Source organism: Phyllobates terribilis, unplaced genomic scaffold (genome assembly GCF_046119375.1).
Source record: "Phyllobates terribilis strain yellow unplaced genomic scaffold, ASM4611937v1 Scaffold_3__8_contigs__length_932513732, whole genome shotgun sequence".
NCBI lineage: Eukaryota > Metazoa > Chordata > Amphibia > Anura > Dendrobatidae > Phyllobates > Phyllobates terribilis.
Genome location: NW_027362763.1, coordinates 261,389,926 through 261,462,014, shown reverse-complemented (window position 1 = coordinate 261,462,014; position 72,089 = coordinate 261,389,926). Strand labels below are relative to the sequence as shown.

Genomic DNA, 72,089 nt, shown 5'->3' with positions numbered 1-72,089 from the left:
TCTTATAGACGCCTCTCCAATACTAAGCCCTGGGCTTAATGTCAGCTGCCAATACAAGACTGACATCAACCCCAACACTATTAACCCACTTGCCACCACACCAGGGCAAGTGGGAAGAGCTGATGATAAGTGCCAGATTTGGTGCATCTTATTGATGTGCCATTTCTGGGGCCGCTGACGGCTGATGTTATTATCCTTAGAGGGGGCAATATCCATGGCCCCTTCCCTGGCTATTAATATCAGCTCACAGCTGTCTGTTTAGCCTTTGCTGACTAGAATTTATAGGGGGAACCTATGTCAATTTTTTCTGGGATCCACCTGTAATCTAATCAGTAAACACTAATCAAACAGCTGTAAGCTATTATTAATAGCCAGGAAATATTTTTGCTTAATGGACACTTTCCCTGGCTAGTATTATCAGCCTCCAGTGGACGGTTTTCCCTCTGCTGGTTATCAATAATCGGCAAGAGCCCACGCCATTTTTTAAATTTAATTCTTAATTTTTCACAGTATGTACACAGCGGGTACTGAATACAACTCCCATCATTGTCTCCTGGTTGTGCTGATCTCAGTGAGTGCAGGGTACAATAATGAGAGCAGCCTTAAGCTCAGTGAGAAAAACCTGATATGGTCCGTGTGAAAAACCTGACATGTGCGCACACCCATTGAATACAATGGTGTGTGTATGTCCATATATGTGGTCCTTAAAAAACAGACCGCATACGGACAAAAAAATGGACGTATGAAGGAGGCCTAACACTAATTCTCCAGAGGTCCAATGTACCAGAGGATTTCATGAAAACATTTAGCTGTTATTTAATTGATCAAAAAAAATCACCTCAACCTCTCAGTGATTGGGAGGTTATCACTGGATAGTGGAGAACTTCCAAATTGAGAATACCCCTTTAAGTTTTTGACAGAAAATTGCCCAAAAATTTGTCCCATTTAATGAATTAGCGAATGATATAAGCAGAAAATGGAGATATTTATACGTTGGTTAAAATATAAAAGTTTCTAACTATCCCAAGTGGAAGGTAAGGCTAATAAAATCTTGAATACATTTATGATAATTATTATTAAATAGAATCAATATTATTAGGTTATCAATAATTTTATATTTCATTAGTTATTTCATATCTTCGTCTTAAAAATATACAGTTAGGTCCATATATATTTGGATAGAGACATTTTTCTAATTTTAGTTTTAGACTTTACCACAAAGAATTTTAAACAAAACAATTCAGATGCAGTTGAAGTTCAGACTTTCAGCTTTCATTTGAGGGTATCCACATTAAAACTGGATGAAGGGTTTAGGAGTTTCAGCTCCTTAACATGTGCCACCCTGTTTTTAAAGGAACCAAAAGTAATTGGACAGATTAAATAATTGTAAATAAAATGTTCATTTCCAGTACTTGGTTGAAAACCCTTTGTTGGCAATAACTGCCTGAAGTCTTGAACTCATGGACATCACCAGACGCTGTGTTTCCTCCTTTTTGATGCTCTGCCAGGCCTTCACTGCAGTGGTTTTCAGTTGCTGTTTGTTTGTGGGCCTTTCTGTCTGAAGTTTAGTCTTTAACAAGTGAAATGCATGCTCAATTGGGTTGAGATCAGGTGACTGACTTGGCCATTTAAGAATATTCCACTTCTTTGCTTTAATAAACTCCTGGGTTGCTTTGGCTTTATGTTTTGGGTCATTGTCCATCTGTAGTATGAAACGACAACCAATCAGTTTGGCTGCATTTGGCTGGATCTGAGCACACAGTGTGGCTCCGAAGACATCAGAATTCATTCGGCTGCTTCTGTCCTGTGTCACATCATCAATAAACACTAGTGACCCAGTGCCACTGGTAGCCATGCTTGCCCAAGCCATCACACTGCCTGCGCCGTGTTTTACAGATGATGTGGTATGCTTTGGATCATGAGCTGTACCATGCCTTCGCCATACTTTTCTCTTTCCATTATTCTGGTAGAGGTTGATCTTGGTTTCATCTGTACTAAGAATGTTCTTCCAAAACTGTGCTGACTTTTTTAGATGTTTTTTAGCAAAGTCCAGTCTAGCCTTTTTATTCTTGATGCTTATCAGTGGCTTGTGTAGCACCCTGAGGACTCGGCTGCTACAGGGGTATTGCACCTCAAGCCAGAGGTGTGATATTCCACTCCCGGGTAAGGATGGAGTGTGGAACTGAGCTCAGTAGGCTGCATGCACTACATACATCCCATTTCCGGGGGACAGATCGACGGTACTCCCACCAAAATATGTGCAGGTACGATAGTGTCTGTCCCTGGCTGGAGTGGGAGGGGGGTTGGAACATCCCAGTAGTGTAGGGGCAGATAGGGGGAGCAGTCTGGGTAATGCTAGGAGCTCATTGGGTGCTGGTCACCTGAGCTCACACATAGAGGGAGTATATAAGGTGGGAACCATCTTAGATCAGGGTCAGACAGGCAGACAGTTACCAGTCAGTCTGTTGTAGAGGGTCAAGCAGTCCTGAAAGAAGAGAGAGAGGAGAAGAAAAGGACCCAGAGGGGAAGAAGAGGGAACCCCAAGAGCCCGAATACAACCAGAAGGGTGAAGGGTTGGCACAAGGGTACCGGATCCCAAGCTGGTGGAGGGCACTAATCCTCAGCCAGAGACCGGAGGTTGTGGGCAGGATCTGCCACGACCCCCCACTAAATCCACTGCGAAGGCACACCAAGTATAGGGTCAGGGAACCCGGAGACAAGGGTTTTACCAACAAGAGGCCCGAGGGAGCCGGACATAAGTGGATCCCTGGTGGGGAAGGCCAGAGAAAAGGAACGTCAGAAAGGGAGCTCAGGATCACGCTCCAGAATTACCTGGGGGTTGGCCGAGTCCAGGACCTGGTGGATGCAGCACGGCTCGGGCGGTCACTCAAGGCCGGAGTGACCAGCACAACAGCAGTAAGTAAAAACCCTGAACTGCACAGCCCGACTCTGAGTCTTATTACCACCCTCACTGCACCACCACAACCACCACCCTCTACAACTGACCCCCTGAGGCTATACCCCTCCCGTTGGGGGTTATACTACCAGAAGCTGCACACACACCACCAGCCTCAGCGGACCCTGCTGCAGCGGCGGCCGTATTGACCGCAAATCAACGGGTGGCGTAGTCGACACTAAAGAACATCCAGCAACATCTGTAGGACTGCCACACACTGAGCTTGACACCCTGGGCACGGACCGGGTCACCGCCACTCGGAGACTACAACCCCCATCTGATCCGGATCCGGGTATCCCCCAAACAACACTGGCCCAGGGGGCACGTCAACTTTGGCGTAGTCGGCAGGATTACGTGCCCGCAACAACCGGGTACTGCGTGCCTGAAGAAAAGTTCACCGTTACCTCAAAAAGAAGTCTCCCGCCGGTTCCGGAGGGTCCCCGCCAACGGACCCCATCACAGGTCGTTTCCCGCCGGTTGTCCGCCATTTGCAGCTTTTTCCCGCCATCCATGGAGTTTCCCGCCACTGGGAGACGATTCCCGCCATTTCCAAAGATTTCCCGCCTTGGAAGAGCGGACGCCATTATGGGCGTGCCAGAAGGTGGCAAAAGGCCACCTCCCATCGTGGGCCAGGTCGAAGAATGGCGCCAAAAGCGGAAACCGCGCCCACCAACAGAGACTGTGATGCTGGAAGTGTCCATCAGCGTGAGAGAACTGCCCCTGGAACTGACAATCACAAAGTTGCCCCGGGACCACCCTCAATGTGGGCGGAGACGGAACAAAAGAGCGAAGATGGGTGCAGCCTGGAGGAGTCTGGAGAGAGCGCACCCGGAGACAAGAAGTCTGGAGAGGAGTCCAGAGAAAGCGTACCCGGAGATGGAGGGAGAGACAGGCAGCACCGACCCAGTGGTCAGGAGCCTGCTGCAAGCAACAACCCCACTAGGCTTAGTGGAGTTCCTAGCACAGCTCCCCCGAGACCGGGAGTGTGCACAGACCGCGCTGGAGGGCCTCGCACGGAGGATGGCCCAGGTGCAGCAAGACACGCTGACGGAGTGGAGCCGTGAGATGGCCCAGCAGACCGGAACCCGTCAGCGGAGCACGCCACCCGAGACGAGGAGACAGACCGCCTCTGAGGATGGTGCAGGAGGAGTGGAGGCCGGAGACGGCGCCGAGAAGGGAGCTGGACAACTGGAGGCAGGTAAAGGGGACGTCTCTACCCCGAGCCGAGAAACCGTGTACCTGTCCCAGCTCCCCGTCGCAGAGCCCGAAATTCCCCCTGCCGTGCCCGTCGCTGCATCGTCACCGTGCCGGACTAGGCCTCAAGCAGAAGCCGCGGCCGCGACCCCTGTGACGTCACACGCCTCGACCCTGAGCGCGACGAAACAGGAAATACCATCGGCCTGGTCGCAAGGTCTAGTACCTCCGGGCGCCGCAATTCCAACAGCGCCCCCTACCTCCGCGGAGCCACCAGCCTGGTCGCAGGGCCGAGTACCCCCGGGCGCCGCCGTCCTTACGGTGCCCTTTACCTTTAGGGTGCCCCAAGCCTGGTCGCAAGGCCTGGTCAACCCGGGCGCCGCTACCATCAACGCGCCCTCAACATCTCGAGTGCCGCACCTGGGCGAAGATCTATTTGCCCAGCACACGTGCCCGGATGGGCAGCCCTTTGTATGGCCCCAGGAGTACTACCAACTGGAACTCCAAAGAGCAAGGCCCCTGTGCGAGCCCCTGATTCCGGCTCCGAAGCCCGTCAGGAGAACCCCGCTCCCGCTAGAAGAAGTACAATTCGAGTGGGACCCCACCGGAGGAGACCTCATGGGGTTCACTCAAGAAACGCGGGCAGCTGCAGCAGAGCGAGTGGAGTGCTGCCGCCAGCAGTTGGCAGCCTTTGAGCAAGAGCGGAAAGAGAGGCGGATCCGTGAGCAGCGGCTGCAGTAACAGAGCGCAGGGCAGAAGAGCCGGACCAGGAGGAACCCCCGTGCAGCTTATGGTCCCCGTACCACCGGGACTGTGATTAAATTCAACCTGCAGCATGGGTGGGGCTTCATAAGAGACCATCATACCCCCGGCGACGTCTTTGTAACCCGCAGAGACGTAGAAAGCCATCTGCCGGAGGGACACAGAGGTCGTGACCTGTACGTAGGGGACGAGGTCACGTTCACCCGGCACAAGTGTGCCAAAGGACCCTACGCCCTCCATGTGCATCGCCTGACGGAGGAGGAGCTACGGTGTGAGGAGGAGCAAGAGGACCCGGACGGGTCTGAAGACAAAGAAGGAGCAGGAGGACGCCGTCGTTAAAGTACGGTAAAGAGACTGTATATAGTTACCCGTCGGGGTACAGTGAACTGTTACTGCTGCTAGTTAAAATATAGTCCCCGTTGGGACCAGCAAATTGAACTGTTAACCCGTGTGTCCCTTAATCCCACTGACCGAGGACTGAGAGCGGTCATTCCTTCCTTATACCTGGCCGAGGACTGAGAGCGGCCACTTTCCCCCTGTATATAGTTGCGCTTTCTGGGGCGCCCCCTACCGGTTTTATAAGGAAACCGTTTTTCTACAAGAGACTGTTGCACTTTACCCGGTCACAAGTTGCACCGTGGCCGGAGGAACAAGAATGTTTACTATGAAAAGTTTTATATGAAAAGTTTTATGCTGATGATATATATATAATGTTTTATATGTTTATGTTTTATGAAAAAAAAAAAAATGTATGTTTGTGGATGTTTTTGTTCTCTTACAGCCCGAGGACGTGCTGTGATTTACCAGGGGGGAATGTAGCACCCTGAGGACTCGGCTGCTACAGGGGTATTGCACCTCAAGCCAGAGGTGTGATATTACACTCCCGGGTAAGGATGGAGTGTGGAACTGAGCTCAGTAGGCTGCATGCACTACATACATCCCATTTCCGGGGGACAGATCGACGGTACTCCCACCAAAATATGTGCAGGTACGATAGTGTCTGTCCCTGGCTGGAGTGGGAGGGGGGTTGGAACATCCCAGTAGTGTAGGGGCAGATAGGGGGAGCAGTCTGGGTAATGCTAGGAGCTCATTGGGTGCTGGTCACCTGAGCTCACACATAGAGGGAGTATATAAGGTGGGAACCATCTTAGATCAGGGTCAGACAGGCAGACAGTTACCAGTCAGTCTGTTGTAGAGGGTCAAGCAGTCCTGAAAGAAGAGAGAGAGGAGAAGAAAAGGACCCAGAGGGGAAGAAGAGGGAACCCCAAGAGCCCGAATACAACCAGAAGGGTGAAGGGTTGGCGCAAGGGTACCGGATCCCAAGCTGGTGGAGGGCACTAATCCTCAGCCAGAGACCGGAGGTTGTGGGCAGGATCTGCCACGACCCCCCACTAAATCCACTGCGAAGGCACACCAAGTATAGGGTCAGGGAACCCGGAGACAAGGGTTTTACCAACAAGAGGCCCGAGGGAGCCGGACATAAGTGGATCCCTGGTGGGGAAGGCCAGAGAAAAGGAACGTCAGAAAGGGAGCTCAGGATCACGCTCCAGAATTACCTGGGGGTTGGCCGAGTCCAGGACCTGGTGGATGCAGCACGGCTCGGGCGGTCACTCAAGGCCGGAGTGACCAGCACAACAGCAGTAAGTAAAAACCCTGAACTGCACAGCCCGACTCTGAGTCTTATTACCACCCTCACTGCACCACCACAACCACCACCCTCTACAACTGACCCCCTGAGGCTATACCCCTCCCGTTGGGGGTTATACTACCAGAAGCTGCACACACACCACCAGCCTCAGCGGACCCTGCTGCAGCGGCGGCCGTATTGACCGCAAATCAACGGGTGGCGTAGTCGACACTAAAGAACATCCAGCAACATCTGTAGGACTGCCACACACTGAGCTTGACACCCTGGGCACGGACCGGGTCACCGCCACTCGGAGACTACAACCCCCATCTGATCCGGATCCGGGTATCCCCCAAACAACACTGGCCCAGGGGGCGCGTCACTTGCACCGTGCCGTGAACCCTCTGTATTTACTTTCATGCAGTCTTCTCTTTATGGTAGATTTGGATATTGATATGCCTACCTCCTGGAGAGTGTTGTTCACTTGGTTGGCTGTTGTGAAGGGGTTTCTCTTCACCATGGAGATTATTCTGCGGTCATCCACCACTGCTGTCTTCCGTGGGCGCCCAGGTCTTTTTGCATTGATGAGTTCACCAGTGCTTTCTTTCTTTCTCAGGATGTACCAAACTGTAGATTTTGCCACTCCTAATATTGTAGCAATTTCTCGGATGGGTTTTTTCTGTTTTTGCAGCTTAAGGATGGCTTGTTTCACCTGCATGGAGAGCTCCTTTGACCGCATGTTTACTTCACAGCAAAACCTTCCAAATACAAACACCACACCTCAAATCAACTCCAGGCCTTTTATCTGCTTAATTGAGAATGACATACCGAATGGATTGCCCACACCTGTCCATGAAATAGCCTTGGAGTCAATTGTCCAATTACTTTTGGTCCCTTTAAAAACAGGGTGGCACATGTTAAGGAGCTGAAACTCCTAAACCCTTCATCCAATTTTAATGTGGATACCCTCAAATGAAAGCTGAAAGTCTGAACTTCAACTGCATCTGAATTGTTTTGTTTAAAATTCATTGTGGTAATGTCTAGAACCAAAATTAGAAAAATGTTGTCTCCGTCCAAATATATATGGACCTAACTGTAATTATAACACAAAAGAATTATGCTAAAGTTAAACATTTCTAAAGCTTTCTAAAATAAAATAAAAAAGTATAACACATTTAGCTAGAATAAATTTAAAAAAAGCTTAAAGGGGTTATCCAGGCATATAATACTGATGAACTGTACTTAGAAAAGGTCATCAATATCAGATCGGTAGGAGTCCGACATTCAGCACCACCCACCGATCAGCTGCTATTAGGTTTGGCATTGACTGGATGAATGAATGGATCTACACTGCACAGCACTGTCCTATGTGTAGTGGCCACTGCTGAGAACTACAGATCAGCTCTTATTCTTATATATAGGAGTTGTGAATTCCGTGCAGGGCAGCAGCAGTTACATACTGAATAGAGCTGTATAATGAAGTGCTGTTCAATTTTTATATCTGGCTGCAATCGGAGCTAATAACAGCTGATCAGTGGAGTTTCTATTTGATGGACTCCAACCAATCTGATACTGATGACCTATCCTAATGATAGTCATCAATAACATATGCCTGTACAACCCCTTTAGTATGCATTGTGAAAAAAATTTTGCATTTCTAAGTTTATTTACTTTGTGGCAACATTTTTATGACAGATTTATGGATGTTCGGGTTCGTCGGGTTTGACCTAACTTTAGTCCGAAGTTTGGTTCGAGAACCAAAACTCTACCCGAACTTGAATTCAAACCCCATAGAAGTCAATGGGGTCCCAAACTTTGGTGCTGTAAAAGGGCTATAAAATAGTCATAGTAAGGGCTAGAAGGCTGCCTAAGGAGGCAGAGTACCCCCACAGAGGCTATTTTCAGAGTAACCCCAACAAGGTTGTTTTGCAGAGTACCCCCACATAAAATGTTTTGCAGTGTATCCCTACAGAGGCTATTTTGCAGAGTACCCCACATAGTTTGTTTTCAGAGTAAACTAATGAGGCTGTTTTGCAGAGTACACCCACAGAGGCTGCTTTGCAGAGTACCCCCACAAAGGCTATTATGCAGAGTACCCCCAACGAGGCTGTTTTGCAGAGTACCACCACAGAGGCTGTTTTGCAGAGTACACTCACAGAACATAACACTGTCCCTCACTTGAGCCAAGTCCTGTCCCTACACTAGTCAGAGCAGAATGGTGGTGCCACCCGTGATCCGGCGATTATACAGGCCAGGTCATGTGGTGACTGGTGAGCCGGCTAGTGTTGACCCAGAGACTCTCTCTCTTTTTCTCTCTATCTTTCTCTCATTCTAATTTTGTGCCTAATAAATGTGTGCAGAACTTAGATATAGGCTAGCCGTGCCCACTTTCAAGCAGAAAAAAGTGTTGAGCTTGTCAAATTTAGCTACTCAATTTGGCACATTCCTATTTTAAAAGTGCAGCAAATTTTGTGCACCAAAATTCTGACAAAATTGATAATTAGAATCTGGAGTAGATGCAATTGTAAATGTCCCTCATTGTGCCAGATATTCCTTGGGTTGTCATTCCTAGTTGTCTAGTTGAATCTGTATTCTTGCTAATTTAATGGACCAGTTTTTAATGTCCATTAGGTTAAAGAGTAACAAAACGTTTGGGAGATTTTTTTTTATATGTTTTAGGCTCTTTAATTCTGAGCAGATCAGGATTCTGAGCATGCATTCAGGCAGTAGCAGTAAAACTTTGTCTCCTTAGCTGTGCACTTCTAAGAGGTCTTTTGAACAATCCATGAGGATCTCATGGATCCCCACTGATCTGCACAGAATTAAACGGCCTAACCTAAAACATATAAAAAAAGTTCCAAAAGTTTAGTTACTCTTTAAAGAGCTTGTGCTGGTTTGTGACAAAAGTCTGCAGTCACTTAATGTATCCATCTATGATCCTTGTATTCATTGAGGCTGTTTGTAATGTCGTCGGAAGTATGCATATTGTATACTTGTGGTCACATGACTGCCCACTCCCAGCACTGGTGACGCGCCCCTGGGCCTGTGCTGAGTAGCGTTGCGCACGCGGGGGCCTACCCGGAGCCGGATCTGATAGGGGTAGTAGTTTCGTGGCGGTGACCCGGTCCGTGCCCAGGGAGTCAAACTGAGCGGCAGTATTTAGCAGTAGATGTTAGAATGTTCGACTACGCCACCCGTTGAATGCGGTCATGAGACCGCCGCTGCAGGGCAGACCGCTGAGGCCGGTGATACGGTTGTGCAGCGGGGATGGTATAACCCCCAACGGGAGGGGTATGGCCTCAGGGCAGCGGACGTGGATGATGAAACACTCGGAGACAGTGCGGTGTAGTTCTGGGTCTTTACTGGTGACAAGGTAGACCCTCCCGGAGTACTGGCTAGCGATCGGGGCCTGGTCAGTCCGTGAGCTGATGGGATCTCCCCTGGCCAGGTGGAGTTGTAGGCCTCCCCAACTAATCGTACTCTTCTGGCTACCTTGCTAGAGGCTGGTAAAAGTAGCCCACGTCCCTGAGTGTACCGTGTGGTGCTCACCCGTATGGCCGGTGACTCGGGGCCTTTTGGTAGCTTCCGCTCCACGTCGCGGTGCTGGTCCCTTGCATGTGACCGTGCCTTCGGGTTTCTTGGCCAGAGGACCTGAAATCCCCTGCCGGGTGGTTTCTGCTGCTGGGTAAGGATTAGTCCCCACAGCCTCGGACTCCGGGTCCGGTAAGAACTCTTCAATCAGGGCGAGCTCTACAGCTTCCAGCCCCTGATCTCTTTTAACACAGCTCCCACAGAGCTCCTGATCTTTCTTGTTCCTAAAGCTGCTCCACTACAGACCAGACTGTGTCTCTGTCTGTGTTCTCTTCTCTTTCTCTCCTAACCCTGCCTCAGCCCTAGTTTTATATAGGGGAAGTTCTTCCCCTCCCAGGACTGGGCAGGAGGTGTGGCATGCATAGGATGTCTGACCAGGAAACCTCCCACCTGCTCACAGACGTAATATTGCTATTACTGTGGGAACCAGACCCCTGGGGTGCCACACTGGCACCAGAGAATCCTGGCTGTGTGTATTGTGGACGATGTGAGGATTCACAAGTCTGCAGTCGCATAGTGTGACTGCAGACTTCGTCACAAACCTGGACAACACCTTTAAAGTGCTTAGAGTCTATGGAAAATAAGATTCTGGAGAATCTATCAAGATGTCAGTGAATTCTCTACATGCAATTTTATACAGACAATGTGGAAACAAGGTTCTGTTGTGTTTGTCCCATCATTTCCTTTTGAGACTTTGGTCCAATCACAACTGTAGCCATTATTTATGAGCCACTTGTGTTCATCAGAGATCGTCTCATCCTCCAATTGTTTCAATCAAATCAATATGTATCAGTTTGTTCATCATAGCATGTCTACATGTATGCCAAAATGCTACAAATGTATCAACGAACCCATGTAGAAGAGGAAAGGTGTCTAAATGTCCACGCTCCTCTGCATACAATGATGATCTCGTGTCCGATGGATAGATGTAAGAATTTTATTAAATAAAAGCCACATTCAAATGTGTTTCGCGGACGTCCTGTCCGCTTCCTCAGTGAGTAGCTGGTCACTGAGGAAGCGGACAGGACGTCCGCGAAACGTGTTTGTATGCGGAGGAGCACGGACATTTAGACACCTTTCTTTTTCTACATCAGTTCGTTGATACATTTTGGAAACCCTGCTAGGGTTGGTGTTATCTGCAGCTCTCCACATTAGCTCTTATATGTGTTGTGCATCATCACAACACGACAAGGTGAGCGTCCTTTTTATTATTCAACCATTGTTTCATTGGGTAACTGCACCATTTGCACCCCTATTCTATTTTGTTTTATAAAATGCTACAAATGACAAATGAGAATATAAGGAGAGACATAGAATGTAAATAACTGATTTGTGCTCCGTTTTCCACTTCAAATCAGTTCTCATAAATTAGCTGTAACACATTTTTTTAATGTGCGTCACTGATTTATGTGTCTTGTAGTTTTGCTAATATGACGCTCTTACATAAAAGATATTACCAGAAAATGTTCAGTGTGACATTGTACCACATTGTACCACCGTAGGCTCGTTTATGCCATAAGTCGTACTTGTTATTACTTGTTTCTTTCCCTTCCAGCAGCACAGAACACCTGAACCTGCCAGCAATGCTAATGTTTTGTTTGTCAGGGGACAGAGATAATAGCGGATAAATTATATGTTCCTGTTATTAACCCGGCACATGCAGAAACTCTCGCATGGATTGAAAATGGTTTTGGTAGAAATGTTGTAATCCATTCATACTGGTAAACAGCTTCTACAATCATGAAAATATCACTTCTAGGGCTACATTTAACTATTCCTTATTACCGAAAAAAAACAGCATGGCCATTTGTGTGGAGGATGATTTTGTTGATTTAGGGCTCAAGAGCAGAATTGTAAATTCCAAGAAATCCTCAAAAGAGCGACTGTCACTTTACCTGCAATGTGGTGGGAATAAAGCTCACTAAGAGGGAACCAGACTGACAGAACCGCAGGCATCATGATGAATAGCAGCCTGGCTGCACGATTGCAGCTGTGGCATTTCAGAGAAAATATATAATTTGAAGCTCTGGTCAGAACCATAAGGAGATATGAAACTAGTCGCTATGGCCGTCTCTTCCCAGCGCTGCTAGAGGTGATTGACAGGACTCTTCCTATGTACTTTTGACAATCTTTTCAACCAGGGGCGGACACAGACTGTAGTGGGCCCCTGTGCAAGAAATTTTTGGGGGCCCCCCCCCCTGCGCTTCATAAGGCAACAAAGTTATGTAAACATAACCCCCCCATGTGCAGCTCTCATCCCCCCCATGTGCAGCTCACCCCCCCGATGCATCTCTCATCCCCCCCGTGCATCTCTCATCCCCCCCCGTGCATCTCTCACCCCCCCATGTGCATCTCTCACCCCCCCATGTACATCTCTCACCCCCCCATGTGCATCTCTCACCACCCCATGTGCATCGCTCACCCCCCCATGTGCATCTCTCACCCCCCCATGTGCATCTCTCATCCCCCCCATGTGCATCTCTCATCCCCCCCATGTGCATCTCTCATCCCCCCCATGTGCATCTCTCATCCCCCCATGTGCATCTCTCATCCCCCCCATGTGCATCTCTCATCCCCCCCATGTGCATCTCTCATCCCCCCCATGTGCATCTCTCATCCCCCCCATGTGCATCTCTCATCCCCCCCATATGCATCTCTCATCCCCCCCATGTGCATCTCTCATCCCCCCCATGTGCATCTCTCATCCCCCCCATGTGCATCTCTCATCCCCCCCATGTGCATCTCTCATCCCCCCCACTCCTAGTTAATTAATTGTATTTAAGAAAAATAAAACTTGTTATACTTACCCCCATGCGATCCCTGCAGAATCCTGGCGCTCGTCCACGTCGCTGCCACCAGGCTCTCCTGACGTTCGGCCATGTGACGGTGCCACATACATAGCCAACAGCTTTTGTTTTGGCCAAAAGATTTTTAAAGCCGCCACCACGATAAGGTAGACTCTTCTGGCCGGGCCCTACTCTAACCTATTAAAATTTTCTTAAAATATCCAATACTCTTTTTAGATATATTTTTATTTAGTTTTCTTTAAGGGAATGTGTCATATACATTTTTTTTTTAAATGACCAATAATACCACATACAGGGAATACCGCCACACCATCACCAGACCACATATTACCACAACATAGTGACCGAATAATACCACACAGAAGGGAGAAAAACTGCCACACCATGACCAGACCACATATTACCACCACATTACTAATATTACCACCACATTACTAATATTACCATAAGTGTCATTATACACGGGAGCTCTATACATGGTATGTATAATGTAAGTGTCCAGGTAATCTAGTGATCACCAGTGACATTATACACAGGAGCTCTGTATATAGTGTCAGTGTACAGGTAATACAGTGATCACCAGTGACATTATACACAGGAGCTCTGTATATAGTGTACAGGTAATACAGGGATCACCAGTGACATTATACACAGGAGCTCTGTATATAGTGTACAGGTAATACAGGGATCACCAGTGACATTATACACAGGAGCTCTGTATATATTGTCAGTGTACAGGTAATACAGTGATCACCAGTGACATTATACACAGGAGTTCTGTATATAGTGTCAGTGTACAGGTAATACAGTGATCACCAGTGACATTATACACAGGAGCTCTGTATATAGTGTACAGGTAATACAGTGATCACCAGTGACATTATACACAGGAGCCCGGTACATAGTATATAGTGTAAGTGTACATGTAATGCACTGACTCACTGGTGACGTCTCTAGGTGAAGTCCTTCAGCTACGCTTTTCTCCTTCATCCAGCACAGACCGCCATCACGTCTTCCAGCCAGAACTCGTCTCTGCATAAAATAACACAGTTATCTAGAGCACATTCCCCAACTTCTACATTACGCAGCTGAATACAGACGTGCATCCACCATCAATATATGGTTAGTTATTATGCAACCTACCATTCCAAATATATATTGTAATCCACCACGGTGCCCCCATCAACTGTAAATAGGCACTTAATATATAATTTAATTAGAACCTCTACTCTATACTTCCTGCTCCCCGCATTCATTATTTACATGCACCCCCTGCCCCAATTCATTATATCATGTCCGTGCTCTCCCCACCCCATCGTCATTTATCATTTACTCTCCCCCACCCCACATTCATTATGTGCAGCTCATTATCCCCCTACTCCCAATTCCCCCATGTGCAGCTCATTTTCTCCCAATTCCCCCATGTGCAGCTCTCACCCCCCCATGAGCAGCTCTCACCACCCCCCCATGTGCACATCTCTCATCCCCCTCCCCCACATGTGCCCCTCTCTCATCCCCCTCCCCCACATGTGCCCATCTCTCATCCCCCTCCCCCACATGTGCCCCTCTCTCATCCCCCCCATGTGCAGCTCTCACCACCCCCCATGTGCACATCTCTCATCCCCCTCCCCCACATGTGCCCCTCTCTCATCCCCCTCCCCCACATGTGCCCCTCTCTCATCCCCCTCCCCCACATGTGCCCCTCTCTCATCCCCCTCCCCCACATGTGCCCCTCTCTCATCCCCCCCATGTGCATCTCTCATCCCCACCATGTGCACATCTCTCATCCCCCTCCCCCACATGTGCACCTCTCTCACCCCACCATGTGCATCTCTTATCTCCCCCCATGTGCATCTCTTATCCCCCTCCCCCATGTGCATCTCTTATCTCCCCCCATGTGCATCTCTTATCTCCCCCCATGTGCATCTCTTGTGCATCTCTTATCTCCCCCCCATGTGGATCTCTTATCCCCCCCCACATGTGCACCTCTCTCACCCCCCCACCCCATGTGCATCTTTTATCATCCCCCCCCACGTGCACCTCTCTCATCCCCCTCCCCCCCACGTGCACCTCTCTCATCCCCCTCCCCCCACATGTGCACCTCTCTCATCCCCCCCACCCCATGTGCATCTTTTATCATCTCCCCCCCCCCCCATGCATCTCTTATCACACTCACACCTCCCATTCCCCCCACTCCTAGTAAATTGTATTTTGAAAAAAACAAAACTTGTTATACTTACCCCCATGCGATCCCTGCAGAATCCTGGCGCTCGTCCAAATTGCTGACACCAGGTTCTCCTGACTTCCGGCCATGTGACGGCGCCGTCACATGACCGGAAATCAGGGGAATCATGAAGGCGCTGCCGCAGTAGCGCAGCGCAGCGCTGAGATGTCCCGGACCCGGCGCTTAGCATGGGGCCGGGGGCCCCATGAGGAGAGAGACTCACAAGAGGGGGCCCCCAACGGGGCTCCAAGGGGGCCCCTACCGGCTGGGCCCCACACTGGAGTCAGGGCAGACATGCCCTGATGGCGGCCCTGCTGGAGGCTGGAGGGGCCCCCTCTCCCTCGGGGCCCCCGTTCAATGAACCGGCTGCACGGGCGGTAGTTCCGCCCCTGTTTTCAACCCTTGACAAAAAGGATGTAATAGGAAATGCTAGGTAGGTTGGTAAACATAAAAGCAAAATATGGCAGCTGGCTGTAGTATAGGTGTGGCGCGTACGGCTGTCAAATTGGACTAGTAACACAGCTGTGTAAAAACAGACATGCACAGTTAAATGTCTACCTTTTTTATCTTTTCAACATAATTCAACCATTTTCCCAAAAATGATGAAAAAGAAAAGCTTAATAGAGACACAACCAAAAAGCCAGCACCGGTATCAGTGCACTATATTGGTGTGGCGAGTATGTAAAATTTGGGGGAGAGCAGGATGATACGGTATCAATGGTTGTCTATATTTCTGGTGTGGTATTATCAGATGCTTGTCTGTCTGTATTATTTAGTCTATTATCTAGTTCTGCATTAGAATTATTTTCCAAACAAGTACCCAAGGATGTCAAAGCTTTGATCTATTCTAGTCATGGGCTGAATATGACTAAAATTGAAAAAAGAAGCCCTATCATGGCTCAGCTCTAATAGTGACATAATAATTAAACCGGCCGCCAAGGGAGCATTATCGTGATTATGTCACGTAATTATTACATTCAGGAGGCACAATGTTAAGTATCTGATTCCTCTATGTTTATACAGTTGAAATCTGATCCAACTTTTGCATATAGAGAGAGATTACGAATAGTGATGAGCGAGAATACTCGCAAATACTCAGTACTCGCCCGAGCATCTCAGTACTCGAGATGCTGGAAGCTCGCAGAGTACTTGCAAGATGCTCAGGCGGATCCTCGTATCCCCTCCCTGCATGTTTGGCGCTCTTTAGAGCGCCAATCAACATGCAGGGATTGCCTGCCACTCACTGTAATGCCGCAGCCATGTTGGTTGTGGCATTACAGTGATTTGCTGGCCGCACAGCGTCATCAGGTCTATATCAGACCTGGAGCCGCTGTGCTCATCAGTCTACTCCGCAATCAGGCAGTGTAGGGAGAGGTGCTGCTGAGCTATGGAGAGATTTGGTTGTGTATTTGGTAGTGTAGGTAGAAAACAAGTACAATACACATATCCATCTCAACAAACAGTCCTTCTGAGGACTAATCCAGACTAATCCATCTGCAGAGATATCAGGCAGGCAGTGTATATAGGCAGGCAGGCAGGCAATGTATATAGCAGACTGCAGTGCACATAGCACAAGAGGCTCCATTCCAGTTCTGCCTTCTGCTGCTGTTAGATATTTCTAGAAAAAGGCCCGGGTCTCAGGGGCCAGGAATAATTTTTTGGGGATCTTAATCCTCATTTTTGCTTAAAAAGCAATCCAGAGAACACTGTTTTTCTGTGCCATTTGCTTGTTGGCACTGCAGAATACAGCCAGGTCCTTTCCATATTACAGCGCTAAAAATCCAAGTATTTAAAACTGTGGTTTGTCCGTCACACGGATCACATATAATTGCGCTGAAAACACTGCCAATTTTGGCCTACATTCTAATTTTTTTTCAGTGTGTCAGCAAAGTTTTTGACACCGGTTTGCTGTTCAAAATAGTTACCTACAGGCCAGGTATTTAAAACTGTAGTTTGTCCGTCACACGAATCACATATACGTTTTCTGAGAATTCTGCCATTTCTGGCCTCGATTCTAATTTTTTTTTCAGTGTGTCAGCAAAGTTTTTGACACCGGTTTGCTGTTCAAATAGTTACCTACAGGCCAGGAATTTAAAACTGTGGTTTCTCCGATTACATATAACTTCACTCCAAATTCAGCCATTTGTACTGAGCGTGGAAGATATTGTCCTCCATTTAAAATGGGCAAGGCGCATGGCAAAGGATTGGACGTGATGGTGATGGTGCATGCAGAGGCCGAGGTCATGGGCAAGATGAAATTGTGCCACAACAAACACCCACATCTTCTCGCCTGACCTTCCTATCCCAATTCCTAGGGGACCGCAGCACACCACTATTGAACCCAGAGCAGCGTCAAAAGGTTGTTGGTTGGATAGCGGATAATGCTTCCAGTCACTTTGCCACCACCACCACCCTGTCTTGCACACAGTCAAGTCTCAGTAGCCATGAGTCTAGACTGCATATTCCTCACCCTGATCCTCCTTCCTCTCACCATGCCGAGTGCCCAGAGACAACTGATCCCACACTTGGACACTCCGAAGAGCTGTTCACATTTCCATTTATACATTCGGGCCTCTCACCTGGTCCACTTGAAGCGAGGCAAGAGGAGATCGCATGTAGCGATGCCCAAATATTTGAGCAGCCACGGTTACACGAAGGCAATGGTGGAAAAGTGTCACAAGAGGTGGACGATGATGATGATATACAATTGCCAGAATGTCAGGAGGAGGACCAGGGTGCAGAAGTGAAAGACGAGATGGTGGATGATATAGAAACTGACCCAACCTGGCAGGAGGACATGCAGAGCGAGGACAGCAGCACACAAGTGGAGGGAGGCAGATTACCCCAACAGGCAGGAAGAAGCAGTGTGGTGGCCGCAGAAAGAAGGCAGGCAACCATTCCCCGTAACACCAACACGAAGGAAGTTGCCAGTACAACTGTTAGGTCTTCCGGAGTCTGATTGTTTTTTAAAGCCTCTGCCGATAACCCCAAAAAGGCCATTTGCACCACCTGCCAGACCAGCATCAGCAGGGGTGTCAAAACTACCAGCCTGACCACCAACAGCATGATCAGGCACATGACAGCAAAGCACCCAACTTTGAGGGCTTAAAACACAGGGTCCAAGAACAGTGTCTGCGGGTGGCAGCACTGCTTCTTCCGCTGTTGTGCATGCAAGCCAATCCCCTGTCCATGGTGCATGCGAAGATGCCTCCTGCCCTGCACTTGTCATTACACACTCTCAAGTAGCAGCATCAGGAAGTCCCAGCACAGAGTTCAGTTGTCCATATCCCAGTCATTGAAATGCAAGCGCAAATACGCAGCCAACACCCCACAGGCCACACTACTAAATTCCCACATTTCACGACAGCGTGCAATCGAAATGTTGCCTTTTAGGCTCGTGGAGACGGAAGCATTCCGCAACCTGATGACGGTGGCCGTCTCTCAGTACTCGGTCCCCAGCCACCACTATTTCTCCAGGTGTGCCGTCCCCGCATTACACAAGCACGTGTCTCAAAACATTAGCCGTGCCCTCAACAACGCAGTTACTGGGAAAGTCCACCTAACAATGGACACTTGGACAAGTGCTTGTGGGCAGGGACGGTACATCTCGCTGATGGCACACTGGGTTAACATAGCGGAAGCCGATACCCAGTTGGACCTTGGGACGGAACATGTCCACTCGACGCCAAAGATTGCGGGCCCTAGGTTAATCAGGGTTGCCCCCACATTCTACAGCTCCTGCACCTCATCCTCCTCAGCTTCCTCCTCCTCTTCATTCTCCATCTCTGAAATGACCACATCAGTCACGAGCTGGAAGCACTGCAGCGCTGCCTCGGCCAAGCGGCAACAGGCTGTGCTGAAGCTAATATGCTTAGGTGACAAACCGCACAATGCTGAAGAGTTGTGGACAGCTCTGAAAGAACAGGCAGATCTGTGGCTCACACCGCTGAACCTACAGCCATGATCGTGTGTGACAATGTCCGGAACCTGGTGGCGGCTCTGAGGCGAGGCAAGCTCACACACGTACCATGCCTGGCCCATGTGCTTAACCTTGTGGTTCAGCGGTTTCTCAAATCCTACCCAGAGCTGCCGGATCTGCTTGTTAAAGTACTCCGCCTGTGTGCCCATTTTAGAAAGTCACCTACAGCTTCCGCCACCTGTGCCGTGTTTCAGCAGCATTTGCAGCTTCTGGCTCATCGACTGGTGTGTGATGTCCCAACGCGTTGGAACTCTACACTGCAGATGTTGGGAAGGATTTGTGAGCAGAATAGGGCAGTTGTTGACTACCAGCATCAACAAGGTCGTTGGTATTCAGTTCAGACTCCATACATAAGACCTCAGGAGTGGACATGGATGTCAGACATATGTACCATCCTCCAAAACTTTGAGGACTCCACCAAGATGGTGAGCCGCGATGACGCCATAATTAGAGTCACTATCCCGCTTCTCTGTCTTGTGAAACGTTCTCTGCTCACAATCAAAGAGGATGCATTACAGGCAGTGCACGATGAGATGGAGCAAGGAACCATACAGGGTGATTACACGCAGCCCATCCTCATCTCACCCCAATGTGGATTGGGTGACAATGAGGAAGAGGAGGAGGAAGAACAGGAGCTAGTTTCTTGCGCTATAAACGGTACTACCTGCACAACTGTCATACCGTCTGTTCAGCATGGATGGCCTGAGGACAGAGAGGAGGAGGAGGAGGAGACCATGGTCAGTCATCCTCTTGGTGAAGACACGGAAGTCTTGCCTATTAGCAGTCTGGCATGCATGGCTGAGTTTATGTTACGCTGCCTTTCCCATGACCCTCACGTTCTCAAAATTTTGGGTGACAGATATTACTGGTTGGTGACACTTCTAGACCCACGCTACAAGGAGAACTTTATATCTCTTATTCCTGAGGCAGACTGGTCTACAAAAATGGGGCAGTACAAGAAGGTCCTTGTTGCGGAACTACTATAAAAATTACCATCTGAAATGCTAGCAGCAGAGGTCACAGTTCGTTGGAGAACCAAGTAGTACAGGGGGGAGAGACCCAACTTCAATCCAGCAGAGGCAGGGGAACAATGTCAAAGTTCTGGGAGAATTTTCTCAGCCTCTCCCATCACACAGGCCCTGAGGTGTGGGGTACTCTCACAAGGAGTGCAAAGTTTGGGAAGATGCCGAGGGAGTACCTTGCTGACCGTACCAACGTCCTCCATGTTTCCTCTGTGCCTTATAATTATTGAGTATCCAAGCTGGATACATGGAATGAACTGTTTCTCTACGCCTTGGAGGTCCTGGCCTGCCCTGCCGCTAGCGTTTTATCAGAACGGGTTTTTAGTGCCGCTGGTGGAATTATAGCTGAAAATGCTGACAGGCTGACTCTTATAAAAATGAACAAGGGCTTGATTGGGCCAGACTTCTCAACACCACCGAATGATAGCAGCGTAGCATAAACTCAAATCCAGTGTTTTTTTTGGGAGGTGTATTATCATGCACCTCTTCACACCCACACATGGGTATACGCTTCCTGATTTTGGTTATTTGCTTGTCCTTCTCCTTCTCCTCATCCTCTACCACCATATCACCAGGGTGACCATGGTCCGTGATGTGTGGTGCCTCTGAGGGTTCAGTCACCACAGGGGTACTGCACCTCAGACCGAGGTGTGGTATCTCCTCTCCGCGGTAAGGAAGGAGCACCTCCCAGGACTCAGCCATCCATTCAACACTACACCACTCCTGTCCTGAGAGGGGCTTTTAAGGCACCAGGGTGCTGCCCCAGCCAGGATAAGAGGAGGGGGGTGAACCAAAAGTTAGGGGGAACCATGTAGTGGGTGAGGGTGGAGGACGCACTTAGAGGTTACACCAAAAAATTCATATTTAATAAACGGCCATCTTGGGCTTATGGTCTTTGATTGTGATCTTCATCACTGAACGAGGCTTGCTGTGTGAACCTGCAGCTGAGTGAAGATACACGGTCCTCGTGCTCTGGCCTTGAGGCAAGGAGCGGGCTAGAGTTAACGGCTGTCTCTACCCGGTCAAGGTCCCTACCCAAGAAGGCCTGGAGGGGAGCAGAGGAGACAGGCTCCACAGGCAAAAGGATCCTAGGGGGATGCAGACGGAGCGGTATATGCCACCTGTCCTCACTATTCTGGCCTAGTCAGAGGGATTCCTGCGGCAAAAGGGTTACTGGCCCCCAATATCTGACTCTGTCACTTCAAGTCCTAGTCAGAAAAGCCTGGAGGCTCAGTGGATCCCACCGGGTAACAGACGGAGCGGAGTCGCCACCCGTACCCTTGTTCTGTGCATAGTCCAGAGGGAGACCCGGCCTTAGTACACGTACCACACACGGACAGGAGAGAACCTAGTGGGAAAGTCTAGGAACACTCTGGTACGGGGGTCCTGATTGATGCACCCGAACTACCCAGAGTGTGCTGAACCCCTTCCTGGTGGCCGCAGCGTGCCGTGAGGAGCAGGGAGAAGCCTTGCAGCTGTGCATCCTACCGTGAGTAAAGCTTGGAAGACTACCCCTATGGCCTCCGGTCCTTTATTGAAGCGCGGCACTGCATCACACCGCACCACATCTCCCACTACAACTCCCATCCTTCTGCTCCCTCTGCCCTGAGGCCCTGCTCCGCCTGTGGGGAGTAGTACCATCTGCTGCTGCCACTACATCCCGCCTCAGAGGACTGAATGCAGCGCTGGTGGAGGATCACCAGAAGCCACAGGTGGCGTAGTCATTTAATCCACTTGATTAACACCAAACCCTGATAGCCCATTAAATCTTTTAATGTGACGGCCCTGGGCACGGAACGGGTCAAGGCCACGACTGCAACCCCCCAAAACATCTGACCCAGCTCCGAGTACCCCCATCTCCCAGGGTGGGCTGTGAGCGTCACATACTTGGCGTAGTCGGCAGGATTGCGTGCCCCCAGCAGCGGAAGAAGATTGCCCATTGCTATCGGGTACTGCGCGCCTTTTACCACAGACTGTCGTTTTCCACTTAAAATGGCGCCCGCCCAAGAAGAACGGATGCCATAATGTGCAGAAAGGACAGCATCCTAGCACCTCCTATCATGGGCCTGGCTCCCCCATGGCGCCAAAAGAGCAGACCATCCCTTCCATTAGAGACAGTCCGCTAGGTAATGTCCATCAAAGTGGATGGGATGTCCCTGGGAGTGCCCATCAGCCAGCTGCCCTGGAGCCGCCCCGAAAAGAGGAGGAGACGAAAGCAACAACAAGGTGTGGCCACATCAATCCTAGATACACCACACCCTGCAGCAGTGATGGACGCCGCCGAGGAGAGTCGTTCTAAGCCCTCCAACGCTGGTCCACGAGCTGCTACCTTCCGTGCAATGGAAGGGATCCACTTGACCCCGGAGGAGGCTGAGTTCCTCCATGGAGAAACGAGGGACCTGATATGGAGGGTCGAAGAGGCCGCAGCCCAGGCAGAGGAAGCCCAGGAGGCACCGTGTTGCCATGGAACGGATAAGGAGAAAACCCCTATCCCGTGCGCAGGACGCAACGTGGCCCTCCTGGATCTCATGCCGGCATCCCCATCCCCGGGCCCTATCCTGAGAGCAGTTATTCGCCCCGGATCCTGAGGCCCAAGCCACCGCAGCCTCCGGAAGCCTGCTATGCCTTCTGACTCCCGGTTCAGAGGATCCCACATTTCTTGGGGTAACCATCTGCCCCAACCCGGACTGGTCCGCACAAAGTGGAGGACCAAGAGCGTCCCCCGTTGGCACCGTTGCCAGTGCCCCCGGTTGCTTGCCCAGGAGGAGAGGAGTGTGGACGGGGGGGGGAATCTGTTTTATAAGCCCAATGTTTGACCTTAGAAGCAAAACCTGTCTGGAGTGGCTCTCTTGGAGGTCCAACTCAGGATCTCCATGCCCTGCAGCCACCCCAGGGCCTATGTTGAGGGTTTGGGACAGGTCCCTCATGCTGCTGAAGTGACTGTTTTTCTACTGTATTTTCTATCAGTCTGTCTATATGCATAATGTCTCTGTGATGTTTTTATACCTTTGTACTATTTAAAGTTTGTAACGTTCAAGAAAAAATGCCTCCCATATTGGGAAGATTGATATATTGTTATGCAAAAATTTAAAAAGTCTGTACCATGTTTTGCTCTATTCCAGCCCGCGGACGTGCTGTGTTTCACCAAGGGGGAATGTGGCGCCCCTGAGGGTTCAGTCGCCACAGGGGTACTGCACCTCAGACCGACGTGTGGTATCTCCTCTCCGAGGTAAGGAAGGAGCACCTCTCAGGACTCAGCCATCCATTCAACACTACACCACTCCTGTCCTGAGGGGGGCTTTTAAGGCACCAGGGTGCTGCCCCAGCCGGGATAAGAGGAGGGGGGGGAACCAAAAGTTAGGGGGAACCATGTAGTGGGTGAGGGTGAAGGACGCACTTAGAGGCTACACCACAAAATTCATATTTAATAAACGGCCATCTTGGGCTTATGGTCTTTGTTTGTGATCTTCATCACTGAACGTGGCTTGCTGTGTGAACCTGCAGCTGAGTGAAGATACACGGTCCTCGTGCTCTGGCCTTGAGGCAAGGAGCGGGCTAGAGTTAACGGCTGTCTCTACCCGGTCAAGGTCCCTACCCAAGAAGGCCTGGAGGGGAGCAGAGGAGACAGGCTCCACAGGCAAAAGGGTCAAGGCCACGACTGCAACCCCCCAAAACATCTGACCCGGCTCCGAGTACCCCCATCTCCCAGGGTGGGCTGTGAGCGTCACAGATGCAACACCCACATCATTTTTTAGAGGGTGCTTTTGATGCCCATAAAAAAAATGTTTTATACAGTATGTTCATGTATACCCCCCAGAGGTAAATGTTTGTCAGCCCATACACTTAGTGCATGGGCATTACAAGTATAGGAGACCCACTGCTTTCTAATGGGAACAATTCTTATGAGGCCCTTCTCCACATCTCTTCCAAGGGGCATTGGAGTGCCTCCCAATTTTTGGCAGCCCTTGCATTCACTGCATAGGCCAACACTATGGGAAACCCACTTCCTAATAATGGGACCATTTTTTTCAGGAGGCCCTCCTCTACATCTCTTCCAAGGGGCATTGGAGTGCCTCCAAATTTTGGCAATCCTTGCACCCCTCATAGGCAAACACAATCTAAGACCCACTTCCTAATATTGGGAACATTATTTTCAAGAGGCCCTCTGACCTTCACGTCTCTTCCAAGGGGCATTGGAGTGCCTCCAAATTTTTGGCAATCCTTGCATTCACTGCATAGGCGAACACAATGGGAGACCCACTTCTGAATAATGGGAGCATTGTTTTCAGGAGGCCCTCCTCTAAGTCTCTTCAAAGGGGTATTGGGGTGCGTCCAAATTTTGGGCAGCCCTGCCACTCACTGCATACACAATAACAGTATAGGAGACCCACTCTTTAGTAATAGGAACAATAAAACATAACCGGCTGATGGCTCTCTAAGAATAGTGAGGGCCGACTGCTGGCCTTTTAAGAATAGTAAAGGCCGCCTGATGGCTATATAAAAATAGGCTTTGTGACTTTCAGAGTCCCTCCTTCATAAATGAAACAAGATGTGTCTGATGATCTCTCACACACCACATGGCCAGATAAGGTTGTAAAATGTTAAAATGACATTTCCTGGTGAATGCATTTGTCACGGTTGAAAGCAATGCAAAAGTGCAAAAACGCATCAATAACGCTAAGTGTGAACATAGCACAAGGTGTGGAGGAGTATTTTTGTTTTTGGTTATTTATTTTGCTTTATATAATACAAGTCATTACCCTGGAAAGGATGTTCCTTAACATATTTCCCAGGAAAATCCATTTTGGTTTCGTTTTTGTATGTTTTATTGTGAGTCCATAAAAGTGGCATAATACCACTGACAACGTTGTTGACAGAAGTGACCTGGGAGTCAGAAATGCTTCCAGGGGTCTTCCCCATGCTGTTCTCATGTCATTTGAGCACTGTTCCCATCGATTTGGGCAATTTTTAGGCCCTCTGCAGACCGCCGGGGGGAGCCGCCTGAAAAATGCTCGAGTTTCCCATAGACTTACATTGGTCTCGTTGCTCGGGTCGAGCACACGAGTATTCCAATGTGCTCGACCCGAGCATAGAGCACCCGAGCATTTTAGTGCTTGCCCATCACTAATTACGAACTCTTTTGAAACCGGCAGTGGAAAAAGGAGTATAACATTTGCAAAACAAATGATGGTGGAAGATTAAAATTAACTATACTGGTATTTTATTCCAAAAATTCACAAGTCCATAGACAAACTGCTAAGCCGTCCAGTAGTTTCAGGAAAGGCCTCTGTACCTGAGCCTCTGTCCCACTATTTAGATTACATGTTACGTCGCTTGGTACGAAGTACTCTTTCATACTTACAGTATGCTGGTGAATTTCTTCAGGTTCTATCTGACTTTACTTGGCAGGAAGGTTTCATACTGGCCACAATTGACATCGAAAGCTTATACACCCACTTCCCTTATGATGTCATTTTGCAGGTTGTAAGATGCTGATTGTGTGCAAATAACACTGACCCGATTTGAATTGAATTAATATGTGACGCACTATGTTTTATACTTGGACACAGAGGCGTAGCTAAGGTTTTGGTTCAGGGGGGACGGGACTTCTGAGTGGGCCCCTAAGGCCATGGACATACAGTGGGTACGAAAGGTATTCAGACCCCTTTAAATTTTTCACTCTTTGTTTCATTGCAGCCATTTGGTAAATTCTAAAAAGTTCAGTTTTTTTCTCATTAAAGTACACTCTGCAACCCATCTTGACTGAAAAAAAAAAAGAAATGTACATTTTTGCAAATGTATTAAAAAAGAAAAACTGAAATATCACATGGTCATAAGTATTCAGACCCTTTGCTCAAACACGCATATTTAAGTCACATGCTGTTCATTTCCTTGTGATCCTCCTTGAGGTGGTTCTACTCCTTTATTGGAGTCCAGCTATGTTTAATTAAACTGATAGGACTGGATTTGGAAAGGCACACACCTCTCTATATAAAACCTCACAGCTAACAGTGCATGTGAGACCAAATGAGAATCATGAGCTCAAAGGAACTGCCCAATGAGCTCAGAGACAGAATTGTGGGAAGGCACAGATCTGGCCAAGGTTACAAAATAATTTCTGCAATACTTAAGGTTCCTAAGAGCACAGTGGTCTCCATAATCCTTAAATGGAAGAAATTTGGGACCACCAGAAGTCTTCCTAGACCTGGCTGTCCAGCCAAACTGAGCAATCGTGGGAGAAGAGCCTTGGTGAGAAAGGTAAAGAAGAAGCAATTTATGGCAGAGTGGCCCGACAGAAGCCTGTCCTCAGTGCAAAACATATGAAAGCCCACATAGAGTTTGCTCAAAAACACATGAAGGACTCCCAGACTATGAGAAATAAGATTCTCTGGTCTGATGAGATGAAGACAGAACTTTTTAGTGATAATTCTAAGCGGTATATGTGGAGAAAACCAGGCACTACTCATCACCTGCCCAATACAATCCCAACAGTGAAACATGGTGGTGGCAGCATCATGCTATGGGGGTGTTTTTCAGTTGCAGGGACAGGACTACTGGTTGCAATTAAAGGAAACATGAATGCGGCCAAGTACAGAGATATCCTGGATGAAAACCTTTTCCAGAGTGCTCTGAACCTCAGACTTGGCTGAAGGTTCACCTTCCAACAAGACAATGACCCTAAGCACACAGCTAAAATAACAAAGGAGTGGCTTCAGAACAGCTCTGTGACCATTCTTGGCTGGCCCAGCCAGAGCCCTGACCTAAACCCAATTGAGCATCTCTGGAAAGACCTTAAAATGGCTGTCCACCAACGTTCACCATCCAACCTGATGGAACTGGAGAGGATCTGTAAGGAAGAATGGCAGAGGATCCCCAAATCCAGGTGTGAAAAACTTGTTTCATCATTCCTACGAAGACTCATGGCTGTACTAGCTCAAAAGGGTGCTTCTACTCAATACTGAGCAAAGGGTCTGAATACTTATGATCATGTGATATTTCAGTTTTTCTTTTTTATTAAATTTGCAAACATTTCTACATTTCTGTTTTTTTCAGTCAAGATGGGGTGCAGAGTGTACTTTAAAGAGAAGAATGAACTTTTTAGAATTTACCAAATGGCTGCAATGAAACAAAGAGTGAAACATTTAAAGGGGTCTGAATACTTTCCGTACCCACTGTAGTATAATGCACCCCCATAGGAAGACTCTATATAGTATAATGCACCCCCATAGACAGACTCTATATAGTATAATGCACCCCACCATAGGCACACTCTATATAGTATAATGCACCCCCGTAGGCGGACTCTATAGTATAATGCAATCCCCATAGGCAGATTCTATATAGCATAATTCACCCCCATAGGAAGACTCTATACAGTATAATATACCCCCATAGGCTCTATAGAGTATAGTATGACATCATCGCGGCCGCTGTCAGTGTCTGCATCAGTGACGTCAGACGCAGAGGGGTCTGATGGGAGAGGGAGCGTCACGCCAATTCAGCCAATCCACACGAATCAATTTGCAAATTGTACAAATTTGCCAGGACCTGTGAATTTCATAAAATACAACTCAAGTTCTATTCATTATCTCTATACTCAAGCAATTTAGCATCTCTACTGTCTACTGCTGTTTGCTTCTGGGAAAAACATTGACTGGGCATATTAAGAGCTTATTCTTCTTTCCATATAGCAATAAACACGGACTTTTAGCTATTACAGTAGATCTCTGTAGTATGCAGCACAGGCAATTGTGAAATCATAGCATTAAATATTGTGTAAACCGATGCAGCTTGCAAAATGTGACCACAGGAGCCCAGTTATGTTGCTTATCCCCTTTTAAATGCTCAGAATTTTACATTCATCTGTCATTTTCTCAGCCTAACCAATACAATTGCACTGTTCACATTTCTGCCCCAACAGAAAACTGGCAACTTTTCAAGGGAATCTAATTATCAAATTGGCTACTACTTACTACCTATGTCTATGGTTGAAAATCCTGTATTATATATTTGTTTGTAAAGTGTGATCTTTATATGCTGTGTTCATTCATCCATGACAGGCATAAATCTCCTTGATATTCACAGGCTGGAATATTGTCTGCACCTTGTCTTTAGTCTGATTTTAATTGTGTAGAACAGATCAGTGCCAGTAGAGGGCGCTCGTAGATTAAATGCTATCCATGTATAAAGCATATTTTAAAATTATGTCTGCTGTTTGCTTTATATGCAGGCTATTGCTTTATATACAGTACAGACCAAAAGTTTGGACACACCTTCTCATTTAAAGATTTTTCTGTATTTTCATGACTATGAAAATTGGACATTCACACTGAAGGCATCAAAACTATGAATTAACACAAGTGGAATTATATACTTAACAAAAAAGTGTGAAACAACTGACAATATGTCTTATATTCTAGGTTCTTCAAAGTAGCCACCTTTTGCTTTGATGACTGCTTTGCACACTCTTGGCATTCTCTTGATTAGTTTCAAGAGGTACAGTAGTCACCGGAAATGGTCTTCCAACAATCTTGAAGGAGTTCCCAGAGATGCTTAGCACTTGTTGGCCCTTTTGCCTTCACTCTGCGGTCCAGCTCACCCCAAACCATATTGATTGGGTTCAGGTCTGGTGACTGTGGAGGCCAGGTCATCTGGCCTAGCACCCCATCACTCTCCCTCTTGGTCAAATAGCCCTTACACAGCCTGGAGGTGTGTTTGGGGTCATTGTCCTGTTGAAAAATAAATGATGGTCCAACTAAACGCAAACCGGATGGAATAGTATGCCGCTGCAAGATGCTGTGGTAGCCATGCTGGTTCAGTATGCCTTAAATTTTGAATAAATCCCCAACAGTGTCACCAGCAAAGCACCCCCACACAATCACACCTCCTCCTCCATGCTTCACGGTGAGAACCAGGCATGTAGAGTCCATCCGTTCACCTTTTCTGCGTCGCACAAAGACACGGTGGTTGGAACCAAAGATCTCAAATTTGGACTCATCAGACCAAAGCACAGATTTCCACTGGTCTAATGTCCATTCCTTGTGTTCTTTAGCCCAAACAAGTCTCTTCTGCTTGTTGCCTGTCCTTAGCAGTGGTTTCCTAGCAGCTATTTTACCATGAAGGCCTGCTGCACAAAGTCTCCTCTTAACAGTTGTTGAAGAGCTGTGTCTGCTGCTAGAACTGTGTGTGGCATTGAGCTGGTCTCTAATCTGAGCTGCTGTTAACCTGCGATTTCTGAGGCTGATGACTCGGATAAACTTATCCTCAGAAGCAGAGGTGACTCTTGGTCTTCCTTTCCTGGGGCGGTCCTTATGTGAGCCAGTTTCTTTGTAGCGCTTAATGGTTTTTGCAACTGCACTTGGGGACACTTTCAAAGTTTTCCCAATTTTTCGCACTGACTGACCTTCATTTCTTAAAGTAATGATGGCCACTCATTTTTCTTTACTCAGCTGCGTTTTTCTTGCCATAATACAAATTCTAACAGTCTATTCAATAGGACTATCAGCTGTGTATCCACCAGACTTCTGCACAACACAACTGATGGTCCCAACCCCATTTATAAGGCAAGAAATCCCACTTATTAAACCTGACAGGGCACACCTGTGAAGTGAAAACCATTTCCTGTGACTACCTCTTGAAGCTCATCAAGAGAATGCCAAGAGTGTGCAAAGCAGTCATCAAAGCAAAAGGTGGCTACTTTGAAGAACCTAGAATATAAGACATATTTTCAGTTGTTTCACACTTTTTTGTTAAGTATATAATTCCACATGTGTTAATTCATAGTTTTGATGCCTTCAGTGTGAATGTACAATTTTCATAGTCATGAAAACACAGAAAAATCTTTAAATGAGAAGGTGTGTCCAAACTTTTGGTCTGTACTATACATACCGGTACATAACATAATTGTAAGTTATAATGGGCAAATAACAAACATTTAAACATTGAATTTATGATGACATACATTTGGCAAAGAAAACTTATCAATAACTTGCCAGATATCTACTAATCACTGCAGACATGTTCTAAGTATAATATTCACATTGCTATCAGCTGCCATTTTTTCTACATCTGAGACAAAAAATGTGAATAATAAGCCTCCTTTTTTATTTTTTCAGGCACTGGAGGCTATTGGGGCCTACTGGGATCTTTTTTTTTTAGGATTCCCTTTAAAAATCACATCTGTCTATAATGCTGCCTATGCAAAATCATGATGTAGTTGCAAGAGATGGTTGGTACCCTAAATGGGATGGTAATGAATATAGTTTTGTAAATATAAGATAGGAGATGATGTATGAAAAATTTCTGATGGGTAAACTGACACCAGGAATGATGGGTTTCTGTACTAATGAGATATATGGACTTTAGCGATAAAAGGAAACCTCTACTGGCTTCTTGAAATGAGTGAATTATTTTTCCTCTCTAATGATTAGTTTGGTAAATCTAGTCCGTGCTCTCCCATAGGTATTATTCAGCCAGATCCCCAGCATGGCTGACAACCTCAAAACATTTTTACAGATACTCAAAAGTTAGTCATAAAAATTAAGAATTTTCATATTTATACAGCTCAAAATAACCATTAGCACATTAGCTATAGTTATCTGGATGACCACTCACTCCTTTATCTTTTTGATAGAATTTTATTTGGTGAAGGCAGCTGTTTCTTTGTGCAGTTGATTGAACATTTTTGTCAAGTCTTGGATTTTTACTGATACCAGGGTAATAACATTACTCAATAAATGCCATTTTATATTCTATTCAGTTAATCCTGCAACAAGAACGTACATAGAAATCATGGGGTGGCGGAGCCCCATAGCAAAAGTCCTACTTGACCCCCCTCCCATCAACTCTTCCCAAAAAGATATTTGGTGGGATCACGACACATAGGATCAGTCAAAGAAGAGTATATCCCCAACTTTTAAAGAGAGAGTTATTTATTATGTCATGTACACAATGTGCCCCTAAGGTTCTCATCCACTGTTACACCTATTCTTTCATGGCCTTCATACAGTATAATACCCCCCAGAATGCCCCCCCCCCCCCAGTATGATACCTCCCACAGAGAATTCTCCATCCCCCACAGTACCTCCCACATCCACAGTATTATGCTCACACAGTGCCAAACTACAGTATTATCCTCCCACTGTGCCCCTAACACAGTATGATGCTGCCACAGTGACCCCAACACAATATAATGCCCCCACACAGTATGATATCTCCATAGTTTCTTCCAACACAGTATCATATCACCATAATGACCCCAAGCACTATATAATGCCCCCTACAGCACCTAACATGGAATGACATCTTTATAGATCCCTCACACAGTATAATGGCCTCCACAATCACCCACTGAGAATGATACCCCACAAACACAGCACCATGACCCATAAGCCACCACATAAAATATAATGGCCCCCACAGTCCACCATACCATATATTATGATGCCCCCACAATGTATCATGGCTCCAGTCACCAAATTATATGAAGATGCCACAACAGTCCCCCACAAAGTATCATGGCCATTAATGTCCCCAGACACAGTATGATGGCCTGCACATCCCGCACACACAGCATCAGGGCACCCTCAGTTGCCCAAACACAGTATCTATGGCCTCAGACAGAATATGGCAGCCACAGCCCCCTACAGACATTATTATGCCACCAGCCCATCACACAGTATGATAGCTCCCACAGTCCCCCACAAAGAATCATGGCCCTTCACTTCTCACATGAATTTTGATGGTCCCCAAAGCCACCCCACACACATTATGATGTGTGAACAGAGAATTCTGGTTTCTCATAGACTTTGCTGGTACGCAGCTGAAAATTTGCATAAAATCTGCAGCAAAAAACTCTGAAAAACACAACATGTGTGAACATAGCCTTACTCTTGGCTGTATGTGGGTTTGCAGTTCATCCTCATTCCATTAAAAAGTGGTCCTATTTCTGGAATAATGTAGATAAAGTATATCATGTGAATTTATTTAGTTTGATGAAATGTTAAATTCATTGGCTGATACAGTTGGATAGAAGGAAATTTTTCTCATCAGGATAATACTGTTTCCTGAATAAATATGTATGTAGAGTAATTGAATCTTTTAATTTTCTTTTTCTTTTCATTAATGAAGAAGGGATGAATTGTTGGATATTGTGGTGCTTGGTGGAGTTTAAATTTGAGAATATCACTAATTAGGACACAATAAGTGGCTGAGTTATTTAGTGTTCAGATAATACCAAGTTGTAAGAATTTTATTGTACAAATGATTAGTAATGTAAGATTCGTTCAAGGCTATAGGGTTTACAGAGGTGTCATGGTTGATATTGACCACAAACCTCTGACCTTATACACCTTGCCTAGCAAATAGATTTATCTTTGATGGAATCCGGTAATTCTAAGAAGTTGGTTGTTACGCTCGCGCCCGGACTGACTGGCGTGAGCGTGATTAGTGATCCCACTGTACCATGAACCAAGGAGTGCCTGGAGGGGCGTAACTAAGTATCAACCCGAACCGACCAAGATCGCACGGCGGCTTAGTCGACTCCGTGGACCAAGGAGGAACCGAGCAGAGGGATCAGGTACGACTCCAGGTCAGACCCCGGTCACAGTTGTTGACCCACACGGGGAATGCAGGAACAGGCAGGTTAGACTGGTATACAGGCAAGTACGGCTGGTATGCAGACAGGTGGGTACTGGCAAGTACGGCTGGTATGCAGACAGGTGGGCACTAGCAAGCACGGCTGGTATGCAGACAGATGGGCACTGGCAAGCACAGCTGGTATGCAGACAGGTGGGCACTGGCAAGCACGGCTGGTATGCAGACAGGTGGGCACTGGCAAGCATGGCTGGTATGCAGACAGGGAGATACTAGCAGGTTGGAGCGCAGGCTGGATAGGGTCCAGTACAGACTGGGAGACAGGTTCAGAGCCGCAGATGCCGTAGTCAAGCAGAGTAAAGCTAAACCGCCGGAGCGGAGGACAAGGCAGAGCAGAGAGGAACTGCTGGTGTGGTGAGCAAGCAGAGCGGAGCGAAAACCACAGGTGCGGTGGGCAAGGCAGAGCAGAGCGGAACCGCCGGAGCAGTGGACAAGGCAGAGCATAGAGAAGCCTCCGGAGCGGTGGGCAAGTCAGAGCAGAGAGAAGCCGCCGGAGTGGTGGGCAAGTCGGAGCAGAGAGAAACCGCTGGTGCGGTGAGCAAGGCAGAGCAGAGAGAAGCCACCGGAGCGGTGGGCAAGTCAGAGCAGAGAGAAGCCGCCGGAGCGGTGGGCAAGTCAGAGCAGAGAGAAGCCTCAGGTGCGGTGGACAAGGCAGAGAGGACAGGGCTCTGTTCACGTGGAACAGACTGGAAAATACAGGAAGATACGGAGGAAGGGAAAAGGGACAAGCAGAACCAGATACACACAAGGTACTTCCTATGAAGTAGCGAGTGGACACAAAACTCACAAACAGAAGAAAAGAGACAACAAGTTGGAGTTAGGTGCATGTTCAGATACTGCAGAAAAATGGAAGGTATGGACATAGAGACAAACAGGTAACAGGCTAGGATACAGTTCAGACAGGAACTGCAACTGCAAAGAGATACCACAACAGGCCTGGGTATACAGCCCCCAGAGATGGCGGAACAGACTAGAAGTCAGAGATAACAGGCCTGGGTATACAGCCCCCAGAAATGGCGGAAACGGACTAGAAGTCACAGATAACAGGTCTGGGTATGCAACCCCCAGAGATGGCAGAAACAGACAAGAAGCCGAGATAACAGGACAGGACCTGGCAATACAGTTGCAAAGACAAACTGAGTGAAGGTGTTGCTCAGGCACCTCCTTCTGGGTGGAGGGGGTTTAAATATCCAGTGACTCACAGCAATAGGCTGGAGACGCATTAGGGGTGCGCCCACAGCAGCTATAAGAATCAGGAAGTAACCGGGCCGTTGGCCTAAGCAGTCAGTCAAGAGACATGCACACAGCATGAACTGGAGCACGGTTTGCAGGCTGGACTGACAGGTAAGATTGCGGTCTTGCATAGTGGGAGGTGGTGCACTATGCAAGCACGCCACCAGGGATGTTACATTGGTATTCTTTTTCAGTATGTTAAAATTTAATTTTGCCAAATTTTCACTTTATTGTCTACATAATGCAAAGTCTCCTTCCTGTTTTGTTTCTTTTGTATTCCTACTTTTCTCACCAATTACCTATTGAGAATTACAGTATCCATGCTAAGGGTAATATCATCCCGAATTCCTAATGAAAACCATCTGCTCTCACCTCTGAAGCCTATTTTTTTACATTTTCCTCTATATCTAAATTCAGTCTATATGCAGTTATTCTCATCTCCTTGACAGCATCATCCCATCATCCCACACCTATAACTTTTCTCCTATCTTTCCTGCAGCATCATTTACATGCTTTTACTTTTTTCTAAACCCCAACACAGTAAAGCGTCATCTTTCCCCACAATCTTGCAATCTAGACTTCTTCCATCTAATTTATGCTTTCTCTTAAATCCCAGATTAATTTAGGAACCATGCTTTCATTCTTCCACTTTCCCAGTTTCAGTGAACATGTCCCTCAAGATCTTCCCATTTCACCGCTCACTCCTACTTTCCTAGAATACATCCTACCCTTATTGATTTGTGAACTGAAATATACATCCACCAGTTACCGAAGTCTTGTTCGCAGTCTATGCAGCCCATACCTGGGCACAAAGTGGGTTCCCTCAGCCTACAATAGTTACCCATCTCATCAGGATCCACAAGTAACTAAGTCTTTACAGTATGACCAATCAACACTCCTGGCATCACTTTTAAAGGTTTGTTAAAGTGTTAATTTTCTTCATCTTGTTCAATCTTGCCAACCTGATTGCAATACAGATATATAACTATCTTTATGAATTAATATATTGGTCAATATTCATTATTACTACAATATTGTAGTCAATGATTGTTTATCTGATCCTTGTAAAGTTATTAGTTATGTTCTTTGTTGAAGTCTTTCTTTACCAAACTTTGACTCTAAAAATTCAAGTTTATAAAGTATTACTAGTTTCTTCCTCTATGATGTGTAAATGTATTACCAAAGAAGAGAACCTGAGTAAGATAGTTATATTGGGCTATGCAGCCCCCAATATCAAGTAGATATGTACACATGTGGCGCACCTGAGGGTTCAGTCGCCACAGGGGTACTGCACCTCAGATAGAGGTGTGGTATCTTCTCTTCCAGGTAAGGATGGAGCATCACTCAGGACCCCACTTCGCACTCAACACTACACCACTCCTGTCCTGTAGGGGGCCTAAATGCACCAGGGTGCTGCCCCGTCCCGGGATAGAGGAGATGGGGGGAACCAAAGATAGGGGAAGGGTAGTGGGTGAGGGTGGAGGAAACACTTACAGGAAGCACTTACAGAAACATTTAAAATATACGGCCATCTTTAGTTCAAGGTCTTTGATTGTGGTCTTCTGTCAGGGTCCAGCAAGAATCTGTAGCTGGCCGAAGATTCTCGGTCCTCGTTCTCTGGCCATGAGACGAGGAGCGGGTCGGAGTTAACCAGTGTCTCTGCCCGGTCAGGGTCCTGTTCTAAGAAGGCCTTGGAGGGGAGCAGAGGAGATAGGCTCCACAGGCAAAAGGATCCCAGGGGGATACGGACGGAGCGGAGTCGCCACCTGTATTCTTCATTCTGGCTTAGCCAGAGGGATTCCTGCTGCAAGAGGGGTGACCGGCCCCCGATATCTGACTGTGTACTTCACGTCACTGTTGGAAAAGCCCGGCGGCTTAGTGGATCCCAGAGAGGAACACAAGCGGGAGGAGATAAGGAGGAGAGGAACACACCAGCGGGGTCTTGACAGGTGCTCCTGATCTACCTGGGAAGTGCTGAACCCCTTCCCGGTGGCCGCGGTACGCCGTGTGTAGCAGAGAGAAGCTTTGCGGCTGAAAGTTCAACTAAAGTGAGTAAAGACCCGGATGACTTCATTCACTGCCTCCACTTGTTTATTCCTGCGCGGCATTGTACCCACCATACCTCCACACAGTTTGTTCATTAATCACTGCCCTGAGGCCTACTCCGCCTGTGGGGAGTAGTACCAACCGAGCTGCCAGAACATCAGCCTCAGAGGACTGTCGCAGCGCTGGTGGCCTTCGCCAGAAACCACAGGTGGCGTAGTCAAACAACCACTCATCCCAAAAAGCCCATTTTTTCAGATGACAGCCCTGGGCACAGAACGGGCCAAGGCCACGACTGCATCCCCACGACATCTGCAAATGCCCGGCTCCGAGTACCCCACCGCTCAGGGAGGGCGAGTCACTCAATTGGCAGAAACAACCGGAACCCCTGGCGAACTACATGTCCCAGGTTAACCAACCGCTGACCACAGCAACAGGGTTAGGTACCACTAAGGCTCCAGCGACCAGGAATAGTGGGAACCAGGAGAAAACCCTACCGCTAGGTCAGTAGGTACAAGAAGGAAGCAGTAAGCAAGCTAGGCCTAGCTCCAGGCAGACCCGAAGCTTAGAGAGTAAAAGACACAGATCAGGAGGCTTTACACCCACTCACTGGGGAGAGTCCAGAAGTGTACCCTTCGCCCTGAGTGCCCTGGACCGTGCCTGCATCACCACCAGTAAAGGTATTGACGTTTGCCCTTGTGTGTGTGCCTGTACTTCCTCTGGGACCGTCCTGCCGACTCCCTCCTGCTTCCACCATCTTTCTACACCTCTACACTGCCCTGAGGCCTGCTCCACCTGTGGGGAGCCGTCCCATCATAGCTGCCCCTAACATAAGCCTCAGTGGACTGTCTCAGCGCTGGTAACCTCTTACCAGAATCCACAGGTGGCGTCACAAATTATTCTAAAACCCCTATAAATATAATCATTCCCCATTTTTGTTGACCGCCCTGGGCTACGGACCGGGCCAGCCACCGTGAGAGGCCCGGCTGCCGAGTACCCCACGGCCCTGGGTGCGCGTCACACACAGATCCAGCTATAATTAAGAACTCATACTAGCAGGGAAGTTAGGTGTTCTAGCTGGGTTCGGCAGATGGAGCAGACTAATTACCTCAATACTGATGTCTCTCTGCGTGCTGGCAGTCATATTTGTGACCTGCGGATGTTGTTGTGTACATTGCATAAGAGGACTTCTCCAGAAATTTATTGACACCACTATGACTAAAAAATCTTATACCAGGATGAGGAACCATTTGAGAGACTTATCAGAACTGATGAGAAGTCCTATCAGGAGTATTCCAGCCACCAGGATGATGGCAAATCCTGAAAAACCCAGCCAGGAAAAGGACTGCGTTAATGACATTTGTGATATATTTTATTTTAAACAGGAGGCAAATGTTAGGGAAATCAAGAGTTAAAAGTTATAGCAAAATATATTTCCGACAGATGTTCTCATATCAGGGACAAAATAATGTTTTGCGACCTTGTACAAGACATGGGCTTATTTACACCTCTGAGATAGAAATAAAAATGTTGCCATGACCTTGAATTTTCACTAGTTTGTAACTATCTGCACCTGTAGGATAAAGGCAGAAATATGCAGAGGGTACATCTTCAATATGAGTAACCCTTTATGTTTAATAATTCTGTTGCTTACGCATATAGATTATAAACCAATAAGTAAAAATGTCTGACTTGTGTATCAAAAGGCAGACAACGCTTATGACCATACCTTGTCCAAGACGAATAAAAAACGCAAGACAAACAAAAAAACTGCCTTGTTTCAGATGACCCCGTGCCTCGGGAGATAATTTTTCTAACAGAAGCGATCAGTCACCTGCAGTCATTGAGCATTAGTTATCTGGGAACACTGTATATACAACGGGGTGGTTGCAATGTGAATAAGTAAGCATGTTTTAATGCTTTCTAGCGATGAGCGAGCACTAAAATGCTCGGGTGCTCGAAGCTCGGGTCGAGCGCATTGGAATACTCGGGTGCTCGACCCGAGCAACGAGCCCAATGTAAGTCTATGGGAAACTCGAGCATTTTTCTGGCGGTCCCCCCGGCCGTCTGCAGAAGATCAAAAATTGCCCAAATCTATGGGAACAGTGCTCAATTAAACGTTAGGCAGGCAGAATATATAGGCAGGCAGGGTATATAGGAGGGTGCATGAAAAACATAGCAGGGCACTTGGAACACACTACTGCACTCCGATTTTCATGCACCCGTCTCTTTAAAAAAGCCGTCTGGCAATTCAGCAATGGCATACACCGGTACCCGACAATTTAGAACAGAAAGAATAGAGCATCACACATAGATTAGATAGATAGAAACATGTCAATCACATATATAATGAGTACAGTGACAGTGTTGGTTACTGTACTTGTCATTTAGTGTTAAAATAAAGGATTTATTACAAAAAATTGGCAAATTGGCGTGGGGTTCCCCCCTAATTTTAGTCTCTAGCGAAGGCTAAGCAGACGGCTGGGGCAGATGTTTGAAGCCTGGGAAGGGGGTAATACCTACAGAGCTTCCCAGGCTACTAATATCAGCCCCCAGATGAATACCTAGCCTTTACTAGCTATTAAAATGGGGGACCCAAAAAAAAAAAAAAAATGACGTGGGGTCCCCCTATTTTAATAACTAGCATGCCATCCTTCATAGACACTGCAGAGTGCAGGCATGATTGCGCTCCGCAGTGTCTCTGAAGGATGACAAGCTGGATGGCAGAGCTCAGCTGCGATCCAGCCTGTCATCTCAATGCCATTCCAGCGTGGGAGAATTCTCCTGCTCAAGCGCTGACGTGCATGAGGTGAGCAGAGTTCATTGGACATGAACTCGGGTCATCTGGATGCCGTCACAGCGAGACACTGAGGAGCTTCACTGCGGCATGGCAAGCTGGATGGCAGCGTTCTGCTACGATCCAGCCTGTCATGTCAATGTAGCAGAGCTGAAGCTGTCCTGGGAACCATGGAAAGGTAAGGATTATTATTTTACTTTTATTGCAGAAGACATTGGCTTCAGCTGGAATGGGCGATACGGTAAGTAGGGTTTAATTTAGAACATTAAAGGAATGTGTGTTTATTTCAATTAAAGAACTTTATTCTGGGTGTTTGTGGTTTTTTTTTAACTTTGACTATGGGGTTAGTAATGGGCGTGTCTTATAGACGCCTCTCTATTACTAACCTGGGCTTGATGTCAGCTGGCATTATAAGCTGACATCAACCCCAACCCTATTACCCCACTGCCACCGCTACAGGGCAGTGGGAAGAGCGAGGCTAAGTGCCAGTATTGGCACATCCTATTGATGCGCCATTTCTGGGGCGGCTGACGGCTGGTGTTTCTAGCCTGGGAGGGGGCCAATATTCATGGAACCCTTCCTGGGCAATTAATATCAGCCCCCAACTGTCTGCCTAGCCTTTTCTAGCTATTAAAATAGGGGGGACCCCACGTCATTTTTTTGGGGGGTCCCCCATTTTAATAGCTAGTAAAGGCTAGGTATTCAGCTGGGGGCTGATATTAGTAGCCTGTGAAGCTCCGTGAGTATTACCCCCTTCCCAGGCTTCAAACATCTGCCACAGCCGTCTGCTTAACCTCCGCTAGAGACTAAAATTACGGGGAACCCCACGCCAATTTTTTTTAAATAAGTCCTTTATTTTAACACTAAATGACAAGCACAGTAACCAACAGTATCACTGTACTTATTATATATGTGACTGACATGTTTATATCTATCTAATCTATGTGTGATGCTCTATTCTTTCTGTTCTAAATTGTCGGGTACTGGTGTATGCCGTTGCTTTTCATGTTTCACTGTGAGCACTGTTCCCATCGATTTGGGCAATCACTGTAATGCCACAACCACAATGGCTGTGGCATTACAGTGAGTGGCAGACAATCCCTGCATGATTGGTGCCCTAAATAGTGCCAAACATGCAGGACGGGGACCCGAGCTCCTGCCCGAGCATCGCGCAAGTACTCGGCGAGCTCCGACTCACTCATCACTAATGCTTTCATGAAAATGGATAACAGTAAGGTTATTGGTATATTTCGGAAATTACCATAGTAATTGCCTTCTTCTGTCTACTACCCTACTTTCATATTATATATCATGCTACATCATCAAGAATGTTTGAGATTACCATATAAAAACTGTCATTAAAGGGGTATTGCCATCTCCAAGATCCATCCCAATATGTACACTGTGTGCAGAATTATTAGGCAAATGAGTATTTTGATCACATACTTTTTATACATGTTGTCCTACACCAAGCTGCATAGGCTTGAGAGCCAACTACCAATTAAGTAAATACTCTGTAATGAGGAGGGGTGTTGACTAATGACATCAATACCCTATATAAGGTGTGCTTAATTATTAGGCAACTTCCTTTCCTTTGGCAAAATGGGTCAGAAGAGAGATTTGATGGGCTCTGAAAAGTCCAAAATTGTGAGATGTCTTGCAGAGGGATGCAGCAGTCTTGAAATTTCCAAACTTTTGAAGCGTGATCACCGAACAATCAAGCGTTTCATGGCAAATAGCCAACAGGGTCATAAGAATTGTGTTGGCCAAAAAAGGCGCAAAATAACTGCCCACTCCAACTCAAACGCCAGCAAGATGAAGGTGGGGTACTGGTATGGGCTGGTATCATCAAAGATGAACTTGTGGGACCTTTTCGGGTTGAGGATGGAGTGAAGCTCAACTCCCAGACCTACTGCCAGTTTCTGGAAGACAACTTCTTCAAGCAGAGGCACAGGAAGAAGTCGGCATCGTTCAAGAAAAACATGATTTTCACGCAGGACAATGCTCCATCACATGCATCCAACTACTCCACAGCGTGGCTGGCCAGTAAAGGTCTAAAAGAAGAAAAAATAATGACATGGCCCCCTTGTTCACCTGATCTGAACCCCATAGCAAACCTGTGGTCCATCATAAAATGTGAGATCTACAGGGAGGGAAAACAGTACACCTCTCGGAACAGTGTCTGGGAGGCTGTGGTGGCTGCTGCACGCAATGTTGATCGAAAGCAGATCAAGCAACTGACAGAATCTATGGATGGAAGGCTGTTGAGTGTCATCATAAAGACAGGTGGCTATATTGATCACTAATTTTTTTGTTTTTGTTTTTGTATGTCAGAAATGTTTATTTCTAAATTTTGTGCACTGATATTGGTTTACCTGGTGAAAATAAACAAGTGAGATGGGATTATATTTGGTTTTTATTAAGTTGCCTAATAATTCTGCACAGTAATAGTTAGCTGCACAAACAGATATCCTCCTGAGATAGCCAAATCTAAATAAAAAACCTACTCCAACTTCCAAAAATATTAAGCTTGGATATTTATGAGTCTTTTGGGTTGATTGAGAACATAGTTGTTGATCAATAATAAAAATAATCCTCTAAAATACAACTTGCCTAATAATTCTGCACACAGTGTAGTAGGTGTAATAATATTAGCAAATACCTCCAATCAGAAATGTTTTATAGTTTTTAAGATTCGCTGTGTTGCTTACCCCATGTGCAGGGCATTGAAGGATCACACGTGACCCCATTGGGTACAGTGAGCGATTACAATAGTTGTACAGTGCCGCAGAATGCATTGGTGCTTTATAAGATATAGGCAATAGATTGACCATGGATACCTAAGCTACTGCAATGCCCTGCACATGGGGTAAGTGATATAGCAAATCAGAAGAACTCTAATACATTTCTAATTGGAGGTATTTGCTAATATTATTTTTTTACACCTACTACATATTGGGATGGGATGTTAGAGATGGGAATACCCCTTTAAGTCTGAATTCACACTTTCGTGTTTGAAACGGACACCAGATCTTTCAATGTAATGTACACAGAGAAGATATACAGTCATTTACCTCCATAGGTAGGAAGGTAATAATACTCATAATAATCATACAAGATAAAATGGCATATAACAAGTACAGTCTGCTACAGCAGAAAAATAATACAATAATCTTGAAAAATGTAAACCCTCAGTGTATACAGAAATTATATTATAAAAAAAATTAGAAGGTTAGATTATTAAGATCCTAGAAAACATACAGTTATGTACACACAAGCTACACAGAGCCGGTTATGGATTATCTTCTTTTTATATCTTGTATGATTTTGTTGTTACAAATGAATAGTAGTACTATGCTTATTAGCCGAGGATCACACGTGACTCCATTGGGTACAGTGAGTGATTACAATAGTTGTCCAGTACTGCAGAATGCATTGATGCTATATAAGAACTAGGTAATAGATTGACTACTTTACAAAGTGGTAAAGTAGATACAGGTAGAAGAGACCTCCAATTTACTATTGATTTTTTTTATTAGCCAATCATAAATTAACTCAATTTGCTCCAGTTTTTGGATTGTTTTGGTCGTTTTTTTTTCATTTATTAAGAAATAATAAATATTTGTTTTTCACTATGATGGTGAAAAATGACTATAGGTGCAGTCAGTGATGGGACCCATAAATTAATATATAAGGAATTTCATTTTGGGGTGTAAGTGCTCATCAGCCAAGGGATGATGTAAAAAAAAAATGTGTGGAATGTGCGTTATTTTGATAGATTTGGTGTAATTTGTGCCAGTCTCAATTACTTGAATAAAATACAACAAGGTACAATGGTATTATTAAATTCTTCTCAGTAAGAAGTCAAGAGAACCAAGTTCGCCTTTTATATCTGCTCTCTACACTAAGCATTGATGGAGAGCATCTTAACGACTGAAGCACTCATTATCAGTCCCCTTTTACATGTTCGTATTTCAGGTACGTGTGGCATCCGTTTTCTTCATGGATACCACTTGTAGCCATTATAATCTCTGGTGCTGTACACATATCCATGATTTTTCAGGGACCGTGTGTCCGTGTAAACCACACGGAGACAGGTCCTTTTTTAACCAGGAGCACGGATGACAAGGGCCAATACAAGTCTATGGGTCCATGTAAAACATGTACAGCACACGGATGGCATCTGTGTGTCATCCACATGCTGTCCGTGTGCTGTATGTGTTTAACATTGCAAAGTATAGGAGAAGGTTTGAAATAGATTTTTTTTAAGCCATACCAGAAAAAAAACAGATGACATACGGATGACACACTGATGGAAAACACTGATGACACCGGCACGGGTTTTTCCGGTACCGGAATTATACGGACGTATGAAGGGGGCCCCATAGCAGAGACAACTGAATTTTTTATATACTGTACATATGTACTGTATACTGTATATTCAGATTCATGTCTGTACACCTTATAAATCTACACCCATCCTTGATCTCTGATGTAGTTGACCTATTCAGACTCATATACACACTAGGGCCATAATAGGACAAATAAACTAACTTTTTACTGTATTTGCTTCCACGTTAGTAGCAAGTGAATGAGGCTTTTTGCCATTTCACATTCATTTTCTAAGGTCGGTGCGTGAAGTTAGTTTTTTCTTGGAATTTTTCTCTGGCTTTAGCAATATAATGTAACATTTAGGAAAGAAAATACAAGCTAGCAATCCAGCAGCAGAAGAAAGAATAGCAAAGATTTCCACGGCAGTAATGTATTTGCCACTTGTGCTGACATAGCCAGGAATGAAGCTCACCCAGACCATAACAAACACCAATAAACTGAAGGTTATAAACTTTGCCTCATTAAAACTATCTGGCAAATTTCTGGCCAGGAAGGCAAGAATGAAGCAAATTACTGCCAGGAGCCCAATATATCCGAAAGAAACTAGAAATGCCAGCTCTGACTCCCGATTGCACTCTAAGATTATCTTAGTGGTTGCAGCTTCTCTGTTTTTCCTCGTGAAAGAAGAAGTGGATGAAAAGAATCCAATGCAGATGGCAAACTGAATAATCGTCGTGAATCCAACTAATATTCTCTGATGAAAAGGGTGGAAATATTTCATCACACCCTGGTTGGGCCTTGACATTGTAAATGCTAGAATGACAACTAACGTCTTTACTAGGATACATGATATAGTTAAGACAAAGCTTATGCCAAACACAATCTGTCTAAGGAGGCACAGGCAAGTGGAGGGTTCTCCAATGAAAGTGAAGGTCCCTATGAAAGACAATGTCAATGACGTTAGGAGCAGGAAGCTGATTTCTAAGTTGTTGGCTCTGACAATTGGGGTATTTCTATATTTTATGAACACCACAATGACCAAAAGAGTTTGACAGATTCCAAATCCTGCAGCTGCCGAGAATGTGATTCCAAGTGGTTCTCCAAAAGACAGGTAATCTACCTCCTTGGGAATACAAGCATCTCTATTCCTATTAGACCAGTAGTCTGGTGGGCACTTTAAACAGTCTGTATAATCTAAAAATAAAGATAGAATGATTGTCAAAAAGTATTAAATGGCAATATATTTATTAATCTATATTCTATTGTATCTATAGCATACATGCAAATGTATACTACCGCACTCTGAATTTGCAATTGTATTGCTGTATATAGACTATACGTACTTGTACTTTAGTACACTCAGAGTGCCCGTATACGTTTTATGCTATAGCATTGCAGGTACAGATTCAAGCAACTTTATATTTATTTCATTTTGCTAATAGGAGCTCGTAAATTTCATTTTTTGAAGTGTACATTTTGCAGTAAGTGACTGAGCCTCCTCTCACCTCTCCAAATCTTTTTATAATTATAGTTGGATCTCATCTGAGCATTACATTTTTAGGCCTAGGACCAGAAGAGGTAAGTCTGATAAGATTAGGTTCCCATCTACAAGGATTGCTTGGGCGTCGGAAGATGGGCCATATAATTTGATCAAACTGTGTGCTAAGAATCTCAGTTTTATAAGTGTAGTCTATATTGCAGTATTGCAATTCACAAATCATGTATTCAGTGTTCACATAAAGCTTAGTGCATTCAGAGTGGTTGTATTTGTTTATTTGTTTTCATGCTATAGTAATACATATATAACCTAGAATAAAAACTTAGGCCTCGATCCATCAAAGCTTTCACACCAGAATTCTTGCATAAGCTTTGAAAAGTCGCAAAATTTAGGCACAACTCAGAGTTCTGCCAAAATTTAAAGACTTTTGGAGTTTTCATGCCAGTTTCTCCCAACTTCAACAAGATTTGCGGATCTTGGGTAGGACAGGGGGCAGAATGCCACAACTCGTCTAATTCATGACAAGCTGTGGCGCTCCCTACACCAGAGATCTCACTGCAGACCCTGACGGGAGTAAGATTTCTGATGTGGCACACCGAGGTGCACACTTCTTCAAGAATCTGGGGAGTCTGACAAGTGGCGTGCATCTCCGTAAGCCACCCCAGAAATCTTACTCCAGTCAGGGACTGGAGTGAGATTTTTGGAACAGGGAATGCCACACCTTCTCCTCGACCCCTTTATGAATCAGGAGCGTCTGACTCCAGCATGCCTCTTCATCAAGACTGGAGTGAGCAAAACCGGTCTTGATGAATTGTACCCATAATTGGTAGGAACACTCCAGTAAGTAAATAAATAGAAAAAAATATGTAAAAATATAGGGTACTTAGCTGACTTTTTTTTTTATCAAAAAAGCGTAAAAGACATATTAACCGTGACAAGGTGTAGACAATTAGGAAGGTCCCTAACTCTAGTGACTCACCTCGCTATCTGCCATTCAGGCCTCAACAGAATTGTGGCCAGAGCAGATCCAGCACATGACTGTGTTTAAAACCTGCCTGTGGAAAGCTGAGTATATGACGGAGTGTAAGATTTACAGGTGCAACGCCCAGGAAAGGGATAGGGTACTTAGTACGAGAGACTAAAGCAAAACCAAAAACAAGGCAGGTGCACATATGCACTGTGTCCATTAAACAAATATACCTTAGAATTAGAACATAATGCGTAGGTATACTACAGTAGCTGAATAGATAGTAACACATGTAAAAACAAAGGGTTCTACTCAGTTAACATTTTTTTTGATAAAAAAAAAGTGTAAAAGCCAACCCTCCGCAATAAAATCATAGCAACCTGCACCTGTTCATTTATTTCCTTTTCCTAGTAAGTGCTTGTGAGTTTCGATTTTTGCTATCTACAGTATCAATCTGTTATCACTTATAGGTAGCAGTATGATTTCACCATTAATATTATTTTAATCTGAAATTCAGTGGGAAAGGATGCATTAAAAAGTTTAGCGAGTGCATACAGTAGATCCAGAAAAAAAGGTCAACGTAATACTGTGATATTGGGGTATTTACTGGTATACAGTGATTTTAGTGCCAACGATATCTGAACGGTTTTAAATTTAGTTTATGGTGCGGATTAAGAACAAGACTTCGGTTTTGCCAGATTGGCTCTAGTTTCTGACATATTTAATAGTTAATTAATTACAGTAGAATTCTGGCTTCAAAAACTCGCTTTTCTAACATTTTAAGCCTACAAATTGAAACACAAAATAATTATATGGGGTATTTCATTACCTAAGACACTGATAAAGAGTCAAAAGATCAAAAAAGCTTTTGCATTTGTTATCACACACAGGTCGCATTGGTGGAATGCATTATTTTCATGGATGAATTATCTCATAAACTAGAACCAATTCAGCAAAAGTAATGGGATTTTTGAATTCAGCACTCCCAAAATATCCTAAATCCATTCAAAAAACTTTGGCACCTGAAAAATATTTTTTAGGGGTAGACCTGTGTATTGTTAGGACCAAAAAACGGACATAAAGAAAAATAATTTTCCATTATTGTGCTTTCTTTTTTTCCTCCTTTTCTTCCAAGGGTCATAACTTTTCAATTTTTCAGTCTACATAGCTATATGAGTGATTGCTTTTAAGCTGGACAAGTTGTAGTTTTGAATTGCACCATGACAAGATTCTTGTTCTGACAAGATTCTCCAGGTCAATACAATTAAAATTATACCAAACTTGTATAGCTTTTTGGATTAAGTGGTAAAAAAAAAATTCGGAAATTTGTAAAAAAAAAAAAAATTTGCTTGTGTTGCCAATTTTATTTGACTTTTTTTATTTTTTGGCGATGGAGCTGTGTTAGGGCTTGTTTTTTGCTTGGCGAGCAGACAGTTTTAATTTTTATTTATGCCATTTTGGTGTAAATACAACATTTTATGCCTACTTTTTGCATTACTGTCCTGCATCAAATATGGTCAGAAAGGATTTAGCAGACTTTTTGCTTTTAGAATCGCTGGAAGGATGAAAAAGTGGCACTCTCTGTCTCGTAAAAATAACTTCTTTATTAAGGCAGATTAAAACATGAATGCAAGGTAGCGGGTCATATACATGTTTTAATCTGCCTTAATAAAGAAGTTTTTTTATGGGACAGAGAGTGACACCTTTTCATCCTTCCAGCGATTCTATGAAAATTATTCTCTTGGGTGGAGCACCTTTTGTTCCAGCTTTTGGCAAGTTGCAATCCGTTCCATTCTCGACGCAGAGGTATGCAAGTTTGAATGGTGCCGGATTGTATCTTTTGTTTGAATTGCCATAGACTTTTTGTTCTTAGCTTAAAGGGGTTTTGTGGGACTCTAGGTTAGGTCACCAATAACAGATGATTGAGGATTTGAATCCTAGCAACGTTTGGCTGATTGATGGAACTGCAGAGCACCGCAAGTTGCACAGCCTTGTACATTATGAATGGTACACTGTGATCTCCTTTTCAAGTGTGGGTGGGTACACCAGAAGTTAGATCTGTATTAAAGTCTCAGAAAAAAACACTTAAAGCTGTGTAGAAAAAAAGTGAGGCTAAAAAGAAGCCATGATGGGTGACAAATTTATGTAACCCTTAGCCCAAATGGAGGTACCAGTATGTCATCTCTGGCATCTGCATGTGTGGAGGAAGCTCAGGAGCTAAGTCTGCTCTACATACATCGGATATTGGGGGACGCTGAAAACCCCTATAGCTTGCATCTCTGTACTCCTGTGAAGGAGACCATTATTTCCACTTTGTACTGTAGTATTGCAGTATATAGAACAAGTGTTCAGTGGATCACAGGTTCAAGTCCCTTAAAGGGACTAAAAAATCATGTAAAATATTTTTAAAAAAGTTATCAAAAAAATTTAAAAATGTTAAAAAATATAAAAATTCAAATCACCCCGTTACAAAAATAAATACATAAACATATTTGGTTTGGCCACATCCATAAAGGCCAAGTCTATCAAAAGCTAAAATCAATTAACCCATAAACTGTAAAGTGAAACAAAATCAAAACACCAGAATTGGGGTTTTCCAGTCACCACCACCATCTAAACAATACAATTAAAAGTAATGAAAATGTCATATGTACCCCAAATTGTTTGCAATACAACTGTAAAAAAAAAGCAAGACCTCTAACATCTCCATTGATGGAAAAATAACAATGCAAGGGTCTTGGAAAAAGGCGACAAAAAACAATTTTTCTTTTTTTTTACAAACTTCAAATTTTTTTTTTCACCGCTTGCGGTAAATAAAAAATATGCAAGTTTGGTATTGACATAATCATATTGAATTGGAAATTATATTTGCAGGTCATTTTTACCATACAATGAACGCTGTAAAGACAAAACCCAAAAAACAATGGCATAATTGCTTTATTTTAACGTTGCAAATGTAATGAAATTTTCTTCCCGGTTTTCAGTATGCTGTATGGTAAAATGAATAGTGTCATTCAAAATGATAACTCCTCCGACAAAAAACAAGTCCTCATGTAACTATGTTAATAGAAAGATAAACAAAGGTTAGGGCTCTTGGAAAAAGAGAAGAAAAAAACTAAAAAGCAAAAATGAAAAATCACGTGTGCAACTTATGGCATTATTGATAAATTTCTCCTAATATCTTTCTGCAACTGTGAATTGATGTACATTGAGTAGAAACCTTCTGAAATAGAGTAATAAAAAACATTATTAAATTTTGGAGCACTCAGAAGAGATCGACTCCCAATTCCAGTATCGTGGCAAGTAGCTGAAAGGGGTATTCTCAAGTTCTTAAATTGCTTTCATTTGTTAGACAGCATGAAAATAAGCAACTTCGCAACTGACTTACTTTATCTATCTGTTGTCATTCTCCTGCCTTAAGACCTTTTATCTTTTATAAAGTACAGCTCATTTCCATGGAGCCCAGTCTCCAGAGCCTGGTCAAGAGTGATAGTATTTACACTTCAGTAGAGGGGTTAACCCTTAACATTCCAGCCACTTCTCTGGAGTCCATTGATTTCTACACAGCAGTTAGCTGCTCACCTCCATCACCCTCTCTCTCATCTTCTGTAGAGATGCTGTTACAAATCTTGAAAAATCACCAGCCCACAGCTATCATAGCAGGTCTCCTAATCACAACTTTCTGTTCTTGGTGTTTGGATCTGTGCTTGTTCAAATGCCTTGTTATCTCTATGTGTAAAGATAGTGAAAACAGTGTAGGCTCAGAACAAACCACTGATAGATGAATGAATGTGTTATAGCAGAACTTGTGCTAAACTTTATAAGTCTACTGATAGTACAGTTCTGCTGCTCACCAGAGCTGCCACTCAAGGAGGAGAGGCCGTGCTGCTATAAACTAGGAAGTAAGAAAACTAAGGAGACTGCATAGCTCTAAGCTGCACAAGAGATAAAGATGAAGGCAGGTCATGTTTGAAGAAAGGTGAACGATTCAGAGTTTGATGATATATTTTATGGGGCATGTTGCAAGGAGAAGGTAATGAGAAGAAGGGACAATGTATTATGAGATTGCGGTGAATGATACCATCCCACCCTCTGGTCTTTTCACATCTCAGTACCAAGTAACTCTTAAGACCTTCTCAAGTTACCGCAGTACATGATCTCCACCCCTCCAAGTTTATCTACCACCCTACTACACATTATTGTGGGCTAGAAGGACACTATGAGAATAAAGTCAAAGGCTTTTACCAGTTCCATTGGAAATTTCACCATCTGGGCATGGAATACAACTGAAGCAGCAGACTGGTTGCCCCTGTAAGATACTTTTTCTAAATCCAAGCTTGCAGCTTTTATTGCACTCTGATAGTGGAGGCTGAGGTAAAGAAATTACAATAAATTATTACGGCAAATTGCACAATAAATCAAATATAGATTTTACATCATATTTTATGTATTGCCATTTTTCCAGTAACGGGGGAAACTGTAATACAAAGATACATTTTTCGAATACTAGATAAAATAAAATGAACTCTGAACAATCCAAACCTGAGACTCATCTCCATTCCACAGGGTACTCTGTTCATCAATCACAAGCTGATGGTCCATAATTGTGCTGCCATAGTAGCTTCCGACCTTCTTGTAGCTTAGAAAGCCATTTTCTCCTATCTGCCAGTTGACAACATCATACTTTGCTACTGGATCTCCATTTTTGTCAAAGTAGTGATAATTTCCAATTGGATCTGTGAAATTGACTGCTTTTAAAGATTCAACCAACTACACAGAACAAAGAAAAGCACATTGATATTTATACGGTCAGAAGCAATGTGATCCTATGCAGTATGAGAGACTACAACTCCCAGACTGTGCTTGTACTTTGCAATCCCTATCTTTACCTTAACTGGACGTACTGCTCTTAACTACACGGATGTCTTCCATGTGTAATTGGAAAAAGATCACATTTTCATGTACTATCCACATATTTATAGATTATACGTGTGTTTATATTTAGTTATTGCATTATATCATTGTAACATTATTTCGTAGATTTAATTGAGTGGAGAACAGGAATAAATAAAATCTGCATTGCTAAATTTCTGCTGGGTTCAGATATCCTTATATGGTACTCAGCCGCCCTCGGCGGTTTACGTCCATTCCCGGAACCCGCATGCGCACTAGCACCTCCGATGTATGATGTTTACGTCACAGGGCACGGCTATTTCCATCTATTCCCGCCACCCTCATGCACATTAGCGCTACCAATGTGCGACATCCACATCACATGGAATCGCCCTCAGCCCTGCCCACACAGCATTAAAACGCCACTCTGCACTCTGTCCTCACTATGGCGCGATGAGCATCGTAAAACTTTATGCCAGGACCCACCCTGTTACAGGTAAACACCAATTAACTTTCCCTTTCTGATATCTGTCATGGATCAGTTGATTGACATTGTTTTCTGACTTGTAATTTTTTTGCATTTTCTCTATCTTTCCAGAATCATCATTGACACATTTACTGAAAGGTACCTACTTTGTATTATAGTTCGCCACTGCCTCCCTTTCTTCTTTTTTTCTTCTATTCTTTTTTGCCTTTTCTTCTTTCACTTTTTGTTGCTTTTTATGGAATCTATATACAGGTGCATCTCACTAAATTAGAATATCATCAAAAAGTTAATTTAATTCAGTTCTTCAATACAAAAAGTGAAACTCATATATTATATAGAGTCATTACAAACAGAGTGATGTATTTCAAGTGTTTATTTCTGTTAATGTTGATGATTATGGCTTACAGCCAATGAAAACACAAAAGTCATTATCTCAGTAAATTAGAATACTTTACAATAACAGCTTGAAAAATGATTTTAATATCCAAAATGTTGGCCTACTGAAATGTATGTTCAGTAAATGCACTCAATACTTGGTCGGGGTTCCTTTTGCATCAATTACTGCATCAATGTGGCGTGGCATGGAGGCGATCAGCCAGTGGCACTGCTGAGGTGTTATGGAAGCCTAGGTTGCTTTGATAGCAGCCTTCAGCTCGTCTGCATTGTTGGGTCTGGTGTCTCTCATCTTCCTCTTGACAATACCCCATAGATTCTCTATGGGTTTAAGGTCAGGCGAGTTTGCTGGCCAATCAAGCACAGTGATAGGCTGTGTTCACACGATGCGTATTTCATGCGTTTCCGCGGCGTTTTTGCAGTTGCGTAAACGCCGCGGAAACGCATGAAAAACGCATGGTAGAAGGGCAGCAATGTTCCCCAATGGAAATCCGCATGTGCTGTGCCCATGATGCGGATTTTTCCGCAGCGTTAACGCTGCGGTCAAAAATCCGCAGCATGTCAATTAATTTTGCGGAAACGCGGCGATTTCGCCGCCATTGACTTGCATTAGAACGCGCCAATTCCGCAAGACAGCATTTGTACTTGCGTAATTGGTGCGTTCTAATGTGCGGATGGTACCCGGGTGTGGAGGAGAGGAGAGTCTCCTCCACACCCAGGTACCATTGAAAAAGCTGTAAAAAGAAGAATAAAATAAAAAATAAATGTATTCTTACCATCTGTCGGCCCGCGCAGCGCTCCCGCTTGGTTCCCGGCACTTGCAGTGAGTTGTAGGACCTGCGGTGACGTCAGAGTCATGTGACGGGTCACGTGACGCTGACGTCGGCAGGTCTTTCAATTCAAAGTTGCCGGCAGCCGGGAGAACGGAGTGAGCAGGACAGCGCGGGCCATCGGAGGTAAGTATATACACTCTCTCGGTTCACACTGTATAAATCCATGCTGTTTGCATGGATTTATACAGTGTGACCTAGTTATCAAGCACTTTCCAGGTGATGCTAACATCGCCTGGAAAGCGCTTGTCAATCTGCATGCGGAAACGCATGTGAATCTGCATGTGGATCCGCATGTATTCTGCAGGAAAAACGCATGCACAATCTGCATGCGTTTTTTCTGCCAGGGAGATGCAGAAATGATGCAGAAATTTTCTGCTTCATTTCTGCATCGTGTGCACATACCCATACTGTTGTTTTTAAACCTGGTATTGGTACTTTTGGCAGTGTGGACAGGTGCCAAGTCCTGCTGGAGAACGAAATTTCCATCTCCAAAAAGCTTGTCGACAGAGGGAAGCATGAAGTGCTCTAAAATTTCCTGGTAGACGGCTGCGCTGACTTTGGTCTTGATAAATCAAAGTGGACCTACATCAGCAGATGACATGGCTCCCTAAACTATCACTGATTGTGGAAACTTCACACTAGACCTCTAGCAGCTTGGATTGTGGCCTCTCCACTCTTCCTCCAGACTCTGGGACCTTGATTTCCAAATGAAATGCAAAATTTACTTTGCATTTACTTAGTGTGTCAATGACTGCCTTCTGGACATCTGTCAAGTCAGCAGTCTTCCCCGTGATTGTGGAGCCTACTGAAACAGACTAAGAGACCTTTTTAAACTCTTAGGAAGCCTTTGCAGGTGTTTTTTGTTAATTATTTCAATTTACTGAGATAATGACTTTTGTGTTTTCATTGGCTGTAAGTCATAATCATCAACATTAACAGAAATAAACACTTGAAAGAGATCACTCTGTTTATAATGACTCTATATAATATATGAGTTTCACTTTTTGTATTGAAGGACTGAAATCAATTAACCTTTTGATGATATTCTAATTTAGTGAGATGCATCTGTATATACCTTATATAGTTCATCATAAAACTATGCCAGTCCATTCTTTGCCTTTTCATTTTTAGGAAATCCTTTCTCTTGCTGCTAAAGACCTTTCTATTAAATCAATCAATTCATTGAGAACTACGATAGATATGGCCACTAGGCTATATATGCCTCATTCCTGGAGCACATTGATGGATCATAACAATCACCCTCTGTATAAAGACATACACAGCCTTTGGATGATAATCCTTTTGACTACTTAGATTATCAAATATGCTAAATGTTTATTTGTGTTTTTTGTATAATATGGATTGCATTATTGAAAAAAAATTCTACTATTTGTACAGATGTTCCTTGAAAAAGGCCTTGCATGGCTGAAACGTTGGATTGGTATTATCTGTTCTTTCCTTTGGATCATGTGAATAAACTACTCTTGTGAAGCAGAAATAACCTATAGTTATTAGTCCATCGTAATATTTGTTCTGTGTCCTGATATCTATTTCTAACTTCAATATAGGGCAAAGCACACTTGTGCCGTTGAACATACAGGCCTAACTTTTCCAACTACTTGTCAGCTGAAAAGCTGACTGCATATCTTCTCTCTTAGGATATGTGCACACGACGTCTTTTAGGCACTGTTTTTCCCAAAGCATCTGTTTTGGCGTTACCTGCACTGTGTTGTGTAATGGGTTTTTAGCGCCGTCCTTTTTCTTTTAGCATATTTGTGCAATAGTGAGCGGTTTCTAAACAGAAGCCACTTGAAGAATGATGAGTTTGCTTCTTTTAACTGCATTATGGTTTCGTGGCGGGTCCACCTGAAAAAGACGTAGTGTGCACATGTTCTAACAAGCATCATGGATCAACATAACAGACTATTTTTGGCTGACTGGAAGAGGACTGCAAAAACTAGATGCTGCCTATCCACAAGTCACCAACGGAGCAGAGGATAAAGTGTGGAACAAGCCATTGGAAGAAAGGTGAAAATTTAAGTTTGAACGATTTTTAGAAATTATTAATATTAGATAGCTAAATCCTGTAGGTAAGAGGTTCATGGAATAGCTGCTTTAAAGATGATCTTCAGCCAGATATCACAATGCAACTTTTAAACATTATCAAATGGCTCTCCTGGACCTGATAATGAAGATAAAGGAGTTGACTGTGTGTGTGTACAATATGTATGAAAACTGAACAGGGAAGAACAAGTGCCCATCAAATGGATATTATTATATTCCTCAATGGTAAAGTTTAAGATGATCAACACATATATGACTACGTCATACAACACACAACAAAAAGCAGTGATCTGCCGTTACCTGATAGGGTTGCAGGATGTGTCCTCTTGTGCATAGCTTATTTTCACAAGACCATAAGCTGTTGAGCGCGTGTGCAATAGCATATACCGCATTGTAGACATTACAGCTAATTCTCAGCTGTGACACATCTGTATATGTATTGTTCACCAATGTAATATCCTCATTACCAGTGCAAATCGTCGTATTGCTCTGTATTTTCGTGTGATCGGGCCAGGAACACTTGAATGTGTGTTCCCAAAATGATTTTGTTATAACATCTACAGGGTTCTGTTGAGTGTTCAGCTGAAGGAGGAACTGTTTAAGGCCTGGAATACTCCCTATGGGTATTGCTAGCCCCAATGTGCCACTAAAAAAACTAGTGTGCTCCTTTTCTATGACAAAAGCAGATGTGCTCCAGCCTTCACTTGCCAACCAAGTTCTACCTGTAATATTTTGCTTGGCTATTTCCCAAACCAGTGGTAATAAGTTGGTATCCCCTGAGAACACAATGATAACATTAGCTGAGGATTGTTTTATAGTCTCAGCAATCTGAAAGTATTTGGTCTTGGAATACACCAAAGGAATTGTCTCTGAGAACGCAATACAGACACCAAGTTGTACAACCTGCTCAGTGAAGAGCTGAACTCCAACTTTCCCGTAATCATTGTCTTCAGCTAGGGTTCCCACCCATTTCCAACCAAAGTGTTCCACTATGGCCGCCAAGGCAGTTGTTTGAAATGTGTCACTTGGAATGGTCCGAAAGAAAGAAGGAAATTCATATTTATCACTCAGGACATTTATGGAGGAAAAATAGCTTACCTAGGAATGAAAAGAGAATTGAACAAATTTCTACTTTAGTAGTGTAACAGCCAAAGTACAGGCCAGTATTTCACCAACATGCTGAGTGTGATCTTGTCATGTGTCCATACTTTTTATATAAGGATAAAAATGGGGGTGCAATAGTGCTGTTACCCAGAGAAAAGTATAAAAGCAGTTGTGCGCTTGCCTTGCTTGTATTAGACGTTTAAGAGGGCTGCAGGAGACACCAAACCTTTGCGGTTCAAAATGCAATAAAGAGATTTAAAGGTGTCGGTAGTTCTGCGTTTGTAAAGGTCATACAGAATCCAGTTCTTGTATTGTGGATTCATTCTTAACAAAGCTAAAATCAGACTGTTTCGCGGACGTCCCGTCCACTTCATCAAGTGTATAGCTTATATGTTGTTATCGGCAGTGAACGTATATATACATGGAAAATGATGAAAACTGGCGCCAAATCACCGGCAGCCATTTACATTTAAAAATTTAAGACCTTACATATTCCTTTAGAAAAAGTATGTGTACCCACATCACCAAGAGACATATTAACAATTATAATCAAAAATAAATGAGAATTGCATAGAATTAAAACATCTTCAGCAGATAGTGCATGGTATAAAAATAGTAAAATTATATATATAATGATTATCGTTCGAGATTCGAACCTTCTACTTATTACTGCTCTGTACGATATGCAGACACCGCCCTTGGTCAGTCCCTCTAGACCAGAGGTCCCCAACCGCCGGTCCGCGGACCAGGACCGGGCCGTTGGGGTTTTTCAGCCGGTCCGCGGCACCGCCACAGACAATCACTAAACATTGACAGTGTGCTCTGGTCTGCGGTGGCTCAGAGCACACTGTGTGGGGTGGATGCTGCCCGCTGTTCTAGACTCCCGCAGGGTAGACCTGTAGAGGACCTGTGATGACATCAAGGTACATAACTGTGATGTCACCACAGGTCCTGAAGCAGGATGAAGCAGGGGCAGAACTACCGCCCGTGCAGCCGGTTCATTGAACGGGGGCCCCGAGGGAGAGGGGGCCCCTCCAGCCTCCAGCAGGGCCGCCATCAGGGCATGACTGCCCTGACTCCAGTATGGGGCCCGGCCGGTAGGAGCCCCCTCGGAGCCCCCCTCTTGTGCGTCTCTCTCCTCATGGGGCCCCCGGCCCCATGCAAAGCGCCGGGTCCAGGACATCTCATAATTCCTCTGACTTCCGGTCATGTGACGGCGCCGTCACATGACCGGAAGGCAGGAGAACCTGGTGTCAGCGATTTGGACGAGCGCCAGGATTCTGCAGGGATCGCATGGGGGTAAGTATAACAAGTTTTATTTTTTTTTAAATACAATTAACTAGGAGTGGGGGGAATGGGAGATGCACATGGGGGGAGGGGAGAGATGAGAGATGCACATGGGGGAGGGGAGAGATGAGAGATCCACATGGGGGGGGGGGAGAGATGAGAGATGCACATGGGGGGAGGGGAGAGATGAGAGATGCACATGGGGGGGAGAGGAGAGATGAGAGATGCACATGGGGGGGAGAGATGAGAGATGCACATGGGGGAGGGGAGAGATGAGAGATGCACATGGGGGAGGGGAGAGATGAGAGATGCACATGGGGGGAGGGGAGAGATGAGAGATGCACATGGGGGGGAGGGGAGAGATGAGAGATGCACATGGGGGGAGGGGAGAGATGAGAGATGCACATGGGGCAGGGGAGAGATGCACATGGGGGGGAGGGGAGATATGAGAGATGCACATGGAGGGGAGGGGAGAGATGAGAGATGCACGGGGGGGTGAGAGATGCACGGGGGGGATGAGAGATGCATGGGGGGATGAGAGATGCACGGGGGGGATGAGAGATGCACGGGGGGATGAGAGATGCACGGGGGGATGAGAGATGCACGGGGGGGTGAGAGATGCACGGAGGGGGATGAGAGATGCACGGAGGGGGATGAGAGATGCACGGGGGGTGAGCTGCACATGGGGGGGTGAGAGATGCACATGGGGGGGTTATGTTTACATAACTTTGTTGCCTTATGAAGGGCGGGGGGGGCCCCCAAAAATTTCTTGCACAGGGGCCCACTACAGTCTGTGTCCGCCCCTGGGATGAAGTAAATGCAGCTGAACAGCAGCTGTCAGGACAGCTGCCCTGTCCTGCTGCAGGGCGTGATGGGGCCTCAGTGATGCGGCTCCTGGCACAGCACATTATGTGGGGCTCCTGGCATAGCTCCTGGCGGGGACCTGGTCTACACTATATGATAAGTATGCACTAAACTCCAAATCCCTCCACTACCCCGCCCCCATATGACCAAAGCCCCGCCCACCCCACCCCCTCCTTGCTGGGCCATGGAAAAATGATCTTGCTTCAAGCCGGTCCCTGGTGCAAAAAAGGTTGGGGACCACTGCTCTAGACCATGGAAATATTCAATAGCTGGTAGAAATTTTCTAGTTACTTTTTAAGGGAGATACAGTTGTATGGTGGTTTTTGCAGAAGAAACATGGTTGTAAGAGGATATGTTTAATAAGAAGATATACAAATATATGTACTGTATATGCATCAACAATTTTACTCGGCCCATAGCCCATATCCCTATCATGGAGATAGAATAAGAATACACTTCAAATCAATAACAAAATCTATATTCATATTCCATACTTCCCTAGATGGTTGATCATTACTTGGTCATGTGAGTAAATTAAGAAAAAATGAATAAATGAATGAATAACCTATGCAAAAACATATTTTCCTAGACTATATTAGTTATGCATGTTGTGGGAACCATACACCGTATTGTGCAATATAGTCTTGGAGTATTGGTTTAAAAATTTTTAATGAGTCAGAAGGGGATATCTGTGCAAGTGAATAGAATGATGAATTAGCATAGGCTGATATATTCTATGTTCTTCAATGCCGGGAACCGCACTGTTGTATTGCAGTTGTGTGCAAGAGAACTGCTCAATACAGAGACCCATCAGATGTTCTCTTTAAGGATACAGAGTGGGAGCAAGCTGGGAGCAAGCTAGCAAAAATTGGAAGAATGGATGTGAGACATGTGCTGATGGAAGGTGCTGCGATGTAACCACCTAGCAGGTAATCAGGGATATTAAACCTCCATGGAAGTATCTTTAGATGAAAGTCTCCGTTACCTCATTTAAACCCTGTGGTTTTAATGTGTCCAACTTGTATATCCAATAAATCTCCTTTCTGTTTAGACTTTGGATTCTATTAGGAGTGGTACACAAAATGTGTTCAATTGGCATAATTTTCAGGCTTCTAAAGTCTTTGTTGTGTCAGTGAGCCATATGTCGGGATAACCCATGCTTGGGAAAACCCGTAACCACATTATGCATGTGAGAATTCATTCTCTTGTGAAATGGTTGTGTGGTTCACCCTATGTATTGTTTGCTACATGGGCATTCTATTAGGTATATTATAAAGTCCGTATCGCAGGACATATTACTGTTAATTTTAAAAACTTCCCCAGTTGAAGATGAAACAAAAGCGTCGGCTCCATGTGTGATGTTTAGACAGCACATACAATTCCTTTTCCCACATTTGGTAATAGTTTTTTTCTTTTTGTTCCTTTCATCACTTCTCGCTGTATGGGAGGAATGGATTCGGCTGGGAGCTAAAATGTTCCTGAGGGTAGGAGCAGGGCCGGCGTCAGCACCCGGCGCACCCGGGCAAATGCCGGGGCCCTGAGCAGGCAGAGGGGCCCACTGGCGGTCGCGCACCCCGCTGGGCTATGGGCGGAGGAGAGCGGTGTCAGCGCCCGCCCTTCTCCGCTGCTTGCTCAGGGCCCCGGCAGGCGGATACTTACCTCTCCCCGTGCCTCCGCAGATCAGCTGTCTTCCTGTTCTGCGCTCCCTGTGACGTCTCAGGTCAGAGGGCGCGGTGACGTCTTTACACCGCGCCCTCCCCTGAGCCGTCACAGGGAGCGCTGAGCGGGAAGACGCCGACAACGCTGGAGTCCAGACCCGAGCAGAGGGCAGCAGGCAGCAGGTAGCAGGTGAGGAGAAGGGAGGTGAGTATTTGTTTTTTTTTTTTTTAATGTATGGAGGCATGGGGCAGTATAAAGAGAAGGGGGGGTGACATCCTGCATGGGGCATTATAAAGAGAGGGGGGGTGGCATCCTGCATGGGGCATTATAAAGAGAGGGGGGTGGCATCCTTCATGGGGCATAATATGGGGGGGACATCCTGCATGGGGCATTATAAGGTGGGGAACAGCCTGCATGGGGCATTATAAAGGGGGGGGGCAGCCTGCATAGTGCATTATGTGGGGGGGAACAGCCTGCATGGAGCATTATAAGGGGGGGGCAGCCTGTATGGGGCATTATGTGGGGGGTAACAGCCTGCATGGAGCATTAAAAGGGGGGGGCCTGTATGGGGCATTATGTGGGGGGTAACAGCCTGCATGGAGCATTATAAGGGGGGGGACAGCCTGTATGGGGCATTATGTAGGGGGTAACAGCCTGCATGCAGCATTATATGGGGGCCAGTTTCCTGTATGGAGCGTTATAAGGGGACCGGTATCCTGTATGGAGCATTGTAAGGGGACCGGTATCCTGTATAGAGCGTTATATGGGGGCCAGTATCCTGTATGGAGTTTTATAAGGGGACCAGTATCCTGTATGGAGCGTTATATGGGGGCCAGTATCCTGTATGGAGCTTTATAAGGGGACCAGTATCCTGTATGGAGCGTTATATGGGGGCCAGTATTCTGTATGGAGCCTTATATGGGGGCCAGTATTCCGCATGGAGCCTTATATGGGGGTCAGTATTCCGCATGGAGCCTTATATGGGGGCCAGTATTCCGTATGGGGCCTTATATGGGGGCCTGTATTCCTTATAGGGCCTTATATGGGGGCCAGTATTCCGTATGGGGCCTTATATGGGGGCCAGTATTCCGTATGAAGCGTTATATGGGGGCCAGTATTCCGTATGAAGCGTTATATGGGGGCCAGTATTCCGTATGGAGCCTTATATGGGGGCCAGTATTCCGTATGGGGCCTTATATGGGGGCCAGTATTCCGTATGAAGCGTTATATGGGGGCCAGTATCCTGTATGGAGCATTTTAGGGGGCCAGTATTCTGTGTGGAGCGATTCACCGGTTTCTGAGCTATTGTGGAATTTACAATAGATATCACTCATGTAATGTAAGAAGTGAAATCTTTGCATTGTATTATATATCTATATTTCTCCGCCGTATCTCTGCATCATGAATCGTGGTATGTGTTAAAGGGGCCCACTGAGACTCTTTCGTCCGGGGCCCAGAAAAACCTGGAGCCGGCCCTGGGTAGGAGCTCTTCTGTAAATGATAGAGGGTTTATTTTGTAAAATTTCTCTAAGAACCAGATCATTTAATAAGATGAACCAATTTTTTTGTAGAATTTCTCTGAAAAGTTTATGTTGACAATTGTAAGTGGTGATGAATTTCACACTGTCCTCAAACTTTGTCCAATCTGCATCGGAATCGGTGAGAAGGGAGTCCTGGCTACAGGTATCTCTCACTTTTTCAAAGGATTCTCTGATCAGGTTCCTGGGGTAACCCTATTTGAGAAATTTCTTTTTTAGGATACCCGATTGATCACTAAAATCTGCTTCTGAACTACAGTTCCTTCTGATCCTTTGAAATTGATTGTATGGTATATTGCATAGCCATTTGTTGTAATGTTCACTGTTATGGTGGATATAACTGTTGGTATCTACCTTTTTAAAAAAGTTTTTTGTGTGAATCATCTGATATTCTATAAAAAAGCATGAGATCTAAAAAATTTCTACTATCAGTGCCAAGTTCAGAATTGAAGGTAATGCCCCACCGATTGCTGTTGAGGAACTCGGTTAAGGCTACCCGTTCTATGATGCTACTATTGATGATGAAAATCAAATCATCAATGTATCTTTGGTAAAAAACAATCCCCTTCCAAAAAGGACCCCCATAAATGAACACAAGTTCAAACATGAAGATGTTTGCGAAAGTGGGTGCAACCTTCGACCCCATTGCAGTCTCTTTGATCTGATAGTATGTGCGATGGAGGAAGGTGTAAAAATTGTTGCTGAGAATGAATGATAAGCCAGCCCGAATGAAAGACTTGTGGGCAGAGGACAAACGAGTGTCCCCAGTGATTATGTATTTAATGCATAAGAGACCAATATATTCTGCTAGGTTGCTGGTCAGTGAGCCTATACCTGATATGATGGGTCTCTCCGGGGGTTTGCTCCGATCCTTATGAATTTTCGGAAGGTGATAATAAAAAGGCATGCATGGATTTTGCACCAACAAGAATTTTTTCTCGTTTTCATTCAGGAATCCTTCTTCATAACCCTTCTTAATAAATTTAACAAATGCCGCCTGAATTTCTTCTAATGGATTGTAATGAATCTCTCTATAGTATTTTCTGTCTTTGAGAATTCTATTGGCCTCCTCTATGTAGTCATTATAATTTTGTATAACAATCCCTCCTCCCTTGTCTGTCGATCTGATGATTATATTATTATTTTCCTGAGGGTTGAGAAGAGCTTTCTTTTCGTTTGTGTTAAGATTTCTACTATTTTGGAATACTGGGGTTTCAGTTAAGTTTTTGAAATCTTGCATGGTAACCTCAGTGAATGTATCAATTTGGTGACTTCTGCTCTCTAATGGGTAAAACCTTGACTTGCTTTTCAAATGGGTGGGTAATGTGCCATTACAGACAACCAAACCTGTGTCAGTGTTTGGTGTGTCACTTACGGGCTTGTTAGCAAAATGTCTTTTGAGGGTTAGTTTTCTCACAAAGGCTAGAAGATCTAAAAATGTATCAAAGTCTTTACTCTTGTACGTAGAACAAAAAGATAATCCTTTGGAAAGTAAAGAAATGTCATATTCACTTAGTGTGGTGGACGACAAATTATATCTGTTGGATTTCTCTGATTTTTGGAGCTCTATTTTTCTATGAGTCTTCTTTTGTTTGCCTCTTCCTCTGTTCCCTCTTTTATGTTTTTGCTTTTCCCTAGTCTTTTGAAATAATAATCTAGCGTTTCGTGTCTGGGGACTAGGGCCCCGGGTAAAAAATCAGTTACACATGTGGTGCAACTCTTCTGGGTATTGTCAACTAGGTGGTAGTATTTGACAAGACCTGAAAGGATGCACCTTTTTCCAGAGTGGTGGCACATTACCCACCCATTTGAAAAGCAAGCCAAGGTTTTACCCATTAGAGAGCAGAAGTCAACCTCAGTGAGGTTACCATGCATGATTTCAAAAAAATTAACTGAAACCCCAGTATTCCAAAATAATAATATAATCATCAGATCGACAGACAAGGGAGGAGGGATTGTTATACAAAATTATAATGACTACATAGAGGAGGCCAATAGAATTCTCAATGACAGAAAATACTATAGAGAGATTCATTACAATCCATTAGAAGAAATTCAAGTGGCATATGTTAAATTTATTAAGAAGGGTTATGAAGAAGGATTCCTGAATGAAAACGAGAAAAAATTCTTGTTGGTACAAAATCCATGCATGCCTTTTTATTATCACCTTCTGAAAATTCATAAGGATCGGAGCAAACCCCCGAGAAGACCCATCATATCAGGCATAGGCTCACTGACCAGCAACCTAGCAGAATATATTGACATTCTCCTACAGCCCCATGTTAAAAATCTGAGGAGTTACCTTCGAGACTCGAGTCACCTTATTGGGCTCACCAAAAGCATAAAATGGAAAGACACGTATATTTTTTTATCCCTAGATGTCACATCACTATATACTAATATTGACTGGGAAATTGGTCTCTTATGTATTGAATACATAATCGCTGGGGACACTCGTTTGTCCTCCGCCCACAAGTCTTTCATTCGGGCTGGCTTATCATTCATTCTCAGCAACAATTTTTTCACCTCCCTCCATCGCACATACCATCAGATCAAAGGGACTGTGATGGGGTCGAAGGTTGCACCCACTTTCGCAAACATCTTCATGGGGGTGTTTGAACTTGTGTTCATTTATGGGGGTCCTTTTTGGAAGGGGATTGCTTTTTACCAAAGATACATTGATGATTTGATTTTCATCATCAATAGTAGCATCATAGAACGGGTAGCCTTAACCGAGTTCCTCAACAGCAATCGGTGGGGCATTACCTTCAATTCTGAACTTGGCACTGATAGTATCAATTTTTTAGATCTCACACTTTTATTAGAACATCAGATGATTCACACAAAAACCTTTTTTAAAAAGGTAGATACTAACAGTTATATCCACTATAACAGTGGACATTTCAACAAATGGCTACACAATATACCATACAATCAATTTCAAAGGATCAGAAGGAACTGTAGTTCAGAAGCAGATTTTAGTGATCAATCGGGTATCTTGAAAAATACATTTCTCAAACAGGGTTACTCCAGGAACCTGATCAGAGAATCCTTTGAAAAAGTGAGAGATACCTGTAGCCAGGACTCCCTTCTCACCGATTCCGATGCAGATTGGACAAAGTTTGAGGACAGTGTGAAATTCATCACCACTTACAATTGTCAACATAAACTTTTTAGAGAAATTCTACAAAATAATTGGTTCATCTTATTAAATGATCTGGTTGTTAGAGAAATTTTACCAAATAAACCCTCTATCATTTACACATGAGCTCCTACCCTCAGGAACATTTTAGCTCCCAATCCATTCCTCCCATACAGCGAGAAGTGATGAAACGAACAAAAAGAAAAAAACTATTACCAAATGTGGGAAAAGGAATTGTATGGGTTATCCCAACATATGGCTCACCGACACAACAAAGACTTGAGAAGCCTGAAAATGATGCCAATAGAACACATTTTGTGTACCACTCCTAATAGAATCCAAAGTCTAAACAGAAAGGAGATTTATTGGATATACAAGTTGGACACATTAAAACCACAGGGTTACCATGAGGTAACGGAGACTTTCATCTAAAGATACTTCCATGGAGGTTTAATATCCCTGATTACCTGCTAGGTAGTTACATTGCAGCACCTTCCATCACAGTATGTCCCACATCCATTCTTCTCGCTCCAGCTTGCTCCCCCTCTATATCCTCAAAGAGAACATCTGATGGGTCTCTGTATTGAGCAGTTCTCTTGCACACAACTGCAATACATCAGTGCGGTCCCCGGCATTGAAGAACATAGAATATATCAGCCTATGCTAATTCATCATTCTATTCACTCGCACAGATATGACTCATTAAAAACTTTTAAACCAATAATCCAAGACTATATTGCACTATAAGGTGTTTGGTTCCCACAACATGCATAACTAATATAGTCTAGGAAAATATGTTTTTGCATGGGTTATTCATTCATTTATTCATTTTTTCTTAATTTACTCACATGACCAAGTAATGATCAACCATCTAGGGAAGTATGGAATATGAATATAGGTTTTGTTATTGATTTTAAGTGTATTCTTATTTTATCTCCATGATAGGGATATGGGCTATGGTCCAAGTAAAATTTTTGATGCATATACAGTACATATATTTGTATATCTTCTTATTAAACATATCCTCTTACAACCATGTTTCTTCTGCAAGAACCACCATACAATTGTATCTTCCTTAAAAAGTAACTAGAAAATTTCTACCAGCTATCGAATATTTCTATGGTCTAGAGCAGGGGTCTCAAACTTGGCTGGGTATATGGGCCGCACATGGAAAAAATTTGAATTTGGGGGGCCGCATTCTTTGTTCAATGTGACATTTTTAGTGATACCATTTTTTTTGTATACACCTTTTGAACATTTTTGCCGTGTTTATTTTTTTATGGCTTGGGTCGTTATGGATGTGGCGATAATAAACGTGCACTTTTTTGTGTTACTTTAGTTTACATATAAAACAGCATTTTTAGTGCCCAATATTTTTTCATGCTTTATTTTATTTTTTATTTTTTTTACAATTTTATTTCCCCCAATTGGCCACATACAGTAATATTGTCTTACAATTAGCATCATATAGTAATAATGGAAAACATCTTGTAGTAATGTTCCCCATCCAAGTCCCCATCTTGTACTAATGTGCCCCATCCAGGTCCCCATCCTGTGGCTATGTGCCCCATCCAGGTCCCCATCCTGTAGCAACGTTCCCCATCCTGGCGCCCATCTTGTACTAATGTGCCTCATCCAGGTCCCCATCTTGGGGCTATGTGCCCCATCCAGGTCCCCATCCTGTGGCTATGTGCCCCATCCAGGTCCCCATCCTGTGGCAATGTTCCCCATCCAGGTCCCCATCTTGTGGCTCTGGTCCCCATCTTGTGGCTCTGTGCCCCATCCAGGTCCCCATCTTGTGGCTCTGTGCCCCATCCAGGTCCCCATCTTGTGGCTCTGTGCCTCATCCAGGTCCCCATCTTGTGGCTCTGTGCCCCATCCAGGTCCCCATCCTGTGGCTATGTGCCCCATCCAGGTCCCCATCCTGTAGCAACGTTCCCCATCCTGGCGCCCATCTTGTACTAATGTGCCTCATCCAGGTCCCCATCTTGGGGCTATGTGCCCCATCCAGGTCCCCATCCTGTGGCTATGTGCCCCATCCAGGTCCCCATCCTGTGGCAATGTTCCCCATCCAGGTCCCCATCTTGTGGCTCTGGTCCCCATCTTGTGGCTCTGTGCCCCATCCAGGTCCCCATCTTGTGGCTCTGTGCCCCATCCAGGTCCCCATCTTGTGGCTCTGTGCCTCATCCAGGTCCCCATCTTGTGGCTCTGTGCCCCATCCAGGTCCCCATCTTGTGGCTATGTGCCCCATCCAGGTCCCCATCTTGTGGCTATGTGCCCCATCCAGGTCCCCTCTTGTGGCTATGTGCCCCATCCAGGTCCCCATCCTGTGGCTATGTGCCCCATCCAGGTCCCCATCTTGTGGCTATGTGCCCCATCCAGGTCCCCATGTTGTGGCTCTGGTCCCCATCTTGTGGCTCTGTGCCCCATCCAGGTCCCCATCTTGTGGCTATGTGCCCCATCCAGGTCCACATCTTGAGGCTCTGTGCCACATCCAGGTCCACATCTTGAGGCTCTGTGCCCCATCCAGGTCCCCATCCTGTGGCTATGTGCCCCATCCAGGTCCCCATCTTGTGGCTATGTGCCCCATCCAGGTCCCCATCTTGTGGCTATGTGCCCCATCCAGGTCCCCTCTTGTGGCTATGTGCCCCATCCAGGTCCCCATCCTGTGGCTATGTGCCCCATCCAGGTCCCCATCTTGTGGCTATGTGCCCCATCCAGGTCCCCATGTTGTGGCTCTGGTCCCCATCTTGTGGCTCTGTGCCCCATCCAGGTCCACATCTTAAGGCTCTGTGCCCCATCCAGGTCCACATCTTGAGGCTCTGTGCCCCATCCAGGTCCCCATCCTGTGGCTATGTGCCCCATCCAGGTCCCCATCTTGTGGCTATGTGCCCCATCCAGGTCCCCATCTTGTGGCTATGTGCCCCATCCAGGTCCCCTCTTGTGGCTATGTGCCCCATCCAGGTCCCCATCCTGTGGCTATGTGCCCCATCCAGGTCCCCAATTTGTGGCTATGTGCCCCATCCAGGTCCCCATGTTGTGGCTCTGGTCCCCATCTTGTGGCTCTGTGCCCCATTCAGGTCCACATCTTGAGGCTCTGTGCCCCATCCAGGTCCACATCTTGAGGCTCTGTGCCCCATCCAGGTCCCCATCCTGTGGCTATGTGCCCCATCCAGGTCCCCATCCTGTGGCTATGTGCCCCATCCAGGTCCCCATCTTGTGGCTCTGTGCCCCATCCAGGTCCCCATCTTGTGGCTATGTGCCCCATCCAGGTCCCCATCTTGTGGCTATGTGCCCCATCCAGGTCCCCATCTTGTGGCTATGTGCCCCATCCAGGTCTCCATCTTGTGGCTATGTGCCCCATCCAGGTCCCCATCTTGTGGCTATGTGCCCCATCCAGGTCCCCTCTTGTGGCTATGTGCCCCATCCAGGTCCCCTCTTGTGGCTATGTGCCCCATCCAGGTCCCCATCTTGTGGCTATGTGCCCCATCCAAGTCCCCTCTTGTGGCTATGTGCCCCATCCAGGTCCCCATCTTGTGGCTATGTGCCCCATCCAGGTCCCCTCTTGTGGCTATGTGCCCCATCCAGGTCCCCGTCTTGTGGCTATGTGCCCCATCCAGGTCCCCATCTTGTGGCTATGTGCCCCATCCAGGTCCCCATCTTGTGGCTATGTGCCCCATCCAGGTCCCCATCTTGTGGCTCTGTGCCCCATCCCGGTCCCCATGTTGTGGCTCTGTGCCCCCTGTGTTGTTCTTCACACACATAAAATAGAAAAAAAAAAAGATGATTCTCACCTGTCCTCCGTTCCCTCGGCGTCCTTCCTGCAGATGTGGCCCGCAGGCACCACAGAGTCCGACCCCTTGACGATCCCGACCAGGTCCAGGAGGAGCCGCCGACAGCAGCGCTGCATTGCCGCACAGAGACTGTCTCTCAGCACAGCATTTTCATTGTCAGCCGCCGGCCAATCAGAGGCCAGCAGCTGATAGCTGCGTATGGCAATGACGTCATACTCGCTGCGCCGACACGCAGATATCAGCTGCTGGCCTCTGATTGGCCAGCGGCTGTCATTGGAAATGCTGTGCTGGGAAACAGTCTCTGTGTGGCAATTCAGCGCTGCTGTCGGCGGCTCCTCCTGGACCAGGTCGGGATCGTCAAGGGGTCTGACTCTGTGGTGCCTGCGGGCCGCATAAAGCAGCCTCAGGGGCCGCATGCGGCCCGCGGGCCGCGTGTTTGAGACCCTTGGTCTAGAGGGACTGACCAAGGGCGGTGTCTGCATATCGTACAGAGCAGTAATAAGTAGCAGGTTCGAATCTCGAACGATAATCATTATATATATAATTTTACTATTTTTATACCATGCACTATCTGCTGAAGATGTTTTAATTTTATACAATTCTCATTTATTTTTGATTATAATTGTTAATATGTCTCTTGGCGATGTGAGTACACTTACTTTTTCTAAAGGAATATGTAAGGTCTTAAATTTTTTAATGTAAACGGCTGCCGGTGATTTGGCGCTAGGTTTTTTCATTTTCTATGTATATATACGTTCACTGCCGATAACACCATATAAGCTATACACTTGATGAAGTGGACGGGACATCCGCGAAACGCTCTGGTTTTAGCTTTGTTAAGGATAAATCCACAATGCAAGAACTGGATTCTGTATCATCTTTACAAACGGAGGAGCGCAGAACTACCGTCACTTTTAAATCTCTTTATTGCATACTTTTTATATGAGAGTGCATATATGTGTTTTGTACACTGTTATACAATTTTATATACATAAATTTATTTTAACATTAACTTACTTGTGGATAGTGGTAGGTACCCAATATCCTTGCCATTGCTATGGATATAACTGAAGCTGATTCACCAATAACAGCAGATAATGTAGATTTCTCCTGGCATTGGTAATTTGGAATACTTTTTGCTTCAACTCCAGATCCAGAGATCAACGTGAACATCTGTTTTGAGACTTCTGCTATATTATCACAAGTGTCATAGAGTGAATAGCCTACTGATGTGTTAGGAAGAAGGAGAGTGTTATTATTTATCTCTTCTATGGCATAGATCATCGTTCTGATCCAACGGAAGCTCCTAAAATCAAAGCTAAAGATAAATATTTATTGTAAAATATATATTATTAATATCCTATGTTCATAAAATGGAAAATAAGCCATGAAAATTTATTACAAAAAACTGTGCAAATATGTAGGGAAACATTTTCGATTCTCAGGTTTGTAGCATGGTAACATTTCAATAGATTATAAAACTAAGGAGGAGATCTTTTAAGTGGACCACTGTCCCCCTACATCTAGTCTGTTTCCATGCTGTCCCATCCTGTAACATTCACCCTTATTTTACCTTTTTTTTCCCCGCTCCCATTTTTCCTTCAAGTTCCGTTCATCCTATTTTCTTAGAATCCAGGTTTAGTCTAGAATTTAGCTCCAGTTTAGGATGGTTGGCCCAAAGAGTTTTCCTATTTCTATATGCCTATTCATATGCTAATATGCATTAAAAAACACAATAATCGATTGTTTGAATTTTCTATTTCATAAAAAATAAAATTAAATATGTGTGGTTGAACATGAACAATGTAAAGTCCTTCCTGCATTCAACAATTCCTCGATACACATAACATTGTGGGTTACAGTTAAGTTAGACAAAATGTACAATTGGGAGAGGAAGATTGAACTTGATGGATCTAGGTCTTTATTCAACCTACTTAATAATGTAACTATGTAACAAACTTAAGAAAAATAAATGTAAAAAATTGCCCATATGATACGAACACTCACCTATCATCACACATTTGAGATGCTGGTCTTGAAGTAAACTTTATAATACCTACATTACTAGACCTTTTGACCGGGAAGACTCCTCCGATCACTTTATCTCCGGACCTGAATATGCCTGGGATTATATTTGCGTCTAGTGTACAGGAGGATGCTACTTCACAAAAACATACGTGATACAACAGCAAGTGCAACATGTAACACAACATCTTGGAGCTTTATGAGATCTCCTACACCATGCCCCATATATACCCTCAAGAACACTTGTCTACTCAGGTTTAATTGTCCAAAATCCTTGTTGTCAGGCCCTCTGGGAGGCTCCAATATGGATGCACAAACTGACAACAGTTTTTCCTGTCAGTCCTGATTATACTTGATGTGCGTGCACACTCCTCACCAGAGAGATTTTTTTGCTAAATTAAACCCAAGGATAAGTGTTACATATATATTACATACATTTTTCAAAATGCCACATACATGGTATAGATGTATAAAGTATGCATTCACATTGAAATCGTATCAATACCGTCTGTGAAACAAGAGGAGACTTCTTGTTAAACACTTGAACATAATAAACAGAATATATTTCATATTTTAGCAATATAAGAGTTAGTTGAGAATATATGTGTACAGGATCACCACCCTTCACCCTCCATTGAACAACATCAATCTTAGGAATACACCCACAGCTAAGCTACATAGTTTTAATTTTTTAAATAGAAAAATGTTTTAACGCAAAATAAAAATATTCGAAAAACAGAATCAAGGTATTTTTTAAAGGGAATCCACATTTGACCTATCTAAACTATTAATATAGGCATACAGTTTATAGACTACTGAAAAGAGTCTTCCCTGTATGCCTCATATAATGTATGAGCTCTTCCAGGCTATGGGGACGCTGCCCAGAATAAAACTCTGCCTCCAGGGATTATGGGATTATTTTACATGAAGTTGGAGTTATCAGTGTTATGTGTAATGGTTACCAATGTTACCAGTGTGATCTGTAATGGTTACCAGTGTTACCCATGTGATGTGTAATGGTTACCAGTGTTACCAGTGTGATGTGTAATGGTTACCAGTGTTACCAGTGTGATGTGTAATGGTCACTAGTGTTTCCAGTGGGATGTGTAATGGTTACCAGTGTTACCCGTGTGATGTGTAATGGTTACCAGTGTTACCAGTGTGAGGTGTAATGGTTACCAGTGTTACCAGTGTGATGTGTAATGGTTACCAGTGTTACCAGTATGATGTGTAATGGTCACAAGTGTTTCCAGTGGGATGTGTAATGGCTGCTCTCTGCTCTCCTGATCTCACTGCAGAGCTGTGTGTGATTATACCTGACACATTGTCAGGTTCCTCTCAGCTTCAGCTTACATCTCACAGACTGATAGTGCTGTAATAGAGCAGAGCTCAGAGAACTGCAAAAAATGTGTTTGCAAGAAGACAAATTTAATTTCTCCTGTTCTGTGTTAGTTACATGTCATCTCCCACTGGTAACACCCCCTTCTATTTAAAATAAGCTCTGGAGGCAGTTTGAGAGGCAATTGTGTGAGAAGCCTGTAAGTGTGGAGGAGAGCATGAGGTCTTGGGAGGACCAGAGATTATGTGTTGGAAGATATCAGGAGATTAGTTCACAGATATTTGTAGGAGACATATTATGGAGCCAATGAAGGGATTTGCAGAGGGGAGAAGCAGAGGAACAGCAAGGCGAGAGGTGGATTAGTTGTGCTGCAGAGTTAAGGACGGACTGGAGAGGTGCAAGTGTGTTAGCAGGGAGGCCAAAGAGGAGAATATTGCAGTAGTCGAAGAGGGAGATGATAAGGGCGTGCACTAATATTTTAGTAGGTTCATGGTTGAGGAAAGGACGAATTCTGGAAATATTTTTGAGTTGGAGGTGGCAAGAGGTGGAAAGAGCTTGGATGTGCAGTTTGAAGGACAGGAGAGAGTATAGGGTTATTCCAAGGCAGCAGACTTGCGGTACAGGGGAAAGCATGATATAATTTATTATGACAGACAGATCAGGTAGGGGAGTTATGTGAGATGAGTTTTAGGAAGCGTTATGAGAAGATGGAGGGTATGGTTGATAGACACTCTGGGATGTCTGGACCAGAAAGGTAGATCTGAGTATCATCAGTATATAGATGGTACTGGAAGCCAAGTGACTGTATGAGTTGTCCTGGGCCCAAAGTATAGGTTGAGAAGAGTAGGTGTCCGAGAACAGAGCCTTAACGGACTCCAACAGAGAGTGGTCGGGATGAGGAGATAATGTGGGAGTGGGAGACGTTAAATGTGCGGTTGGGGAGGTATGAAGAGATCCAGGAGAGGGCAATCTCTTAGACGC

The 72,089-nt window shown here is 45.0% G+C and overlaps 1 protein-coding gene across 1 annotated transcript; it reads right to left on the bottom strand.

Moving 5' to 3' along the window:
* Positions 1-43,504: 43,504 nt before the first annotated feature.
* Positions 43,505-69,765, bottom strand: LOC141258518 (extracellular calcium-sensing receptor-like). The gene is made up of 6 exons (XM_073673503.1): positions 69,752-69,765; positions 68,762-69,062; positions 54,657-55,454; positions 50,229-50,456; positions 49,932-50,055; positions 43,505-44,415 (listed from the first exon to the last, which is right to left on the bottom strand). The coding sequence occupies exons 1-6, from the start codon at positions 69,763-69,765 to the stop codon at positions 43,505-43,507; spliced, it is 2,376 nt and encodes a 791-aa protein (XP_073529604.1).
* Between the last annotated feature and the right edge of the window lie 2,324 nt (positions 69,766-72,089).

Coding starts and splice junctions, on each gene's coding strand:
- LOC141258518 (XM_073673503.1), bottom strand. Junction 55,455..68,761: donor GTACCTACCACTATCCACAA/GTAAGTTAATGT, acceptor TTTCATTCCTAG/GTAAGCTATTTTTCCTCCAT. Junction 44,416..49,931: donor TGAAATTTCCAATGGAACTG/GTAAAAGCCTTT, acceptor CTTTATTTTTAG/ATTATACAGACTGTTTAAAG.